We start from the raw sequence: 72,089 nt of genomic DNA, 5'->3' as shown, positions 1-72,089 counted from the left end.
GATAGTGCTTTGGGAATTTGATCTTAGAGCTCAATAAAGAACTTTGAGCAATAGTTATTTATTTAGAAATTATATCATCTTCTGGCTGGGCAAGGTGGCTCAAGCCTGTGATCCCAGCACTTTGGGAGGCCGAGGTGAGTGATCACTTGAGGTCAGGAGTTTGAGATCAGCTTGACCAACACCGTGAAACCCCATCTCTACTAAAAATACAAAAATTAGCTGGGTGCAGTGGTGCGCGCCTGTAATCTCAGCTACTCGGGAGTCTGAGGCAGGAGAATCGCTTGAATCCAGGAGGTAGAAGTTGCAGTGAGCCGAGATTGCACCACTGTACTCCAGCCTGGGTGACTCTGTTTCAAAAGAAAAATAAATTTCACTTTATTTTAATGAAATACATTACTTCTGTAATTTAAACAATGAAATTAATAAATTCATTTATTGAATAGTAATACATGAAACTTCAGCAGTGGGCACAGGAAAGAAATGTTTAAAAGGATCAAGAACCAAATCTGGAAGACCACTCTTAAGGACGAAATTGTGTCTCTCTGGCCAGGCATGGTGGCTCACACCAGTAATCCCAGCATGTTGCGAGGCAGAGGCGGGAAAATCACTTGAAGCCAGGAGGTTGAGACCAGCCTGGGTAACACAGCGAGACCCCACCTTTACAAAAAAGTGAAAATAAATAAACAAACAAATAAATAAATACATTGTGTCCCCCTACCTCTAAAATTCATATGTTCAAGTCCTAACCCCTAGTATCTCAGAATGTGACTATATTTGGAGATAAGGTAGTTAGAGGTAATTAAGTTAAAATGAGGTCAGTAGGGAGGACCCTAATCCAATATGACTGCTGACCTTAGAGGAGGAGATCAGGACACAGACCCACACCAAGGGAGGACCTTGTGGAGACGAAGGGAGAAGCCGACATCTACAAGCTGAGGCCTCAGAAGGAAGGGGCCGGGTGTGGTGGTTCATTCCTATAATCCCAGCACTTTGGGAGGCCGAGGCGGGTGGATCATTTGAGGTCAGGAATTCGAGAGCAGCCTGGCCAACATGGTGAAACCCGTCTCTAGCAAAAATACAAAAATTAGCCGGGCATGGTGGCATACGACTGAAATCCCAGCTACTTGGGAGGCTGAGGCAGGAGAATCACTTGAACCTGGGAGGTGGAGGTTGCAATGAGCCTAGATCACGCCATTGCACTCCAGCCTGAGCGACAGAGCAAGACTCCATCTCGAAAAAAAAAAAGAAGGGACCAGCTCTGGGGGCTCCTTGATCTTAGACTTCCAGTCTCCAGAGCTTCAAGAAAGTGGACTCCTATTGTTTAAACCCTCAGTCATGGTACCTTGTAATAGCAGCCCTGAAAGACTGACACAACCATCTTCCTTAAGAAGAACACGAACGGGTGGAAGAGTCCTCAGAGACAGCACAGAAGTATCAGAGAGGTGGTGGGACAGGCAGGAGGTGGAGTCACAGAAGCAAAGTGCATCTCCTGGATGAGGGATGGCTGCCTGTGTGAATCGCTAGGCGAGAGGTCAGTGAGGACTCCGGGCTGACAGAAAGCTGCTGGGTTTTGAAATCAGGAAGTTGCTGGTGACCTTTGGGAGGATGATGTCATTGGTGCAGTGGGGTGCGGGGAGTCAGGTGTATTAGGTCAGGGAAGAACACACACAATGGTCTGTAGTGGTGGTTCCTTACTTTCAAGAAGTTTCTGAGATGCGATAGATAGTAGCTTGAGGGGAGGGCGGAATCAAGGGAAGGATTTTGTTAGATTAGGGTATCCCTGAGTCAGTCTAGCTAGAGAAACACCCTCAGAAAGGGAGCCCAGCCCTGGCCGGTGCTGACCAATGTACCTTTGTTAGATGACCCAGGAGCACCACACACAGTGTCTCACGCCTGTGATCCCAACTCTTTGGGAAGTCGAGGAGGGAGGATCGTTTGAGTCCAGGAGTTCGAAACCAGCCTGGGCAACGTGACAAAACTCCATCTCTACAAAAAATACAAAAATAATTAGCCAGGTGTTGTGGCACATGCCTGTGGTCCCAGCTACTTGGGAGGCTAAGTTGGGAGGATCAATTGAACCCCAGCAGTTGAGGCTGCAGTGAGCTATGACCATGCCACTTCATTCCAGCTTGGACAACACAGTATGACCCTGTCTCAAGAAAAAAAGAGCAAGAAGGACGCGGGGAAGGGTACAAGGCCCAGGTGGACAGCTAAACCCACAGCACTCGCTCAGTACAACATCTGGGGGAAAAGAAGGGCCCTTAGCGCTGCCTCCAGTTCTGGGGCAAGGGGGCCTAGCACTGGCTCTTTCTCCTTCTTTAGCTCCACAGTTTCCCATAAAGCTCCTGACGCCGCATTTCCTCTGATCTCGACCCCTTTGTAACTCCCCTTGGGGAATTTGGAGGGAGGGGCGGGACCGTCCCCATCCTCTCAGTTCCTAGCACTCGGGCTCCAGCATCTGTTAGGGGATTCACTGCAGCAGAGCAGAGGCAGCCCGTTTTGAAGCCAGAAGTGAGACCCTCCTCCAGACCTGAGACAGGCAGGGCTCCTGTGCTCACAGAGGCTCAGAGATGCCCCCTGTGCTTCCCCTCCTCGGCAGAACACTGAACTCTTTCATTGCACTCCCAGGCCCAGGCTCCAGGCTGCTGCCTTGTTTTCTTGGGAGATGGATGCTGAATCTCCCGACACCCTCAGCCTTAGCACCCTTCTCCTTGGCCAGTAGTTTTCAAACTTAAAGAAATGGCTAGGCCATGCATGGTTGCTCACGCCTGTAATCCCAGCACTTTGGGAGGCTGAGGCTGGAAGATAACTGGAGGTCAGAAGTTCAAGACCAGCCTGGCCAACATGGTGAAACTCTATCTTTACTAAAAATACAAAAATTAGCTGGGTGTGGTGGTGCATGCCTGTAGTCCCAGCTATTTGGAAGGCTGAGGTGGGAGCATTACTTAAAACTGGGAAGTGGTGGAGACTGCAGTGAGCCGAGATTGCGCCACTGCACTTCAGCCTGGGCAACAGAGTCAGACTTTGTCTCAAAATAAAAGGGCCAGGCATGGTGGCAGATGCCTGTAATCTTAGCACTTTGGGAGGCCAAGGCAGGTGATCACCTGAGGTCAGGAGTTCAAGACCAGAGATGGGGTAAAACCCCATCTCTACTAAAAGTACAAAAATTAGCTAGGTGTGGTAGCATGTGCCTCTAGTCTCAGCTACTTAAGAGGCTGAGGCAGGAGAATAGCTTGAACCCGGGAGGCGGAGGTCGCAGTGCGTTGAGATTGTGCTATGGCACTCTAGCCTGGGTGACAAGCGAAAAACTCATCTCATGAAAAAAAAAAAAAAAAGAAAGAAATGGCCAAATCCATCTTTCTTATAAATAATGCATTACAGAAATCCCTAAGATAGCGAATGGCTAAAGGTGCATTTTATTAGTGCACATTCCCATTATAATGTCAAATGTATTCTACTCACACATCATAAAGCCAAGCAAGGTGAATTACAGGTGTTTACAAATGGAAAACATAGAAATTGGTGTTATGGGAAACTATTGTAATACAATGGTCAACTATAGAGCAGAATTTGCACCAGGTCTCTCTGTTTGTACATTATTTTTGGGTATACCAGAGGAAAGCCTATCAAATCAGCTTTGCAAATCACACTTGACAATCACCGTCATGAACACAGATCCAAAGATAGGGCCTAAAGCCTGATGGAGCCTTCAGGGGAGTCAGTTGTCCTTCCGGCCATTTTGTTTATTGTTTGTTGCTGAGAATGAATGGGTAGAATAATCATTGCGGGACTGATTTGTTGATAAGATTAGTCATCGCCACCAAAGTTCAGATTTCTGTGAAGTATGCAGTTGCAAAATGGAGTTGCTTTGTTTTTAAACTACAAAATCCACATCATAATCACATCAATGAAAAGGCAAACAGATCTCCCTCTGTATTCTCGTCATGGGGCAAAGATATATTTTCCAGACTGATCCTGCTTGCAATGAACGCAACTGGGGAAAATAATACTGAAAGTTCATCTGACCTTCAAAGGAAGGAAAAACAGCAAAAGTGCATCTCACTTAGTTTGGCTGCATTCCATAAAGCGTAATCACAGTGGGAAGGTAAGAATACCACGTAATCAGATTGTTAAAGTGTTGTAAGGGGAATGGGTGGGGGAATTTATGCGGTTTTAAAAATAGGAAGTTCTACCCTAGAGTGTATCATTTCTGAAGTGAAGGAAGTTCCAATAGGCTATTAGAAGAGCCTGCACCATAGCAATTGGATAATACGTTTTCAACACATTTCTACTTCATGATAGTAAACACATGGCTTTTCACTAAATCCTACAGTTTGGATGTAAAGTAACTAAAATACACTCCAAGGTTGGCTGCTCTAAGATTTTGTTAAGCCAAAGAGAAACTCCTGTTTAGTTTTTGTGAAAGACAAGATTGTGTTGCATATCAGGATTTTTTTCATTTAAAATGCGGGTTTTCAAATGTTTTAAACTCGGAGGGGTGGAATGGCAACACGGCAATGTTGGTTATTAAACAGGTAAGCCGGCATGGCTAGAATGATGTGGGAAACGGCTTATTATTAGGAAGAGAAACTCTCAAGGTCGTAAAAAGCACCGAGGTGCTCTCTGGCTTCGGGTGTCTTCTCGCCGAGGTCATAGTGAAACAATCAAATTCGTCTGAGTCAAGAAGCTCAGCTGATGTGTGGAGAGACGCCCTGCACAAATGTCTGCTGCACTGCAGGCTGGTCACAGGGCCCATCTCACCCGGGATGGCTCCAGTGTGTTCAGGCTCTAGAATCCTGGCAGGGAGTGGGAGCAGGCCTGAGTAGCCTGGTATCCTTCGTGCAGGGGGAATCCTCACCTCAGAAGCTGTAAAGAAGCCTCTCAGAGCTGGAAAATCCCCTAGACCATGATACAGCGATTCCTTAAGAAGGTAAGTGGGGGCAGGGACGAATAAAGATCGCATCATTATCTCAACCCAATGTTCAAGGAAAAGAGATAGGCTCATACCTTGCTTTTCCATTCAAAGCTAGCATGCTGATGACTCAAGTTTGACCGTTATACCTTGTCTGCTGTCACATCAGTGCTATCCAAAGTGGAGCTTGCCAAAGGGTGGGGGGTGGTGATAAAGACCATGCATGGGCTTTGGATAAAGACCACGGAGCCACACTGCCTGGTTTGAACCCTGATACCTAGCCTCACTGGTTGTTGACTTGGACAAGTCATTTCTCCTGTCTGTGCCTTGGTTTCATCCTCTGGAGAAGAGGGGGAAGTCATGAGAGGGTCCTTGTGAGTTATCACTTGTAAAGACGACAGAAGAGGCCACTTGGAGAGCCTCCTGGGTCTCTGTGTAGTCCAGCCCAACACACATCCACGTATCTGGCACTGGCTGGCAGGGTTGGCAGGACCCTTCCGAAGGGTACAGTTTGGTACCAGGCATGCCCACCCACACCTCTTGACATACTCTTCCATCTTCATTTAAAATACAGATTTTCCAATTTATAAAAACTCCCTTGATATTGAGAGGGGAATGACAACATAGACCCACTGGTCATCAACAGCACAGGAAAGCAGGCAAGGGTGGAATGATGCCGGAAGCCGCTGGGGCCAGTCTCCCGGCTTGCTTTCTCCACCCTGTGATTCCGTTTTGAGCTCCCCATGCCTTCCTCCCTGCCCAGCTCTTCTCTCGGAGAGGTCCTCAAGAGCTGCACTAAGGCCCCCTCCCATCTCTCTTTTCTACCCCCTTTAAGCTACTTCATGCAACCCATAGGGCCCACAGCCAGCCACTCCAGGGCTCACACATTTCCCCTGCAGCTCTGACCTCTGCTGAGCTCCAGGTGCAGAGTCAAGTTCACACTGCAAGGGTCCTTTAGGGTGCCTCAGAAGCACTACAAACCCAGAGAGTGAAAGCCCAGCTTATGCCTTTTGTACCCACGTGTGGCCCTCCCCTGGGTCAGCCATGGTTAAGGATCAACACAATCATTCATGCAGACCTGGTGAGCACCTGCTCTATCCTTCACTTGTTCAGTGCCTCCACAAACCCCATCAGCTCTACCTCCAAAGTACCTTTCAAACAAATCTCTCAACAGGGCGGAGACCAGCCTGGCCAACATGGTGAAACTCCATCTCTACTAAAAATTCAAAAACTAGCCGGGCGTGGAGGCGTGTGCCTGTAATCCCAGCTACTTAGGAGGCTGAGGCAGGAGAATTACTTGAACTCAAGAGGCAGAGGTTGCAGTGAGCAGAGATGGTGCCACTGCACTCCAGCCTGGGTGACGGAGCAAGACTCCGTCTAAAAAAACCAAACAAACCCAAAACCCAAATAAATCTCTCAAATATCTGCGCATTGCTCTCCCTCCTCACCTGGGGTGACCCAGGCCCATTCTCTGGCTCAGCTGTTGCCTCTGACTTTTCTACCTATATGTTCAACATAAAATATAGTTGAGGAAAGGGCTAACAAACACACTAATAAATAATTCAAGTTGTTTCAGATAATCTAAGTACCATGAAGAAAAATACACCTGGGTAATTGATTGGAGAGTGACCGAGAGGGTGGCTGGGGAAGGCTCTGTGTGGAGATCATGCTGAGGATGATGAGGAAGGGGACTCCAGGTCTGCCTCAAATACACAGGTCCTGAGATGGGAGCACCCTTGAAGGTTCAATGGTCAGATGATTATAGGCTGGAGATAAGGGGGTGAGTGGTAGGGGATGTGGAGCTCACAAGGGCTGGCTCCTGTGTGGTTCTGGAGGCCTTGGGGAGGAGTTCAAGTTTTATTCCAAATGCATTGGAAAGCCACTGATGACTTCTACGCAGAGAAGTAATATAGTTTGATTATGTTTATTAAGAAATTATCTCTCTGAGCCGGGCATGGTGGCTCACTCCTGTAATCCCAGCACTTTGAGAGGTCAAGGTGGGTGGATCACGAGGTCAGGAGATCAGGACCATTCTGGCCAACACGGTGAAACCCTATCTCTACTAAAATACAAAAAATTAGCTGGGCATGGTGGCAGGCACCTGTAGTTCCAGCTACTCGGGAGGCTGAGGCAGGGGAATCACTTGAACCCGGGAAGCGGAGGTTGCAGTGAGCTGAGATCACGCCACTGCACTCCAGCCTGGGCGACAGAGCAAAACTCCGTCTCAAAAAAAAAAAAAGAAAAAAGAAATGATCTCTCCGGCGAGGCACAGTGGCTCATACCTGTGATCCCAACACTTTGCAAGGCTGAGGCCAGTGGATCGCTTGAGCTCAGAAGTTCAAGATCAGCATGGACAACTTGGTGAAACCCAGTCTCTACCAAAAATACAAAAAAAATTAGCCAGGTGTGGTAGGATATGCCTGTAGTCCCAGCTACTCAGGATTACATTAGGTAGCTAGTCAGACATGAGCAGGGCAGGAGAAGGCTCTCCCTTGACACCACCAGGAATGTTAGGTGATCATCAGGTGATGTTCAAGATTGTTAACTGTCTCCCTAAAATAATAACTGGTCGTAGCCAGCTCCAGGGAAAGGCAGGCTCGCAGTAGTTAGGAAACATCTGAAACTGGTGATTAGCTGCTTCCTGATAAAATCTCAGGAGTTGATCGAGTGGGCTCAAGCATGTACATTAACTGGCATATGACCATCTAGGGACATTCGACTGGCATGGGAAGTGAGCATTCGTGCAACTCCAGTAAACACACTGTGCGTGTTCCCCTCCAAGTGCTGGCAGGCCACACTATACATCAGACAGCCCATCCAAAGGAAGAATCAGGGGGAAGGAACAACATATAAAACCCCAAGTCAAAGGTCAAATAGCACACTTGATTTCTCAAGTCGCCTGCTTAACCCTCCTCCAAATTTTACTTCCTTTCATTCCTGCTCGAAAGCTTTTTAATAAACTTTCGCTCCTGCTCTAAAACTTGCCTCAGTCTTGCCTTCTGCCTTCTGCCTCCTTGGTTGAATTCTTTCTTCTGAGGAGGCAAGAACCGAGGTCACTGCAGACCTGTATGGATTTGCCGCCAGTAACAGGGATGCTGAGAGGGGAGGACCACTGGAGCTGGGGAAGTCGAGGCTGCAGTGAGCCATTATTGTACCACTGCACTGGAGGCAAGGCCTGGGTGACAGAGGAGACCCTGCCTCAAAAACAAACAACAACAACAACAACAAAAATCTCTTCCTTTCTTTGTTCAGAATGTGTCTACTGAGAACTCACAAAGACGTCAGGTGGTAGGTGAATTGCTGGTGACACGAAGCCATGTCAAACACAGACTAAACCCAGAGGAAGGATGCTTCCACTCCTCATGATTCTGCATTCAGTAGAGTGTTTGGTACATATAGGCACTCAATTAATGTTTGTTCAGAAAATTAATGAATGATGACCCTGAAATCCAGCCTCTACCGAGGCTGATCTACGCGGCCAGCTGGCCAGTGATTGCATGACTGTCCACACAGACCCACAGGCCAGAAACTTAAGGATATCTTGACTTTCCTTTTCTCCGAGCGGCTTGTCACCAAATCCAGTTCACTCTATCACCTAAGCGTCTCTCAAATCTGTTCCCCTGGTATTCTTAGGAGGTACCAAGCTGAGCCTCTCCACGCCATGGCTAAGTGGCCACTCTCCGTGATCCCTAAATCCAGCTCTGTTGGTTTATAACCTGAAGACCATCTACACCTCCCTATGTCAGGGGCTCAGGTCTAGCGAACACATCCAGGTGTCTTGGACCTATGGCTTGTGGCTTTTCATACAGCAGTCAGTTACACAACATCTCTAGGTTTGCTTGAGCTTATTTGTAAAGCGGGTGTGATGGCAACCACCGGATCTCCTTCATGTTGGGATAAAGTGGGTTGCCTCTCTTTGAGGGCCAGAAAACATCACGCACACGGGTAAACGTGAAGTATGATTGTGACTGGGGCTGGGAGTCTAACAGGCAGAAGGAGCCTCAGTCAAGGTGGAGAAACCAGCAGAGCTGGAGTGATTTTTTTCTGCCTGACTGGAGCGCACTCACTCCTCCCCGTTTCCTGCAGCCCTGCTGGTGAGCCTGGTGAGAGTCTCCAGGCCCTGTGGAGACCCCCCAGCACAGCTGGAACTGCAGCAGTGACGCTTCAGGCACCTGAACCTCAAAGGGTCATTGCGTTTCCTGCCTTTCATTCCCAGAGATATGATCTTTTGCCCTCAAATCCAAACTTGTCATCTCTACTCACAGGAGAGGTTAAGGTCTGTCTTGGAGCTGCTGACTCTGGGTTCACACAGAAGAGAAGTTCTGGGAAGAGGCATCCTGAAAGCACCCCAAATCCTGAGACCTCAGGCCCTGCTTTGTTCACCCAACCAAGTGATTGAGCGTCTGGACAGGTGAAAACATTCCAAGACGCAGATTGCGCTAGAGCCTTTCTCTTAGTACCCAGAATCTGATACGTGTAGAGTGAAGCTGCATTTGATAAAAAGGCTGTCAGTTTGGTGTGTGTGGCCGTGCTGCCCTCGATCCTGCCCCTGGCCGGCGTTAGCCCCCTCTGGAGCACGCTGTTCTCCTCCCCACTCACTCTCTGCCCTGCGCTGGCACCCATGCAATTTTTTTCACTTAATTTTCTTCTAGATTTTCAAAGGGCACAAGCTGTGCATCTTCTGACCTTCCTCTGAGTCACACATTCTAGCCCATTTGTGCACTTGAGCTCTTGGCTACACGTACTAGTTCTTGTCTAAACCACAGCACGTGGGGGCTGAGAGGGAATGCACATTTGGTCAGCATCTACTCAGTGTTTTTCAGCACTTGCACCTCCCATGTCTCACTGATCCTCAGGCCCTGAGAACATAGTCCCCCCTTTTACACAGATGAGAAGCAGAACTTTACCACTGAGAGCTTGGGCAACATCCCTAGGGCAGCCCTGGGTTCAAATGCGAACTCACTTTCTCAGGGAAAAGATAGGTGAGTGATTTTGTTCATGAAGAATTTTGGCTTTTTTTAAATATATATATAGAGAGATGGGGTTTCACCAGACCAGGATGGTCTTGATATCTTGACCTCGTGATCCGCCCACTTCGGCCTCCCAAAGTGCTGGGATTACAAGCGTGAGCCACCGCGCCTGACCTTTTTTTTTTTTTTGTAGAGACAAGCTCTCACTATGCTGTCCAGGCTGATCTCCTGGCCTCAAAGCGATCCTTCTACCTCAGCCTCCCAAAGTGCAGGATTACAGGCACGAGGCACCATGCCTGTCTTTTTGCTCTTGTTTAAAACACATAAGCTATTGACATAAGATGGTTCAGTTAAGTTTTTTGGCAACATTTTACCTCTCAGCTTCTACTATTTTCTACTTCCCTTGGCACGCCCTATTCCTTGTTCAAGAATTGTTAGGCTGTATCCTGTTTCAATAAGTTCTCTATTAGCTCTGATCCAGATTCTCTGTGGCCAGCTGCTGCAGTCTCTAAGATAATGCAAACAATACTTACCTCTGTTCTCAGTTGCTGATCTTTTTAAAAACTTTTTTATAGAAACAAGAGTCAGTTTTCATAGGTGGGGAGCTGTGGCCTTTCTCGCCCAAGGCTCACATCTGCCGGCAGAAGGGCAACAGACAATGCCGTGCAGAACTCGAGAGCCGGCGCCGTTCCAAGCAGCTCCGTGAAGCATTCGAGCACATTAGGAGCAGTCCTGGGCACCAGCACACTGTGACCCATGTGACACGCTCTTGCAGCTGGCTCTCTAGCAGCCCCACACTGGAAGCTACTCAAATGTCCATCAGCTGTAGGATGGATAAATGAATGGTGGTGTATTCACACAATGGAATACCAGCCGCCACAGAGAAGGAGCTGCCTGTAGCTACAGGCAGTAATATGGATGAATGGCACAGACATAACATTGTGTGAAAGAAGCCGGATACAAAAGAGAACAGACTGCATGATTCCATTTCTACAAAGTACAAAACCAGGCAAAACTTATCTATGGTGTTAGAATATTGGTTACCTTGGGGGTCGGCAGTGACTGAAAGGGAGAATGAGGGGGCTTCTAGGATGTTGGTTGCGTTCTGGTTAAACAGGGGTATTTGGTTGTGAAAATACATTGAGCTGGACACCTATGATATATGCATTTTTCTGTATGTCTATTATTATTTTAAGATGGAGTTTTGCTCTGTAGCCCAGGCTGGAGTGCAATGGTGAGATCTCAGGTCACTGCAACCATGCCCTCTGTTTGTGTTTTAATGACCCCTTCTGATTTGTTTGTCACTCAAAACTGCTGCCGATAAACTACTCCTAGAGGATACTGAAAGATCCTTTCTTGTTTTTAAAAGAAATAACATGCTTAATCAAAAATTATTACAAATTGTGGAAGGAAATGGTACTGCAGGACCTTCATTTCTTTTTCTCCAGCAAAAATTGCATTTCCATAATTCAAGATCTAGTCACGAGGGCTTAAGCAAGACCTTGCGCCAGCAATCAGGCATGGATCGAATGCACTTTTGCCTTCCTAAGGTAAGTTCGGTTAAGGAATAAAACTGTCATACAACATTCACAGGATAAAGTGTGATTCCTGAGTCTAATATTTCAAAGATTTTTTTTTATGCAAGATAAAATAAGTCATAGATGACCACCTGCTACTTCCCTAGGGATCCCTTCATCTTGGAAGAAATGCTGATGCATTGTCCCAGGTTGGCCATCACTAAGAAATGGAGACTTCAGAATGCTCCTGGACCACGCCACCTCTGTGAGTTTTGTTTCATTTTTAATTTTCACTGAAAATAATAGACATGTAACTGGGCACTATGGCTCATGCCTGTAATCCCAGCACTTTGGGAGGATTGTCAGCATGTCATCATATATTCTGACGTCATAATACATGCTCATGATACTCCAGTAGATATGACACAAATTGGGGTAAGAGAAATTGGTCATAATACCTGCAGATTACGCTCTCATAATTCCTTGTGATGTCATAATGCGGATACATTATGACATCATAATATATTGTGACGTCATAGTGCATACTAATTAGCATGTCATCGTATATTGTGACGTCATAATACATGCTCATGATACTCCAGTAGATATGACACAAATTGGGGTAAGAGAAATTGGGAGGCCGAGGCGGGCGGATCACGAGGTCAGGAGATCGAGACCATCCTGGCCAACATGGTGAAACCCCATCTCTACTAAAAATACAAAATATTAGCTGGGTATGGTGGCACGTGCCTATAATCCCAGCTACTCAGGAGGCCAAGACAGAAGTATCCCTTGAACCTGGGAGGGGAGGTTGCAGTGAGCCGAGATCGCACCACTGCACTCCAGCCTGGTGACAGAGTGAGACTCCATCATCTCAAAAAGCAAAAAACCATACATTCTCCTAACATCAGCTAACCATCTCCTGTCGGGTCTCTGAAATGCAATACTTGAATACTGCTACAGTACTTTTCAGGTGACTGAAGGAAAAATCAAAGCTTCCATTTTGTGGTTTTGAAATATAGCTTTAATTCAAGACCTATAGGATGAATCACTGCTATGGTTGTTTCCAGCAAGTAATTTGAATTTCACCTTAACTCTCATACTGATGTCATATTTAATTGATATATTCTAATAATGTGCCTGCAAAATTTTCCCCAACACAACTCCAAGTCACAGTATCTGCAATTCTTTAAGACGTTTTCTCTTTAGAGTCCACCCTCAAAGGCTACTGGGACACAGCTTACGTTAACAGGAGGCTCTTGCAGGGGCCAGGCTCAGTTTGCCTTTTGCTGCATTCAAGTCTCCAAGCTTGTGGTCCTGAGTTATGACCTGCCTTTAGAATAAACCATCTCTGGCCAGGTGCAGTGGCTTAGGCCTGTAATCCCAGCACTTTGGGAGGCCACCGCAGGCAGATCACCTGAGGTCGGGAGTACAAGAACATCCTGACCAACATGGAGAAACCCTGTTTCTACGAAAAATACAAAATTGGCCGGGCATGGTGGCCCATGCCTGTAATCCCAGCTACTTGGGAGACTGAAAAGCAGGAGAATCACTTGAACCTGGGAGGCGGAGATTGCGGTGAGCCGAGATCACGCCATTGCACTCCAGCTTGGACAACAAGAGCAAAACTTCATCTCAAAATAAAAATAAAAATAAACCATCTTTTTGGTGTTATGATTTTTATTTTTTTATTTTTTCATGGATCATAGGAAACAATGGTGCTATGTTAACCTCTCAAAATGCATTCCTGTCAAAGCCATCATGTTTACTTTAAAAAGCACACGTCCTTGGCCTCTGTCAAACTCTCCTGTCAACTTCAGGCTGGCTTTTGGAAGTATCTGATAAGGTGGCTGTTCCAGTGTTCATCATTAACTGCAGAGCTGAAGAAAGAAAGACTGTGAGCTCAGATCACCACTTGCCTCAGTGAAACTTCTGAAGCCGTGACCAACCTGGAAATCTGATGATTAGCTTCAGGCACAGAGGGGAACAGAAACAAGAAGCTTGGGGAAAACTAATAACCGAAGCAGGTGAGAGGTGGCCCAGCTCTGTGTAATCATTTCTAAGAAACAATACACACATGGGTCCAGAGTCCAGGAGGCTTCCATGTTATCTATTTCTATTTTTCTTTCTTTCTTTCTTTTTCTTTCTTTCTTTCTTTGATTCTTTCTTTATTTCTCTCTTTCTTTCTTTTTTTCTTTCTTTCTTTCTCTTTCTTCCTTTCTTTCCCTTCTTTCTTTCTTTTCTTTCGTGATGGGGTTTCACCATGTTGGTCAGGCTGGTCTTGAACTCCTGACCTTGCGATCCACCCGCCTCAGCCTCCCAAAGTGCTGGGATTACAGGCATGAGCCACCACACCTGGCCTATTTTTTATTTTTTTATTTTTTTATTTTTGAGACAGGGTCTCACTCTGCTGCCCAGGCTGGAGTGCAGTGGCGCCATCTCAGCTCACTGCAACCTCTGCCCTCCCAGGTTCAAGCAGTTCTCTGCCTCAGCCTCCCAAGTAGCTGGGATTACAGGCCTGCCTCCATGCCCAGCTAATTTTTGTATTTTTAGTAGAGATGGGGTTTTACCATATTGGCCAGGCTGGTCTTGAACTCCTGACCTCAGGTGTTCCGTCCACCTTGGCCTTCCAAAGTGCTAGGATTACAGGTGTGAGCCACCACCCCCGGCAAGATTTACTTTCTCTAAAAAAGAGAAATATAAATTCCTAGGTGTGTGTCCCAGTGCCTGAGCAGGTGCTTTCTGCCATTTCGAGAGGAAACAGCAAGTCGGGTCTGTGAAAGATGGACCCGTCGGCAATGCTGTCTGTGTGGATGCTAGGGATGGTGGAGGCGGGGTCTGACTGTGCATGTGGGGGCCTAGGGCAAGTGGTGCCTGTGCCACACCTGGGGGCCTGAGGTCCTTCCAACCTCAGCAGTTGGATGGATGGGAGTTGGAGAGGGCTCAGTGAGAGTGCTGACTTTGTTGTTGTTCTGCTGTTTTTAATGCATGGCTATAGCATTTGCTCGTGACATCTCAAGTCAGGGGATGTGAATCTGGGATTCTCTCCCAGCCACTCTTGGCTCCCCATGGGGAATCCCTTCACATCTCATTAGACTTGCCTACCGCCATCTGGATCAAGTTGACCTTGATCCAATCGGGTGGGAGGGGGTAGGTGAGCAAAGGGAGGTGTGTGATGCTGCTCTTTGCAAAGAAGCCGGCCTGCCTGTGTCCCAAGAGCAAAGAGGTGAAGAGCTGGGACTTAAAGTGCAGCTGGCCTGAATTCCAAGCCCAGCTCTGCTGTTTGCTGCATCATTTTGGGCAAGCTACTCAACCTCTCTGCATCCCAGTTTCCTTGCTCATGAAGTGAAGTTGCCACAAGCGATTCTCCTGCCTCAGCCTGCCAAGTAGCTGGGATTACAGGCATGCGCCACCACACCCAGCTATTTGTTTTCTGTGTTTTTAGTAGAGATGGGGTTTCTCCATGTTGGTCAGGCTGGTCTCGAACTCCCAACCTCAGGTGATCCACCTGCCTTGGCCTCCCAAAGTGCTGAGACTACAGGTGTGAGCCACCGTGCCCGGTCTGCTTCAGTGTTTTCTAATCATCAGATGTTAAGGTTGAAATGGGGTCTCGGCATCAGTAACTCACCTGCTTTTGAACCTCCCTTTCCTGTGTTGCTGGTAGGTGGCCGTTCATCCCTGCTAGGACTCAGCTAGGAAAGGGGGCCACATCAATTCACAAAGCAACCCCTTTTTGTTATCCCTCGGTTCTGGAAGGGTTTTCCTTGCACTAAAGTGAAATCTGCCTCTCTTACAACTTCTTCACATAATTTTGAGTTTCGGCCTCTTTCCTTTCCTCTCTCTCTTCCACACGACAGCCTTTCAAAGTTTTGGAACAGCACTTTTCCCTTTTATGTCTAATTGTCATGTAAGCACTCTTTCCCCCCCCGCCGCCCCCCCCCCCCCGCCCCCCCCCCGCCTTTTGCCTCAGGTTAACTCTCCTAAAACTTAAGCACTGTTTTGTTTTTTTTTTTGAGACAGAATCTCACTCTGTTGCCTAGGCTGGAGTGCAATGGTACAATCTCAGCTCATTGCAAATTCCACCTGCCAGATCTATGAGATTCTCCTGCCTCAACCTCCTGAGTAGCTGGGATTATAGGCATCCACCACCACACCCAGCTAATATTTGTGTTTTCAGTAGAGATGGGGTTTTACCATGTTGGCCAGGCTGGTCTCAAACTCCTGACCTCAGGTGATCCACCTGCCTTGGCCTCCCAAAGTGATGGGATTACAGATGTGGACCACTGCTGTGTCCAGCCTTTTTTTTTTAAGACATAGTCTTGCTCAGTTGCCCAGTCTGGAGTGCGGTGGTGTGATCTCAGCTCACTGCAACCTCTGCCTCCCAGGTTCAAGAGATTCTTCTGCCTCAGCCTCCTGAGTAGCTGGGATTACAGGCTCATGCCACCACGCCCAGCTAATTTTTGTATTTTTAGTAGGGACGGGGTTTCACCATGTTGGCCAGGCTCTCAAACTCCTGACCTCATGATCGTCCCTCCTTGGCCTCCCAAAGTGCTGGGATTACAGGCTTGAGCCACCACTTCTGGCCTGGGAACAATATGTCTATGGAAGACAAATCTCTGGCCATCTTTACCAACATATCAGGGGAGCAGAGTAGACTGATCCCAGGGTCCAGCTATACCTGAAACCTCCAGAACTTCGACACCGCCCGTACACAGGCCTCTCCACACTCTTTGTTGTTGTTGCTGTTTGAAGTTAGTTTGAGTTGGTTTTTTCATCACTTGCAACCAAAGGAATTCTGATTTATCCAGATGGAAAGCTCGCCCAACAGGACTCAAGGGACTTAGTGTGTTCCCTCCTCACTCTGGAGTCTCTCTTATGGATATCCAGTGCTGTGTCATTGTCAGTATAGAGAAGGGCTTTTCATTCTTAGCACCCCTTGAACCTCAGAGATGGGGGAAGAATCTGGATTTTTTTCTTTCCAACTACTGAAGTGGACTAATCTGGGTCAGGGTGTATTTCAACCAAATGTGAAATACGAAACACAAGCAACAACCCACAAATCCTGTTTGTTGACCAGCCAGAGTGAGAAAAACAGAAGTCAAGGGACAGAGCTGTCATTACGGGTATAGTGACACCCACCAAAAGTTGCAGCAGAACACAGGAGTTCAGTCTCCTCTCTCTGGCTCTGACCAATAGGTTTTCTGCAGAATTGAAACTTGCAAGATTTGCTCAGGGGAGAGACCTGGTTTCCTTTTATTTCATAAAAAGAAACTTATTTTAAAAGTATAGAGTGAAATGTATAACCAAACTTCCGTAAGAATCTAAGACACATACACTCACTGTGTCAGTTTGCAAAGGCTGCCATGCAGACTGGGGGTTTAAACAACAGCAGTTTATTTTCTTATGGTTCTGGAGGAGCCGGAAGTTCAAGATCACCCTGTGGGCAGGGCTGGTTTCTTCTCAGGCTTCTCTCCTTGGCTTGTAGTTGGTCTCCTTCTCCTAAGTCTTCACCTCGCCTTCCTCTGTGTGTGTGTGTCTGTGGCCTAATGTCCTCTTCTTGTAAGGATGGCAGTCATTTTGGATTAGGGCCCTCCCTAATGGACTCATTTAACCTTGATTACCTTCTCAAAGACCTACCTCCAAATGCAGTCACATTCTGAGTTACTGTGGGCTAGAGCTTCAATATACAAATTTTGGAGGGACCCAAGTCAGCCCATAAAACTCACCAGTAATAAACTTTTGGATGCTCCAGCCAACCGTCAATTGCACAATGGTTAGGAAATTTAGAATGCTTGGTAGCCTTCATTTCTCTTAGAAATTGGATCAACAGCCTCTGTCAATCTTGGAGAACATGATTGCTTCATCAGAGCAGATAAAAACAGAGGCAGGTAAGGAACACCACGCTGCAGAAGCAGCCCCAGGCAAGTCTGCTGAGAGAGAGAGGAAAGCCAATTCCCCTAACAGACGGGGCTCACCTTGACAAATAACTCAGTGGAATCCTAGACCTCACCCTTTCCCAGACTGATTACTCATGCTTCTTGGGGCCGGGGTTGGATAAGGGGCTCAGAGGTTCACCTGGGCTACTTTTCCTTCTTAAAGGTTCCTCTCCAGGGAGCTCAGTGAGTTCAGTTCTAGGCACATTTACATTTGAAAGGCACTGGGGTGAAAGAATGAGGAAAGAAAAGGCACAGTTCCTGTCTTTGATCTTTTGAAACAACTTGAAGATTGGGCAAATTGCCCAGATAAAAAATAAATCATGGCCGGGCGCGGTGGCTCAAGCCTGTAATCCCAGCACTTTGGGAGGCCGAGGCGGGTGGATCACGAGGTCAAGAGATCGAGACCATCCTGGTCAACATGGTGAAACCCCGTCTCTACTAATACAAAAAAAAAAAAAAAATTAGCTGGGCATGGTGGCGCGTGCCTGTAATCCCAGCTACTCAGGAGGCTGAGGCAGGAGAATTGCCTGAACCCAGGAGGCGGAGATTGCGGTGAGCCGAGATCGCGCCATTGCGCTCCAGCCTGGGTATCAAGAGCGAAACTCCGTCTCAAAAAAAAAAAAAAAAATAAATAAATAAATCATTAAATTACATACAACATCAACATACGTTGCATATAACACAAGAGGTTATTTTTACTTGAAAAACTGCAATTTGAAATTGGAGTGAAGGACAACTAAAATATTTCAAACATGCCAAAGGAGGAACCCATTTAAAGGAATCCTATATTGGATCTTTATTTTTTAAGTCAATCTACTGCCACTATTTTGTTGGTGAAAGACATTCTGATTTTCGTGTTAAACAACACAGCCCAGAGGAGCCATCGGAGAAGAAAGAACCAATCTGGGATGGGGCTAACTGGCTTTTGCCTCCTTCCAACTCCAGGAGCTCCCTTTCCTACCTTGGGAACTTTGCATTTGCCGTATCCTGTGCTTGAAACCTGTTTTCTTCATAATTCCAGTGACTTACTCATTTTCCTCATTCACATCTCAACTCAAATGCCACACATCGGTAGAGAGGCTTCCCCCATTCCCCATTCTAATCCCAACTGTCTCTGTCCCAGGGATTCTCCAGGTGTGGTACCCAGACCACCAGCAGCAGCCTCACTTGGAAACCCATTAGAAATGCAAATTCAGGCCCAGGCAGTGGCTCATGCCTGTAAACCCAGCACTTTGGGAGGCCTGGGTGGAGGGATTGCTGGAGACCAGCCTAGCTAGTATGGTGGAAAAAAAAAAAAATTAGCCAGGCATGGTGGAAGTACCTGTAGTGCCAGACTTGGGAGACTGAGGAGGAAGGATTGTTTGAGCCCAGGAGGTGGAGGTTGCAGTGAGCTGAGATTGTGCCATTGCACTTCAGTCTGTCTCAAGGAAAAAAAAAAAAGAAAGAAATGCAAATTCCCTGGCCCTACTCCAGACCTATTGGACCAGGAGCCCCGAGGGTGGGGCCCAGCTGCCCAAGTTTGAGGACCACTGTTTTGTCCCATTCCTTGAAATTTTTCCTCCATAGCTCCTATCACTCTCGGAAATTACCTGACCCCCGCCCAAAAAAACAAAAAAACTGTTGGCCAAGCGCGGTGGCTCACACCTGTAATTCCAGCACTTTGGGAGGCCAAGGTGGGTTAGGACACCCTAAGGTTAGGAGTTCAAGAACAGCCTGGCCAACATGGTGAAACCATGACTCTACTAAAAATACAAAAATTAGCCAGTAAGCCCGAGGGAGGAGACCCTTAATCACACTTAAGCACTAAGAGCATCCCCCCCACCTCCCCGTCACCCTCCTATAGATTGTAGGCATGGTGTGGAGGAATCTTTCTGGAAGGCATTGTTTTTACTTAAACAAGATCAAACCCCCACCTAAGTTACTATACTCCATGCCTACTCCATGGTCCAAGACTCTTCCACATGTAATGTCTAGAGTTGTAAGCCTTTAAAAGGGCAGCGACTTTCTCTGTGAGCTCAAGCTTCGCTGTTAGGCATATGCCGCCTTGCTCCCAGCTGAATAAATCACCCCTTCCTTCTCAGTTTGGTGTTTGAGAGGTGTGTTTTGCCGCCTTTCCTGCTTCAATTCCAGCACACCTGTAATCCTAGCTACTCGGGAGGCTGACGCAGGAGAATCGCTTGAAGCTGAGAGGCGGAGGTTGCAGCAGAGATAGCGCCACTGCACTCCAGCCTGGGCAACGAGTGAAATTCCATCCCCCCCCCAAAAAAAAAACCAGAAAACTGTCACATTATGTTAGTCAGGCATGGTGGTGGGTGCCTGTAGTCACAGCTACTCGGAAGGCGAAAGCACGAGAATAGCTTGACTGTGAGAGGTGGAGGTTGCAATGAGCCAAGATTGTGGCACTGCATTCCAGCCTGGGTAACACAGCAAGACTCCATCTCAAAAAAACCAAAATGGTCACATTATAACTGTACATGTTTATGGGATACAATTTGATATTTACCTACCCCTATATGTTGTACAATGATCAAGTCAGGGTAGTTAGCATATTCATCACCTCATGCGTTTGTCATTTCTTTGTCAGGAGAACATTCGAAAACCTCTCTTCTAGCTATAGGGTGGTATACAATACCTTACAATTAACCGTAGTCAGTCCCCACAGGTTCATAACCACTGTTCTATACTCTGCTTCTATGAGATCACCTTTATTTTTTAATTCCACATGAGTGAGATCATGTGGTATTTGTCTTTCTGCATCTGGCTTATTTCGTTTAACACAGTGTCCTCCAGGTACAGCCATGTTGTCACAAATGACAGGATTTCATTCTTCTTCATGACAATAGAATTTTGTCATGCTTATATACCACATTTTCTTTACCATTCATCTGTTGATGGACACTTAGGTTGATTTCATATCTAGGCTATTTTAAATGGTACTGCAGTAAAGATGGGAGTGCAGAGATCTCTTCAACATACTGATTTCACTTCCTTTTTTTTTTGTTTTTTTGAGACAGAGTCTGGCACTGTCAGCCATGCTTGAGTACAGTGGTGTGATCTCAGCTTACCGCAACCTCTGCCTTCTGGGTTCAAGTGATTCTCCTGCCTCAGCCTCCTGAGTAGCTGAGATTACAGGTGTGCGCCACCATGCCCGGCTAATTTTTTGTATTTTTAGTAGAGATGGGTTTCACCATGTCAGTCAGGCTGATCTCAAACTCCTGACCTCAAGTGATCCATCTGCTTTGGCTTTCCATTACAGGCCTGAGCTACTGTGCCTGGCTCTTTGGATATATATCCAGCAGTGAGAGTGTTAGATCATACTATAATTCTATTTTTATTTCGGGGGGAACCCCTATGCTGATTTCCATAATAGCTGTACTAATTTACATTCTTATCAACAGTGTGCAGGTGTTCCCTTTTCTTCACATCCTCACCAACACTTATTTTCCCTTGTCTTTTTGATAAGAGCCATTCTGATTGGAACGAGGTGGTATCTCATTCTGGTTTTGATTTGCATTTCTCTGACATTTAGTGATGTTGAGCATTTCTTCTGTTGTCCATCTGTATTTCTTTTAAGAAATGTCTATTAAGGTTTCTTCTGCCCATTTTTAAATCGAGTTATTTGTTTTATTGCTGTTGAGTTGCTTCAATTCCTTATATATTTCTGAATAATAACCCCTTGTCAGATGGTTTACTGACATTTTCTTCCAAACCTATAAGGGAGTGTAGGTTTTCTCTTCACTTTGTTAATTGTTTCCTTTGTTATACAAAAGCTTTTTGATTTCATGTGGTACTATTTGTCTATTTTTGCTTTTATTACCTGTGCTTCTGAGTTCTTATTTAAAAAATCCTTCCTAGCTTAGTGTTGTGAAGTGATTCCCAATGTTTTCTTCTAGTAGTTTTATAGTTTCAGGTTTTACTTTTAAGTCTTCAATACATTTTGAGTTGATTTTTGTATACAGTGAGAGATAGAGGTCTAATTTCATTCTTCCCCATGTAGATATTCAATTTATTTTATTTTATTTTATTTTATTTTATTTATTTTTGAGACAGGGTCTCACTCTATTGCCTAGGCTGGAGTGCAGTGGCACAATCTTGGCTCACTGCAACCTCCACCTCCCGGGTTCAAGTCATTCTCCTGCCTCACCCTCCCTAGAATATTCAATTTATTAAAGGGACAATCTTTTCTCCAATGTGTGCTCTTGGTATCTTTGTCAAAAATCAGTTGGCTGTAGGTCCCTGAATTTACTTCTAGGATCTCTCTTCTGTTCCATTGCTTTATGTGTCTGTTTTTAGGCCAGTACCATGTTGTTCTGGTTACTTCGGCTTTGTAGTATGTTTTAAAATCAGGTAGTGTGATGCCTCCAACTTTGTTCATTTTGCTCAGAATTGCTTTGGCTTTTTGGGGTCTTTTGTGATTCCATATGAATTTTAGGATTTTTTTTTCTATTTCTGTGAAGAATGTCTTTGGTATTTTGATAGGGAGTGCATTAAATCTGTGGCTATCTTTGGGTAGTATGGTCATTTTCACAATATTAATTCTTCTAATCCATGAACACAACATATCTTTTCATTTATTTGTGTCTTCTAAAATTTTTTTCATTAATGCTTTATGGTTTTTAGTGTAGAGATATTTCACCTTCTTGGTTAAGTTTATTCCTAGGTATCCCTTTCTTTTTTTTTGATAGCTGTTGTAAATGGAATTGTTTTCTTCTTTTTTTTTTTTAGATAGTTCACTATTAGTGTATACAAACACTGCCAATTTTTATGTTGATTTTGTATTCTTCAGCTTTACTGAATTCATTTATTAGTTCTAAGAGTTTTTTTGTGTGCGTGGAGTCTTCAGAGTTTTCCACATATAAGATTATGTCATCTGCAAACAGAGGAATTATCTGACTTATTTGTTCGTTCCTTGCCCACCTCCCCTTGCTAGAATTAGTCTCATAATGAGGGAGGAAACCTCTTTTGCCTCAATGCTATAAACCCTGAACAGTGCCTGGCATGTAGTGAGGATTCAATAAATACTGGCTGAATAAATGAATGAATGATCTGATGGAAAGACGAGGGGAACCTCTGGGGTTGGACTGTCTGGGTTGAACTCTGACTCCGGTTCTTGCCAACTGTGTGACAAGGTTATCTGAGCTTCCTAAGACTGTTTCTTCCTTTGTAAAATGGGGTAGAGATATGATCTATCTTAAGGTTGCTGGGAGATAAAATGAAGTAATCCAAACAAGTGCTTCAGAAGTGTTTAATTAATGTCTATTATCATTATTAGCTAGTTTCCTCCTTCCTTAAGGTAAACAGAGCAAAGGGGGCTCCCTGAGGAATGAGGGATGAGAAGGAATTTGAATAGGCAAATGAAGCCATTTGTAGGCAATGGAAAAGGATAATTGGAGGGTGAAACTGTGTTCACAGAAGCTCCGGGACGGATGGGTGCAAAGAAGTAGAATATTTGGTAAAGGAAACCTGATGAACTTGGAGAAAGAACCAACACTCAGAAACCTGGAGTTCTGAGGATCAAAAATGAGATCCTGAAGTGAGGCAGGAGGCTCTGGAGAGTTCTGAAGGGTGCACTACCCCAGAACCGTCAATATCTTCCATGTGAATTTCTCCCCTCCTGAACAGGCATGAGGTCTGTCTTTTCCTCCTTGGATTATTTGCCATTTAGAGCAGTAAAGAGACTGGTCCCCACTTCCTTCTGAGTGTGCTTTCTCACTTAAAAGGAGAGGTGAGATGGAGTTTTGCTTTTGTTGCCCAGGCTGGAGTGCAATGATGTGATGTCTGCTCACTGCAACCTCCACCTCCAGGGTTCAAGTGATTTTCCTGCCTCAGCCTCCTAAGTAGCTGGGATTACAGGCCTGTGCCACCATGCCCGACTAATTTTGTATTTTTAGTAGAGATGGGGTTTTTCCATGTTGGTCAGGCTGGCCTCGAACTCCCAGACCTAAGGTGATCTGCCTGCTTCAACCTCCCAAAGTGCTGGGATTACAGGTGTGAGCCACTGTGCCCAGCCTAAAATGTATTTTATTAAAGCTCAACTTAGGCAGAATTATTAGGGAGATGGTGCATGTATCAAATGTTGCATATAGTGGGAGGTTCAGTAGATACAGCCTTAACCTATTTATGCTGGAGCTTGCAAAACTTTTTGTGTGAAAAGTCAGACCTTGGAGATAACCTTTATCAGTAGGATATAAATAAGTCCCACAAGCTTAGCGTTCCAATCATGGAACGCTAGGCATAAATGGGTTTTAATCAAGGCTTGGTGGGAGGATTCTGAGTGTTTCCATGGCAACAGAAGGAGGGGCTCCCTTCTGCTGCCGGAGTTTCTTGACAATCCCAGCTCTCTCTAGGGTTGGAGTTTTTGGTGATGAAGTCAGTCAGGACTAGCTTGTCTCTGGGTACAAATCCTACCGTCCATTGAATCCAAAATGCCAGCCTGTGAGGTTTGTATATGAGGTCTACTGGGCTGGGCATGGTGGTTAACACTTGTGAGCCAGAATCCCAGAACTTTGGAAAGCTGAGGTGGGTGGATCACCTGAGGTCAGGAGTTCAAGACCAGCCTGGCCAACATGGTGAAACCCTGTCTCTACTAAAAATACAAAAATTAGCCAGGCATGGTGGTGTGTGACTGTATTCCCAGCTACTTGGGAGGCTGAGGCAGAAGAATCACTTGAACCTGGGAGATGGAAGTTGCAATAAGCCAAGATGGCACCATTGCACTCCAGCCTGGTGACAGAGCGAGACTCTGTCTAAAACAAAACAAAACAAAACAAAAAACATATACAGTAAACTCTTCCTCTGGTCATCTGTGACGTTTTCCCGGATGCTGGCTTAACAGTGTGGGTAATATCATGGTTTAGCATAAGGACCCATGCTGTTCAGAATGCAGGTAGCAAGTTGTTCCAGAGAAGATCCATGAAAGTGAACCTTGCTGTCTGAAGGCCAGAGATTGACAGGATCTTGTTCGTTCTGCTCTGGTCATTGGGGTCAGTGACAGCCATCTCTACCTGCCTGCTGTAATTCCAGCCTCTAAGCAACTGCTCACATCACAGCCCTGTGCTGTGGTGGCAGCCCAGCCAGAACAGGGTTGTTTCTGCCACTAGGTATTCTTGGCTCGGTGATCAGGGCCTGTGACCTTTCAAGGACCCAAGACAGTATTTCAGACCTGGAAAAAATGTACTGGCTCCTAAACATGAAAATAAAACATTAAAATGGAAATAAATATTTAATTAAGTGTCTGCAAATTGTGATGTGATATTAATGAGTCAGCTGCCACTCAACTCAAGCCTTATATGGTTACATGAAAATATAACACGGTTTGAATCACGAGGAAAAAATGTATGTTATAACAAAACTCCAAACTGGAATTATAAAAATTATACAGCAAAAATGTATATGTTCTGTGGAATGTAAATATGTTGTAATGCGTTTGCTATGAAGTGGGCTGGGGTCCTGGGCACTGCAGTCCTAGACTTGGGCTTGAATCCACTACCTTGTAACATTGCCATCTTAGGCAAATCAATAAAACTCACAGAACAATGTTTTCTCATTTGCAAAATGAGTTTCAATGAGATCAAGGTCAGCAAGGTAATTTGTAGATGGAAGAGTGCCAGTGAAATGTATTGTCCTTGTTTGTGAAGAATCTAAGGCAAATAGGTAACAGTAGAAGGAAGGATTTTCTCATCTTCTGAAAACCATACTCCCTGTATTGCATTCTCTCTTAGTAATGGGTGCTGAGAGATCAGAAGTGGGCAAGGGGCCTCTTATACACCTTGAAGAAGTTATGACAGGTCTGGGGTCTTCTGATGAAAAGCAGAAAGTTTTTCTCATTTAGACACCAGTTGAAAATAATATATATATATGATATTTAAAACATAAATATATTTTGAGATGGGGTTTCACTCTTGTAGCCCAGGTTGGAGTGCAATGGCATGATCTCGGCTCACTGCAACCTCTACCCCCTGGGTTCAAGAGATTCTCCTCCCTCAGCCTCCTGAGTAGCTGGGATTATAGGCACTTGACACCATGCCCAGCTAATTTTTGTATTTTTAGTAGAGACAGGGTTCCGCCATGTTGATCAGGCTGGTCTTGAATTCCCGACCTCAGGTGATCTGTCTGCCTCACCCTCCCAAAGTGCTGGAATTACAGGCGTGAGCCACCGCACCCGGCTGAAAATATTATTTATGTACAGGCTGAGCATCCTTTATCTAAAATTTGAAATCCCAAATGCTGGTGAACCTTCAAACTGGGGCTCTGGCGGGGAGGGTTCTTGGCTTTGCTCAGGAAAGAATTCAAGAACAAGTCTGAGCTGACAGTGAAAGAAAGCAGGTTTATTAGAGCAACAGTATATAGCAAAATGGCTGGCTGCTCCATAGACAGAGCCGGGTTACCCCACAGGCAGAGTAGCACTTGTGGATTGCTGGCAAGTTATATTTATACCTACTCTTAATTATGTGCTAAATAAGGATTGGATTACTCAGGAACTTTCTGGAAAAGGGGCAGGGAGTGCCCAAAACTATATAGGGTAACTTCCAGGCATTGCCATGGTATTTGCAAATTGTCATGGCACTGGCGAGTGTCTTATAGCATGCAAATGCATTATAATTCCTAGTCCTAACTGGTTTGGACTGGTTTCTTTGCTACATCCTGTTTGATCAGCAAGGTTGTGAAAACAAGTCCTACTGATCTTCTATCTCAAAATGAGCTTTTCCTTTGAGTGGCAAAAAGTTTCAGATTTTGGAGCATTTCAGATTTTCAGATTTGGGATACTCAACTTGTATTCCTTATGTTCCCAAAATTCACCTAGAAGAAAGGTAATAATATAAGCAAAGACTAAACAGGACAAACCTTACAATTTAGATATTGTAGGTTCAACTCCCCTAAGCCCTAATCCATTCAGTCTGTCTTGCCAAGACATCCCATCAGTAAGCCAAAGCCAGTGGCATAATTTTTCAGACCCTCCTCCCTACCAAAATGGACCACATAAGTCCATCCCACGTTCACCTCAAGAAATACCCCATTAGCATGGCCAGTGCCCTCTTTCTTGGCTGGGTCCTAGACTGTCTGTATCACCACCGAGAGAAGCTTGGGAAGGAGCTTGCTCTTGGCTTGGGTAGGCGTCTCACGGGCACCAGCTGAGATCTCCTGCTGGATTCTTCTGTTGGAACCTGATCTATGGCAATGATTCAGATGGCCTAGTTGCAAAGAATATGCAGTAAAATCCCCTCACTCCAATATTGATTTATCTAAAACAGGACCTAATTCAGGGCAGCTCTAACCCTGCAGTTAATTATGTACCATATTATCCAATAAAAATTATTTTTAAAATCTAAATCTGGTTAAATTGGAATTCCCCCCCACCAGGTTTATTATACTTTGTAGTATTCAGATTTTCTGGATTTACTTACATAGCAGAACTTTTTGAGGGTTCTGGGGTGGGTCTGTATTGGGAGTTTGATGTTCTTGCCTCCTGCTCACTGGTTGTTTTCCCTGCAGCTCTGCTTTGATGGGTTTGGTTTAATGACCGACTCCTAGAGATGTCCTGTGCACTGGAGTGTCCAGGCCTGTGCACACCCTCTTGGTCATCTTCAGCTATGCACATTTTGCTCATTCTGTAAAGTCCAGCCAAGAGCTACCCCTTCTGGAAGCCTTCCCTGGGATACCTCAGATAACAGGTGCCTCTTTTCCTTTTACCTTTCATGACCCTTCATGCTGACACCACGCATTTTGGGATTCACATTCTTCTTTGGAATCCAATTCAACATTGTCTGTGATCTCATATGTGACAGATTCTGTGAAACATATAGAAAACTAAGTCCAACTTCCTGCCCTCAAGGACATTCAGCAATGTGTTAGAGGAGGCCCCTGAAAGAGAGGTCAGGGAAGAAGAGAGAGACTAACCTGGAGGAGTTAGCACAGAAAGCTGCACAGAGAAGGCAGCCTTCAAGCTGGTCTTGGGAGAAGCCCACAAACAGGAAATCCCAAGCCACAGAGAGACGAAAGGGGCTTGAGCTTGTCAGGGTTGGAGCACAAATGGCTATAGCCCAATTGGATTGTTAAGAGAACAGGTACTGGAGACAGACTCCCAGGGTTGGAATCTTGGCCCGAGAACTGACAAACAGTGTTTGAACAAGTTATTTAGCCTCTCTGGGCCTCAGTTACCTCACCTGGACATTGTTGATAATAATACCAGTTCCTGAGGTTGCTGTAGGAATGAAGAGATATAAAGTGCATAGGACTGTGCCTCCTATATGGTTATAGGAGCAGTGAAGATGAACAGCTCTGGGGAGGAGCAGAGACCCATGGGGAGATGCCACCAACAAGGGGCCAATATGGAGTGAAGTTTCTATATTAGGGGAGGAGGTGAGTTTGGGCTTTATCCCTTGGCCAATGGGAATTTTGCTTAAATGTTCATGAAGGTATGTTTTATTGTAGTTAAAACTAAAGAGAAGAACTGTGTCTCATACCTTCTTGTCTTCTCGACTGCATCCAGAACAGTTTCTGATGCTCAAGAAGTGTTTGAATAAATAAATACCAGGCTAAAAGATTCTCTCCTCTGTGTACATCGTATCAATACACTACATCTTACTCAAGTGTTCATGGAAGCTTCCCTTACATGTTTCTACTTTTTCCAGACTCACATCTATGAACTCACTCTTCACCCTCACTGTGATCTTTAATCTTTAAAGCTCTCTTCTAATCACCTAGGACATTTGACTCTGAGTGTATGTTTGCCTAAATGTCTGCCTCACAGTCTGCAATGTCAAATATGCGTGCTGTCCCCAAGCCTAGCCTTCCAGTGAGCTCACAGGCCATTCCACTCCTGGGCCAGCGCCATAGCCTCCCTCTGTTCTCACATTCTCAAGCCCTTGCTCGCCGCAAGCGAATTCATTACATTTAGTTGCCAGGATTTACTGAAATTTAATGCTGTCTACCTTCTACTGGGTGCTCAATGCTGCCTGCCAACCGTTTGTCTTTTATGCCTTTAAAAAATAAAATATTACAGACATCTACAAAAGCTATAGAGTTCAAATAACCATTCCAAAGTTATTCTTCATTTGAACATTTCCTGGGCCAAAAACTAGAATGATGTCAAACCCCCGAAGTCCCTCTCACGCCCCTTCCTAATCACCATTACTTTGTCTTTTGGTAAGAATTTCCTTACCTTTCTTCATAATTTTGCCACTTAAACACGCACCATTAGACACTATAATTTAGTTTTTCCCATTCTCTGAAATTCATATAATTGGAATTAAACAGCACATATTGTGTGTTATGTTTATCTGGCTTCTTTCACTTAATATTATGTTTGTGAAACAAAATTGTAGTTCATTTGTTCCCAATGTTGTTTATAAATAGACCATAATTTTTTTTTTTTTTTTTTTGCAAGGTCTCTCTCTGTTGCCCAGGCTGGAGTGTAGTGTGGCAATCAGGGCTCACTGCATCCCTGACTTTCTGGGCTCAAGTGATCCTCCTGCCTCAAGACTGAAACTACAGGCGTGCACCACAATGCCCAGCTAATTTCTTTGAATTTTAGTAGAAATGTGGTCTCCCTATGTTGGCCAGGTCGGTCTTGAACTCCTGAGCTCAAGTGATCCTCCCACCTCAGCCTCCCAAAATCCTGGGATTACAGGTGTGAGCCACTGTGCCTGGCCAATATACCTTACTTATTTATTTATTTTAAGACAGTGTCTCGCTCTGTCACCCAGGCTGGAGTGCAGTGGTGCGTTCTCAGCTCACTGTAACCTCCATCTCCCGGGTTCAAGCGATTCTCCTGACTCAGTGTCCTGAATAGCTGGGACTCCCAGTGCACACCACCATGCCTGGCTAATTTTTGCATTTTTAGTAGAGATGGGGGTTTCACCATGTTGGTCAGGCTGGTCTCAAACTCCTGACCTTGTGATTCACTCGCCTCAGCCTCCCAAAGTGCTGGGATTACAGGCGTGAGCCACTGTGCCCAGCCTGTCTTGACTCTTTATTGACCTTTTCATGTCCATAGTTAGGCACACCTTGTTTCATTGTGCTTTGGTTTATCATGCTTCAAAGAGGTTGCATTTTTTACAAATGGAAGGTGTGTGGCAGTTCTGCATCAATAACATATTTTTCTTTCTTTTTTTTTTTTTTTAGAGATGAGGTTTCACCTTGTTGGTCAGGCTGGTTTTGAACTCCTGACCTCAGGTGATCCACCTGCCTCGGCCTCCCAAAGTGCTGGGATTACAGGCGTGAGCCACCGTGCCCAGTCCAATAAAGTATTTTTCAAACAGCGTGTGCTTACTTCAGATCTGTGGCACATTTTGGTGATTCTTGTAATAGTTTAAACTTTTTGATTATTATTATATCTTTTGTGGTGATCTGTGATCATCGATCTTTGATGTTAATGTCATAATTGGGGATGCTATGAACTGCCCGTATAAGACAGAAAACTGCTTACTCCCCAGCAAAGCGATTCCCTCCCCATTCTCTCTCTCTTTCTCTCTCTCTCTCTCTCTGTCTGTCTGTCTGTCTCTCTCTCTCTCTCTCTCTCTCTCTCTCTCCTAGGGCCTCCTTATTCTCTGAGAAGCAACAATATTGAAATTAGGCCAATCAACAACCTTACTGTGGCCTTTAAATGTTCAAGTGAAAAGAAGAATCACACATCGCTGACTTTATATCAGAAGCTAGATATGATGAAGCTTAGTAAGGAAGGTGTGCTGAAAGCTGAGACAGGCTGAAAGCCAGCCCTCTTGCCCTAAACGATCAAGCTGCGAAGCAACAGAAAAGTTCTTAAAGGAAATTAAAACTGCTACTCCAGTACAGACTTATTGCTGACTTGGAAAGTTTTAGTGGTCTGGTTAGTAGATCAAACCAGCCACAACATTCCCTTAAGCCAAAGCCTAATCCAGAGCAAGACCCTAACTCTCAAATCTATGAAGACTGAGAGAGATGAGGAACCTGCAGAAGGAAAATTAGAAGCTAACAGAGGTTGGATCCCGAAGTTTAAGGAAAGAAGTAATCAACATCACATGAAATTGCGAGGTGAATTTCTTCAACGAAGAAGCTGCAGCAACTTATCCAGAAGATCTAGCTAAGATCATTGATGAAGCTGGCCACACTAAAAGAGGGTTTGTTTGTTGGTTTCTTTGTTTGAGAATGGAGTCTTGCTTTGTCACCCAGGCTGGAGTGCAATGGCACGATCTCGGCTCACTGCAACCTCTGCCTCCCAGGTTCAAGCGATTCTCCTGCCTCAGCTTCCCAAGTAGTTGGGATTACAGGTGTGCACCACCATGCCTGGCTAATTTTTGTATTTTTAGTAGAGGCAGAGTTTCACCATGTTGGCCAGGCTGCTCTCGAACTCCTGACCTGAGGTGATCCGCCCACCTTGGCCTCCCAACGTGCTGGGATTACAGGCGTGAGCCAGCACACCTAGTCAAAACAGAAGTTTTTAACGTAGAATGCAACAGCCTTCTATTGAAAGAAGATGCCATCTCAGCCTCTCATAGCTAGAGAGGGGAAGTCAATGCCTGGCTTCAAAGCTTCAAATGACAGGCTGACTCTCTCATTAGGGGCTAGTGCAGCTGGTGAATTCAAGTTGAAGTCAATGATCATCTATCGTTTTGAAAATCTCAGGGCCCTTAAGAATTAAGCTAAATCGACTCTGCCTGTACTCTATACAGGGAACAACAAATCCTGGATGACAGCACATCTGTATATGGAGTGATTTACGAAAACTTTGTCTACTCTTCATTCCTGAGACCTACTGCTTAGGAAAGAAATTCCTTTCAAAATATTACTGCAGGCCGAGTGCATTGGCTCATGCCTGTAATCTCAGCACTTTGGGGGGCTGAAGTGAGCAGATTGCCTGAGTGCAGGAGTTTGAGACTAGCCTGGGCAACGTGGTGAGACCTCGTGTCTACTAAAAATACCAAAAATTACCCAGGTGTGGTGGCTTGCACCTGTAGTCCCAGCTACGTGGCCCAGTTACCTTACCCCACCAGAAGACAACTGAACAACGCAGACCTCAAATTCTACGTGTGAAGAACAACTTGGTGAAAAAAAAACAATATGTGTAATCCTTTTATTTAAACAATGCTCAGCAGAAGACAGAATTAACTTTGTTGAACCGTAATGCAGAATGTAAGAAGCCTGAGGGAAAATTCCTTGTTCTTCAAATACAGTCTGTTGTTACATAAGACCAAGTGTTCTGGGATGACGAGAGATTCAACACGGCACAGAATCATTCTCTCTTGCTAAAAGAGGGCTTAATATTTAGAGGGAGGAAAAAGAGAAATCATAGTCATTTTCTGTTTGTAAAGACTTATTCTCCAAAAGGCAGACATGGAAAAAAATTATCAAAACAAAGAAGTGAAAATATACAATATAATAATGAACCCTATGTTTTAAGTGAGATTCCGGATCTACTGGGTGATCTTGGCCAAGTCAGCTACATCTGCCTGTGACCCAGTTCTCCTTATCAACACTGAAAATCTCTTTATTGGTGCTAATTTCTTTCAAATGTGTGTGCAGTGGACTAATGGGAGAAAAATGTCTGCAAAATGCCAGAGGGTTTTATTTGCAAATATTCAGGTATTCCTTATGCAGAGGACAGCAGATACCTGCTCACTGCAAGCACAAATTTTTAACAGTTCAACTCCAGGCAGTGAGTGAAAAAAAACCAAGGCTGAATTGTGAAATTGTTATGAAAGGCTGAATGAGTTGTGAAATGTATCGATCTCGATTTCTGGAAACACTGGGCCAGAGAGACACTGTCCATTAATGAGATGTGTGCACAGAGGGAGACAACTTAGTTTTGTTTTCACGTTGCTGTCTCCTAAGAGGAACCAAAGCATGATTGCCCTGAAGAGGTAAAAAGGCTACTTTGCATGACAGCTTTCTGCTAAGGCAAAAATGCAGATAATGCAGTCATCCCTCTTCGGTCTAGGGAATCACTAATACCAGTCAAATATAAAAAGATCGCACACAGCATACAATTCTGGAGAAGCAGTTTACATGGTTATCTTAGTTCCAGTGGCCCCGGGGTGAATTTTCTGTTTTGTGGTCATAAACGCTTTGTAAATACACAAGAATTTTTATAATCAAAAAACAAAAATTAACCAGATGTGGTGGCATGCGCCTGTGATCCCAGCTACTTGGGAGGCTGAGGCAGGATGGTAGAGGCTGCAGTGAGCCGAGATTGTTCCACTGCACTCCAGCCTGGGCTATAGAGTGAGATGTCATCTCAAAAAAGAAAGAAAGAAAGAAAGAAAAACACTTTAGGCCCAGCGTGGTGGCTCACACCTGTAATCCAAGCACTTTGGAGGCCAAGGCGGGCGGATCACCTGAGGTCGGGAGTTCAACACCAGCCTGACCAACATGGTGAAACCCAGTCTTAAAAAAAAAAAAAAAGAAAAGAAAAACACTTTATTGCTTAGCAATGCTAATGGTCATCTGTGCTGTTGGTGAGTTATAATATTTTGGCTTTTGGAGCATCCTGTTTCACGTTGATGACTACTCACTGATCAGAGTGGTGGTTGCTTAAAAATGGGATGCCTTTGGCAATTTCAGAAAATAGGAACAAATTTGCCCCATCAATGACTCTTCCTTTCATGAAGAATTTCTGTGTAGCGTGTGATTTCACCCACAGTGGAACTTGATTCAAAATTGGAGACAATCCTCTCAAACTTTGCCACTACATTGTCAACGAAGTTTATGTAATATTCTAAATTATTTGTTGTCATTTCAACAATATTCACAGTGTCTTCACCAGAAATAGATTCCATCTCAATAAAACACTTTCTTTGCTCATCCATAAGAAGTGCAAGTTCTTGTCTCTTCAAGTTTTCTCATGAGATTGCAGTAATTCAGTCACATCTTCAGCCTCCCCTTCTAATTCTAGTTCTCTATTTCCATCATGTCTGCACTGACTTCCTCCACTGAAGTCCTGAACTCCTTAAAATCATTCATGAGGGTTGGAAACTCCTGCTAATCTTGATATTTTGACCTCCTGCCATGAATCATGAATATGAATATTCTTTTTTTTTTTTTTTTGAGACGGAGTTCCGCTCTTGTTATCCAGGCTGGAGTGCAATGGCTGGGTTCAGGCAATTCTCCTGCCTCAGCCTCCTGAGTAGCTGGGATTACAGGCATGCACCACAGTGCCCAGCTAATTTTTTGTATTTTTAGTAGACGCGGGGTTTCACCATGTTGACCAGGATGGTCTCGATCTCTTGACCTCGTGATCCACCCCCTCAGCCTCCCAAAGTGCTGGGATTACAGGCGTGAGCCACCGCGCCCAGCCTGTTCTTTTTTTTTGAGACGGAATTTAGCTCTTTTTGCCCAGGCTGGAGTCCAATGGTGCGATCTCAGCTCACAGCAACCTCCACCTCCCAGGTTCAAGCGATTCTCCTGCTGAGTAGGTGGGATTACAGGCATGCACCACCATGCTTGGCTAATTTTGTATTTTTAGTAGAGACAGGGTTTCTCCATGTTGGTCAGGCTGGTCTTGAACTCCTGACCTCAGGTGATCCATCCACCTTGGCCTCCCAAAGTGTTGGGATTACAGGCGTGAGCCACTTCATTCGGCCACGAATGTTCTTAATGGCATCTAGAATAGTAAATTATTTTCAGAGGGTTCTCAATTTACTTTGCCCACATACATCAGATGAATCATTCTCTGTGGCAACTATAGCCTTACAAAATGTATTTCTCAAATAATAAAACTCAAAAGTTAAAATTACTTCTTGATTCATGAGCTACAAAATAAATGTTGTGTTAGCAGGTGTGAAAACAACCTTAATCTCCTTGTACATCTCCATCAGAGCTCTTGGGTGACCAGGCACATTGCCAATGAGCAGTAGTATTTATTTTAATTTTTTTGATTGTTTGTTTTTGAGACAGGGTGTCACTCTGCCTCTGAGGCTGGAGTGCAGTGGCACAATCTCAGCTCACTGCAGCCTCACCCTCCCAGGCTCAAGAGATCCTCCTATCTCAGCCTCCTAAGTGACTGGGACTCTAGGCATGTGCCACCACACTTGGCTAATTTTTTTTTTTTTTTGTATGCTTTGTAGAGATGAGGTTTTGCCATGTTTCCCAGGTTGGTCTCAGACCAAGCTTGAGCAATCTGCCTGCCTCAGCCTCTCAAAGTGCTGAGATTACAGGTGTGAGCCACCACACCAGGCTGAGCAATAATCTTTTGGTTGGTTTGCTTGTTTCTTTGTGAGACAAGGTCTTGCTCTGTCGCCCAGGCTGGAGTGCAGGGAGCACGATCCTGGCTCATTGCAACCTCCGCCTCATGGAGTCAAGTGATTCTCGTGCCTCAAGAGTTGATCAGTTTTCTTCTGCTAGGGGTAAGGTCACTGGGCCACTCTCTTAAGAGCGTAAGAATATGAATAAGCAGATCCTCCATCATCCAAGGGCTGTTTTTGTACTCCATATCCATATACTGAGGGGTCCACTAGAGGTGTGGAATTATTCAAGTGAGGAATTGAATCAATTTTAGCAGCAATCTGCTGGACCGGTGCAGGGCATCCATGCAGCCCTCGGCCTTCATCCCCACAGAAGCGCTCCGCCCCTACACCAGCTCCGCTATTACCGCCTCTGCCGCTGACGCCACCACTCAGCTACCCAGTCTGGCCTCCCGCTCCGCTTGGGGACCTGTAACCACAAAAAGCTAATTTTTGTATTGTTAGTAGAGACGGGGTTTCACCATCTTGGTCAGTCTGGTCTTGAACTCCTGACCTCGTGATCCAGCTGCCTCTGCCTCCTAAAGTGCTGGGATTACAGGTGCGAGCCACTGCGCCCCACCAATAAAGTATTTTTCATTAGGGTATATACATTATTTTTTAAACACAGTGCTATTGCACACTCAATAGACTACAGTATAATGTAAACATAACTTTTATACTCACTGGGAAACCAAAAGGTTTGTGTGGCTCACTTTATTGCTATTGTGGTGGTATGGAACCAAACTCATAATATCTCCAAGGTATGCCTATAAATGTTAAAAATAGGCTTGTCAGCTTTTTTACATAAACAAAAAATACCTGTAGAAATTGTAATTGTTTTGACTCTGGACGCCAGTCTTGGGGGAGAATTGACAGCTTCACAATATTGAATCTGCAAATGCATGAACATGAATATCATTTCTTAGGGCTCTTCAATTTTTCACAGTAATGTATTATGATTTTTTGCATCTCTTTTGTTACATTTGTTGCCAAATAATATTTTGGATGTTTTTGTAAGTGGTATTTTTTAAACTTTATTTTTCTAACTGCTCATGCTTGTATAAGGAAATATGATTGACTTTGAATGTTATTTGTGTTCAGGTATCTTGCTAATTGTATTTAATAATTATAATAATTGAATAGATTGCTTTGGATGTTTTAATGTATACTATCACTATAATCTGTGAATAATAAAAATTTCCTTTCTTCTTTTCCAATCCATACATATTTTATTAATTTTTCTTCTTGTCTTACTACAATGGGCAAGACTTTCAGTTAAATGTTGAATAGAAGTGGTAATAGGCATTTTGTTGTTGTTTTTGTTTTTTGAGACAGAGTTTGAGTTTTGCTGTTGCCCAGGCTGGAGTGTAATGGCATGATCTTGGCTCCCTGCAACCTCCACCTCCTAGGTTCAAGCAGTTCTCTGGCCTCAGCCTCCCAAGTAGCTTGGATTACAGGCACCTGCCACCATGCTCAGCTAAATTTTTGTATGTTTTCAGTAGAGACAGGGTTGTACCATGTTGGCCAGGCTGTCTCAACTCCTGACCTCAGGTGATCCACCTGCCTCAGTCTCCCAAATTGCTGGGATTACAGGCATGAGCCACTGCACCCAGTCGGGCATTCTTGTCTTATTATTGATGTCAAAGGGTACACACTCAACATTTAACTGTTGAGTACAACATTTACTACAGATATTTTGTAGATTCTTGTATCAGTCTGGGTCCAATCAGATCCATCAGAAACCACATGATAATTTAAACAGAAAAGTTCAGTATAAAAAATTACTAAGCAAAGATAGGATGGTAACTCTAAAGATGTTTAAAAGGTACCCTAGGGCTCTGGGAGAGTACACAAGGAAGAGTGGCTGTCTTCCAAAGCCTGGGGTTCCACTCTTACTCTAGACCATGTGGTTGCAGCACTCTGGTTGGTGGAGAAATTTGCTGGACTGCACAGGCTAGAACTGGGCCATAGTCAATGGGCAAGCAGAAAACCACTCTTTAGAATCCAAAGCTGGTGGGTTACTGGGTAGATGTATAGAAGATGTTAGGCTGCCACTAAGAATGGCTTGCTGGGAACCTTGTAAGGGTCATGGGAAGTTAGTTACTGGGCCTGGGTTAATGCTGAAAGATGCTGTGGACTACATATTCTGGGCACATTGCTGGAGTAGATAGAGCATTATCAAATGTCCCAGCACATTTACACCTCTGACCATCTATGCAGCAGGAGGAAGTAAAAGCAAAAACACTTAAACAACAAGAGAGAAATTAAGGAGCAAAGGACACTCAGAAAGCAATTAACAAAATGACAGGAATAAGTGCTCACCTATCAATAACAACCTTGAATGTAAATGAATCAAATTCCCTGCTTAAAAGATATATGCTGGCTGAATGGATAAAAATAATATGACCCAACTATATGCTGCTTACAAGAAACTCACTTCATGTGTAAATTCATACATAGACTGGAAGTGGAGGGATGGAAAGAGATATTCCACGCAACTGGAAACCAAAAGCCAGCAGAAGTAGCTATACATATATCAGATAAAACAGACTTTAACTCACAAACTGTAAATAGAGATGATGGTTATTACATAATAATAAGGAGATCAATTCAGCAAGAAGATATAACAATTATAAATGCATATATGCCCAACATTGGAGCACCCAGATACATAAAGCAAATATTAGATCTAAAGGGAAAGATAAACTGTATTCCAATAATATTGGTAAAGTAGGAGGCAAGACTAGACTCTGAAAGCAGGGTTCAGATGCTAGACCAAATTGAGGACTCACTAAAACAGATTGGGGTTGGCCATGTGTGGTGGCTCACGCCTGGAATTCCAGCCCTTTGAGAGGCCAAGGCAGGCAGATCATCTGAGGTAAGGAGTTCAAGACCAGCTTGGCAGACGTAGTAAAACCCTGTCTCTACTAAGAATACGAAAACTAGCCAGGCATGGTAGCAGGTGCCTGTAATCCCAGCTACTCACAAGGCTGAGGCAGGAGAATCACTTGAGCCCAGGAGATGGAGATTGCAGTGAGCCAAGATCATACCACTGCACTCCAGACTGGGCGACAGAGCAAGACTCCATCTCAAAGAGATAAAATAAAATGAAAAATAAAACAGGTTGGGGTGGAAGTATCTTTCTATAAGACATGCCCAGCAGCCAGGCGCGGTGGCTCATGCCTGTAATCCCAGCACTTTGGGAAGCCAAGGAGGGTGGATCACCTGAGGTCAGGAGTTCGAGACCAGATGGGCCAACATGGCAAAACTCCATCTCTACTAAAAATACAAAAATTAGCCAGGCATAGTGGCACACACCTGTAGTCCCAACTACCAGAAGACTGAGTCAGGAGAATTGCTTGAACCCGGGAGGTGGAGGTTGCAGTGAGCTGAGATTGTGCCACTGCACTCCAGCCTGAGAGAGCGAGACTCCATCCCAAAAAAAAAAAAAGGACATGCCCACCAATGTGCCATGTCAATTTACCATTGCCATGGCAACACCTGGAAGTTACTGCCCCTTTCCGTGGCAACAACTTGACAACCCAGAAGTTACTACCCTCATCCTAAAAACTTCTGCATAATCTGTCCCTCAATTTGCATATAATTAAAAGTGTATCTAAATATGAGTGCAGAACTGCCTAGGAGCTGCTGCTCTGGGCACATTCCCTATGGGTACCTCTGTTGCTGCTGTACACTGCCACTGTCTAACACCACCAGCTTGCCCTTGAATTCTTTCATGGGTGAAGCCAAGAACTCTCCAGGACTAAATCACAATTTGAGGGCTTGCCTGTACTGCATTAGTTAGAGACTTCAACACCCCACTCACTAGATTAAACAGATCATTTAGACAGAAAATCAACAAAGAAACACTGGATTTAAACTGCACTTTCGACCAAATGGACCTAACAGACATTTACAGGATATTTTATCCAACAGCTGCAGAATACATATTCTTCTCATCAGCACATGGAACATTCTTCAGGGTAGACCACATGTTGGCCACAAAACAAATCTCAACCAATTTAAAATAATTGAGATCATATTAAATATCTTTTCTGACCACAATGGAAAAAAAAACTAGAAACCAGTAACAAGAGGAACTTTCAAAACTGTACAAATACATGAAAATTAAACAACATGCCCCTGAACAACAACTGAGTCAATAAAGAAATTAAGAAGGAAATTTAAAATGTCTTGAAATAGGCCCAATGAGGTGGTTCACGCCTGCAATCCCGGGGAGGCTGAGGCGGGCAGATCATGAGGTCAAGAGTTTGAGACCAGCCTGACCAACATGGTGAAACCCTATCTCTACTAAAAAATACAAAAATTAGCCGGGCATGGTGGTGTGCACCTGTAATCCCAGCCACTCAGGAGGTGGAGAATCATTTGAACCTGGGAGGCGGAGGTTGCAGGGATCCGAGATCAAACCACTGCACTCTAGCCGGGGTGACAAAGACTCCATCTCAAAAACAAAAAAGTCTTGAAACAAGTGAAAATAGCAACAAAACATACCAAAACCTGCAGGATACAGCAAAAGCAGCATAAAGAGAGAATTTTATAGCAATAAACATCTACACCACGAAAGTAGGAAGATTTCAAATAAACAATGTAATGATTCATCTCAAGGAACCAGGAGAGTAAGAATAAACCACACACAAAATTAGTTGAAGGAAAGAAATTTTTACAAATCAGAGAAGAAATAAACCAAAAGCCACTGCACTCCAATCTGGGCGACAGAGCGAGACTCCATCTCAAAAATATATGTATACGTGCCACCATGCCCGGCCAGAAATAAACAAATTGAGATTAAAAAAATACAAAAGATCGGCCGGGTGCAGTGACTCACACCTGTAATCCCAGCACTTTGGGAGGCTGAGGCAGGTGGACCACGAGACCAGGAGATCGAGATCATCTTGGCCAACACGGTGAAACCCCACCTCAACTAAAAACACAAAAATTAGCTGGGCATGGTGGCACGTGCCTGTAATCCCAGCTACTTGTGAGGCTGAGGCAGGAGAATCGCTTGAACCAATGAGTTGGAGGTTGCAGTGAGCCGAGATTGTGCCACTGCACTCCAGCCTGACAACAGAACGTGCCTCTGTCTCAAAAAAAAAAAACCAAAAAGATCAACAAAATGAAAAGTTATTTTTTGAAAAAATAAACAAAATAGACAAACTATTAGCTAGACTAAGAGAAAATATTCAAATGAATAAAATCAGAAACAAAAAAGGAGACATTACAACTTAGAAATACAAAGGATCACTAGAGACTATTATGAAGAACTATACCTCCTAGATTGGAAAGCCTAACAGAAATAGATAAGTTTTTGCACATATACAACCTACCAAGAAAAAACAGAAAACCATAATGAGCCAGTTATGAGTAACAAGATCAAGTCAGTAATACAGTCTCCCATCAAAGAAAAGTCAAGTACCTGATGGCTTCACTGCTGAATTCTACCAAACATTAATACACAAACAACTAATACCAATTCTTCTCAAACTCTGCCAGAAAATTGAAGAGGAGAAAATTCTTCCAAACTCATTTTACAAAGCCAGCATTACCCTGATAGCAGAACCAGACAAGGGCGTGGCAGAAAAAGAAAACCACAGGCCAGTATCACTGATGAACATAAATCATCAACAAAAATCTAGCAAGCCAAATCCAGTAGTACATTAAAAAGATCATTTACTATGATTAAGTGGGAATAACCCAGGAATGTAAGCATGGTTCAACATAAGCAAATCAATGAACATTTTACATTACATCAATAAAATGAAGGACAAAAACCATATGATCATCTCAAAAAATGCAGAAAAGGCATTTGATAAAATCCTCAACAAACTAAGTCCTCAACATACTAGGTATAGAAGGAGCATACTTCAACCTAATTAAGGCCATGTATAACACACAGCTAACTTAATATTGAATGGAGAAAGCTGAAACTTTCCCTCCAAGAAGTGGAACAACGCAAGGAAGGCCACTGTCATCACTCTTGTTCAACATAGTGCTGGAAGTCCAAGCCAGAGCTATTAGGCAAGAGAAAGAAAGAAATTGAAAAGGATGAAATTGTCCCTGTTTGTGAATGATATGATCTTATATATAGAAAACCCTAAAAGCTCCACCAGAAAAACTTTTAGAGGTGATTTTAAAATTTAGTAAGGTTGCATGATACAAACTCAATATACAAAATTCGTAATGTTTCTGTGTACCAACAACAAACCAGTGGAAAAAGACATCAAGAAAACAATCCCATGTTAAATAACCACTAAAAAAAAAGGAATAAACTTAACCAAAGAGGTAAAAGATTGCTACAAAATAAAAACAAAAAAACCTATGAAATGCTGATAAAAAAGAAACTGAAGATGTTACATCAAAATGGAAAGACATCTCATGTTCACGAATTGGAAGAATTAATATTGTGAAAATGCCATACTACCCAAAGCAATCTATAGATTCAATGCAATTCCTATCAAAATACCAATGATATTCTTCACAGAATTTAAAAACAAATTCCATAATTTGAGTGGAACTACAAATGACTCCAAGTAGCCAAAGCAATCTCAAGCAAAAAGAACAAAGCTGGAGGCACTACATTACCTGACTAGAATATATATTACAAAGCTACAGTAACCACAACAGTATGGTACTGGCATAAACACCAACACATAGACCAATAAAACTGAAAAGAGAGCCCAGAAATAAACTCATATATTTATAGCCAACTGATTTTTTAGCAAGGTGCCAAGAATATTCAATGGGGAAAGCACAGTCTCTTCAATAAATAGTTTGGGAAGATTGTGAATATCTGTATTTAGAAAAATGGAATGAGACTACTATTTCTTATTGTATACAAAAATCAACTCAAAATGGACTAAAGACTTAATTGTAGGACCTGAAACTATAAAACAACTGGAAAAAAACTTTGGGGAGACTGACTTGCACAAAGTTTCTTTTTGGGTAAGACCTTAGAAGCACAGGCAAAAAAAGCAAAAAATGGATGAATGGGATTACCTTAAGTTAAAAAGGATTGTGCTGCAGAGGCAACGATCAACAGAGTAAAGAGGCAACCTACAGTATGGGAAAACAATATTTGCAAACTATTCGTCCAATAAGGGATTAGTAACCAGCATATATAAGGGACACAAACAACTCAATGGCAAAAAAAAAAAAAAAAAAAAGGCAAATCATCTGAATAGACATTTATCAAAAGAAGACATAAAAATGTCCAATAGGCATATGAAAAAAATGCTCAACATCAGTTATCATCAGGGAAATGTAAATGAAACCCACAGTGAAATATCATCTCACTCCATTTAAAATGGATATTATCAAAAAGACAAAACATAAGGGATGCTGATGAGGGTGTGGAGAATGGAGAATTCTTGTTCATTGCTAGTGGAAATGTAAATTAGTATAGCCACTGTAGAAAAGAGTATGGAGTTTCCTCACTGCAATTTCTGCCTCCCAGGTTCAAGTGATTCTCCTGTCTCAGCTTCCTGAGTAGCTGGGATTACAGGTGTCTGCCACTATGCCCAGCTAATATTTTATGTTTTTGGTAGAGACAGGGTTTCACCATATTGGCCAGACTGGTCTCGAAATCCTGACCTAAAGAGATTCCCCCTCTTCAGGATCATTAACTTTCTCCAAAAGTGCTAGGATTACAGGCATAAGCCACTGCACTTGGCCTGTTTTTAGGTTATTAAAATTATTTTTCATAAATGAATTTTAAATTTTATCAAATGACTTTTCTACATCTATTGAGGAGACCATATGGTTTTTCTCTGTAGTTACATGATCAGATATGTTAATCAATTTTTTTATTGTGGTAAAATATATGTAACATAAAACTTATGAGGCTTTCTGTACATTTTGATAATTTTTAAGTGTACAAATTCAATATCATTAATTATGCACATGCCATCATTATTACCTAGCTCCAAAATGTTTTTATTACTCCAAATGAAAACTTTCTAGCCATTAAGCTTTAACCCCCTCCATCTCACCTCCTCCCGGCACCTCATAATCTCTAATCTATTTTCTATCTATGAATTTGCCTATCCTAGATATTTCACTTAAGTAGAATCATACAATATTTGTCCTTTTTTGTCTGGTTTATATCAATTAGCATAATGTTTTCAAGGTTCATCTATGTTGTAGCATGATTCAGAACTTCATTTCTTCTTCTGAACAAAACATATATATGATGTTTCGTTTACTCATTGTAATGGTTAATTTATGCACACACTCAGCATGTACAAAGCTCTGTTTTTCTGGAGAACACTGACTAATATATATCCATTCCTTTGCTAATGACAGTTCGGTTGTTTCCATCTGGGCTAGCTATGTACATTCATGAACGAGTATCTGTTTGAGTCTCTTTTCAATTCTTTGGGGTTTATAACTAGGAGCAGAATTGCTAGGGCATATGGTAATTCTATGTTTAGCTTTTTAGGAACAACCAAATCGTTTTCCAGAGCTGCTGCCGGGTTTACTTCCCCCTAGCGATGTAGGAGCTTCCAACACAAACAGGCTGAAAGTGAAAGGATGGAAATTTCCAAGTCCATGCAAATAGCAAAAGATAGGGGTGGCTCTACTACTATTAGGAAAATTAACTGGACTTTGGAAAAATCAAAACCCCATAAGGCTGTCAGAAGCACTGCCCAGATGCCTCCGCGGGAACCGGCAGACACTCTCGAGGGAAAAGGACTCCGCGCACGCTCACCTCTCTAGGGGATTCTCTTCCCAAGTCCCTGGGGGATCTCTCATGGCCTTTAGCCGTCATCAGGTAGCTGCTGCTTCTCTTTCGTTTGGCTTTTTGAGTGTGCACATTGGGAGGGGTGGTCTAAGTTGTTGGAAAAGGAGGTCTGGTGTTCCCTCCCCCACCTTTCCGTTGCTGCCTCTCGAATTCCACACAGGAGCTGTGGCATCGTTCACTGCGGTGTTCAATCTACCACTCAGTTCTTCAGACTCAACACCTTGCTTAGCTTTCACCCCACTGAGGAAGCCAATCTTCCCCTACAGCCGCCTCTGCCTCAGTATTGTTGCAGGCTCTTGTTTGATTGTTTTTGTATCTCTATATCTATTTGTGTGCTTGCTTTTCTTTCTTTCTTTCTTTTTTTGAGACGGAGTCTCACTGTGTCATCCAGGCTGGAGTACAGTGGTGTGATCTCGGCTCACTGCAGCCTCCGACTCCCGGGTTCAAGCGATTCTCCTGCCTCAGCCTCCTGAGTAGCTGGGATTACAGGAACGTGCGATCATGCCCAGCTAATATTTGTATTTTTAGAAGAGACAATGTTTCACCATGTTGGCCAGGATGGTCTAGATTTCCTGACTTCATGATCTGCCCACCTAAGCCTCCCAAAGTGCTGAGCTTATAGGCGTGAGCCACCGTGCCCAGCCTATTTGTGTACTTCCTTTCTGAAAATGCACTATTTAGGCCAGGGGCGTGGTGGCTCACTCCTGTAATTCCCAGCACTTTGGGAGGCCGACGTGGGCGGATCATCTGAGGTCAGGAGTTCAAGACCAGCCCGGTCAATATAGTGAAACCCCATCTCTAATAAAATTACAAAAAGTAGCTGGGCATGGTGGTGCGCGCCTGAAATCCCAGCTGCTAGGAAGGCTGAGGCAGGAAAGTTACTTGAACCCAGGAGGCGGAGGTTGCAGTGAGTTGAGATCATGCCACTGCAGTCCAGCCTGGGCGACAGAGCGAATCTCCATCTCAAAATAAATAAATAATAAAAATGCACTGTTTACAGGGCCTCAACTTTCTATGTCCCACCTCCCCCAGTTCCCATGTCACACTGCTGTTCATCAACTAGAGACAGGCTTCAATCTCTCCTTATCCCCGGATTTTCCATTGTGTTTACAAATATTCCCAGGTATTTCTCACCTCAGGAAACCTTACCCCACATCTCCTGCCATCTTGGTCTGTCATCTCATCTTTTTTTTTTTTCCTCATTGTTATCTTCTCTTGAAAAGGAAACCTGTGGTTTCTGCTCCACTCCCACCCTCATTCTATTGAATTGCCTTTGTAGATGGTCGCCAATAACATCTAGGTTGGAAATTCAATTTTTAGGGGTCACTCTTCTATGTTGATTTTACTGGAGCACATGAAACTGGCCTACTATTCCCTACATCTCTTCTTTCCCTTGGCCTAAATTGTAGTTCTATTTTCCTCAGCCCTCTACCTTTCATCCATATGTCTCTCCCACTTCAGCAGGCTTCTCTTCTCACATTCCTCATCAAACAAGTATAACTGCAGAATTGCTGCAGGGTCTTTGGGCGGATGGATGGTTCCGTTGTTGCAAAGCCAAGCATCCATCTCACAGCTGGGCCCTAGACATGTCCTAGAGCAGGGAATGGGGAAAAAGAGAAACAGATGGTTCTGCCTCAAAGTATAAAAAGCTCTTTCAGTGATAGGCTGGGAAATATTTTGCAGGTTATAGTGCCTTTAGGAAAATGTTTCTCTTCCTTTACTGTGTATTTAGACTACACTGTTTCTGAGAATGACTGTTTGTCCTTGAAAGGGGTGTGTGAGGTTGTATTTTCATGGTATGTAGGACAATTTAGAAGACTACCCTCACCTCCCACCATGGAGACACCTGGGCAGGGATCGAACCTGCATGGGAGAGGCCTCAGCACTCTGCTCCCGAAGCCACCTGCGTTGGGGCTCTGAGGAGATTAACTCACATGCTGGGAAATGTCCTAGTATTTACTGCATTCCCTGGATTGCATGCCTGTGTGGAGTGAGGATGTGGCTCCATGTGAGAGCACCCACTGGGTCCAGAAGAGGGATGTGGAGATTGACACACCAAAAATAAATAAATAATAATCAGAAGGGATTTTCTTAAGGAGGGGAAGAGAAGATTCATGGACCTCAAGTCATGAATGCAAGGCTGGGAAGTTGAGTCTGCCTTGTGAAAGCACTGGCATTTCTCCTCTTCTTCCGGACTCTGGGATAAAATATTCATATTTAGCATATGGACTTCTATTTCTTCTTTCCTACATTATAATTTCTTCCAGGTATCCCCAAAACTTTGATAAAGATGTTGCCATGCTCTAGAGACTTGTGTATGAGTGGTCGTGTGGATAAATCTGGAGCAGCCCAGAGAGAAGACTGGAGCCATCTCTGCATCGTCCCCACCCACCCAGGTGGATCCTGCTGAGGGAAGGGCAGGAGACCCAGAGGTGTGGATGCTGAGAGGGAGGGTGGAACAGGGTGGGCAACCACACTGCACTGCACCCCAAAGACGTTACAGGAAGGTGCCTTACAAGGGAAGACAGACTTCCCAAATTCTGGCTTGAACTCTGTTTTCTGCTCCCCTTTTGCTCCCCTGATGCACCTCTCCTCTCTACGTGTTACATCCTTCTCATGGGCTTATATGTACCCATGGAATCAACCTCTGCCTTTCCCTTATTACTCCCAGATTCCCATACCTTCTGTCCTGAATTCTCACCCCTATTCCTGCCAGGTGACTGTGAGGACGAATTGTTCACACTGCAAACTCTACATGAGTAATTCCATCTACATGGAATCTTTGCTTTCCCTCTACAGCCTTCCGTCCATGCCAGTGTCTCTCTCTTTCCCATTGTTATTTTCAGTGGTTGCACAGCCACTTCCCATCACCCAGGCTTGGAATGGGGTCATCTCTCTTGTCATCCTCATCATTCGAGGGGTCACATCCCGTCCAGTCTTCATTTTTAGTGGCTCTTCCTTTTGCCCCCACGTTTCCATTCCCACTGCCACAATCCTAACCTGGCCATTCACTTTAGGCTCTGATTCTCGTGAGACCCTCCTGGTTTCTGACCTCTTGTTTTGGCCTCTTCCAGGAATCTGCATGTCACCAACCAGGCTCATATCTTCCAAAAATGTGTTCGTTCCTCCTCAGTTGGAAGCTTTAGTGGTTTCTGTTGCCTACCTAATACAACCAGATGCCCTGCCTGGTACTCGGCCCTCCTTCCTTTTCAGTTTTATATCGCATTGCACCCCTAAATGGGCCTTGTCTTCAACAAAACAGAGCTAGCTTGCTTCTTTCTTTCTTTCTTTCCTTTCCTTCTTTCTTTCTTTTACTTTCCTTTCTTTCTTTCTTTCCTTCTTCCTTTCCTTTCCTTTCTTCCTTCCCTTCCTTCCTTCCCTTCCTTCCTTTTCTCATTCCCTTCCTTTCCTTCCCTTCCCCTCCCTCCCTCTCTCCCTCCCTCCTTCTTTCCTTCCTTCCTTCTTTCCTTCTCTCTCTTTCTTTCTCTCTTTCTCTATTGAGACAGAGTCTCACTCTGTCACCTAGGCTGGAGTGAGTGCAGTGGCATGATCACAGCTCACTGCAGCCTTGACCTCCTGGACTCAGGTGATCCTCCCACCTTAGCCTCCTCAGTAGCTGGGACCACAGGTGCGCACCACCACACCTGCCTAGTATTTGTATTTTTGGTAGAGATAGGGTTTCGCCATTTTGCCCAGTCTGGTCTTGAACTCCTGCCCAAAAGTGATCTGCCCACCTTGGCCTCCCAAAGTGCTGAGATTACAGGCTTGAGACAGGGCGCCCAGTCAAGAGCATGCTTGCTATTTTCCTTCCTCCTTGTCTCTGCTCACAGTTTTCTCATTTTCTGGTATATTCTTTGCTTTTTTTCAGCTGACACATCTTTCACAATCTCTACTTCAAACGCCACCCCACAATCAAGGCCAACATTCCTATCTCACCACCTTAAACTTATCTTTTACTGATTGTGTATGGTTATGTGTTATAGGTATATACGCAGATGTCTTATTTCTCCAACTGAAATAAAAGGCTTGTGAGAATAAAGATACATTTTCTGTTTTGTATATCCTCCACAGACCCTAACAGAATGATAGGCACATATTAGTCAGTGGATGTTAGAAGAACCAGAATAAAGAAAAGTTCAAGAAAAAAGTGCCAATAGGAATCATAGAAATTGGGAAGAGGTTTTCTTTTATCTTTAGGAGGACTTCTGAAGAAAAGAACATTTTAAAAGCCAATCTAAACAACACATCTAAATAATGCTTGGCTTCTTGTGTCCTTTGTGTTTGACCAAATTTGATTAGAACATGCAGATTCAAGGAAATTAGCCAAATGGCTTTTCCCTGAACAAAATCTACTTTTCTTGCGATGGCTGTGTAGGAAGTTCAGGTGTGAACACAGACTGAGTCTAGTTATTTCCAATCAAACATAGGTCGTTCACAGATAATATTGAATTTCTTATTGCTCAAGCCATTTGCAAGTCTGGTTTAATTGTCTACGTACTACTAGAAAACTCTATGTTAATATGATTAGATTTCCTCTTCCAGAATAATGTAAATAAGGTTTCCTAAAAATGAAAGTAGAAGAAAATGACATTATCCAAAGCCAGGGCAAGTTCTTAGCCTTTAATTCTACAGAATTGATGTTACCATTCTGGTCTGCTCAAATATTGCTGCTGTGTATACCCAGAGAGGAGGCATGAAATGGCATGTTTTATCTATTAAAATGATTAATTTTTGTTTGCTTGGGTTGATAGTTTTTTTTTTTCTTTTGAATTTCATAAAGCAGTGGTTTTTACTCAGTCCTAACCTTGAGGATGTTTTGATGTCAGTGAGTGTTTGGCTAGTTGTACTGCAATTTTGCCAAATTGCTTGAAGTCAGGAGAAAAAAATCATAAAACAGATTTTTTTATTGATGACTTGATATTGAGTGGATTTGGCTGCATTATCTCTGCTTTTCCATTTTAATCAAAGGAGGGTAAGTACTGAAATGTTCAGAATCAAAGCTCAGCTGGAGCAAATTCTGAATCAGTCAGATGTCTTTCTTTCTGACACACACACACACACACACACACACACACACTCCCCTTCTATTTTATCCCATATTTTTTAGAGAACAAATCTTGGACTATATTTTTTAAATGAGGTGTTTGTCAAGTAATCTGAACTGTCTGAACCTGAAAAAATCGTGGATCCTAGAAACCTCCTAATGGGCTGAAATTATGGAAATTTGCCAGACTATAAAACCGAATGACTGGAGTCACTTAACCTCTTGGGATCTGTAACCTATCTGTCATGGTGAGAATGGATATGGTAAGAAAAGAGGAGGAGTGTGGGTTCTTTCAGGTAGGACTGCCAATTTAATGAAGCAAATATTTGAACATCTGTGGTGGTCATGCCTTGCAGATAACCAGCTACAGGAAGTGTAACCAGTCAAGGACCTCATCTGCTCCACTCTGAAATCCATCATTAGCTTGTACCGAGGCCATGCCTCCCATGGGCTGCTCAGTCAGTGCCTGAGCAAGGCAGGAGCATTAAGGCAGGTCTATTGTTGGAGCCCCAGGACTCCTCAGGCTCTGCTGAACCTTCCTTTTACTGAGTGGCAGCCCAGGAGAATTTCACCCAACCTTCCCTCCCTCTCCTTCACTCAGAGTCAGACTTGTATCATGATCTGATAACTGTCTCAGCCTTTTCCAGCTTCTCTCCTATTTTCTCTCACACAAGCATTTCCCCTAATAAAATGCTTCCACATTTAATCCCATATACTTCTCCAATGACCTGGATTAGCATAGTATCTAGTGTGTGCAAAGTGACATTCAATAAGCAAACCTGGCTGGGCGCGGTGGCTCACGCCTGTAATCTCAGCACTTTGGGAGGCCGAGGTGGGCAGATCACGAGGTCAAGAGATAGAGACCATCCTGGTCAACATGGTGAAACCCCGTCTCTACTAAAAATACAAAAATTAGCTGGGCGTGGTGGCACGCGCCTGTAGTCCCAGCTACTCAGGAGGCTGAGGCAGGAGAATTGCTTGAACCCAGGAGGTGGAGGTTGCAGTGAGCCGAGATCATGCCACTGCACTCCAGCCTGGAGCCTGGCGATGGAGCAAGACTCTATCTTAAAAAAAAAAAAAAAAAAAGCAAACCTTTGTCAGTAGGAATGGGAGAACAGCTGACCTCTATTTCCTCCTTCCTTGCTTTTGGAGAGCTGAGCTTGTGTGCATGAGAGGGGTGGGTGCACTTTGATGCTTAGCATGAACTCAATGAATATGTTTGGCATCATTCATTTCTTCCATTTAATTAATTATTCAATCAATTGTTCCTCTTTTTTTTTTTGAGACGGAGTCTCACTTTATTGCCCAGGCTGGAGTGCAGCTCACTGCAACCTCTGCCTCCCAGGTTAAAGCAATTTTCTGCCTCAGCCTTCTGATTAGCTGGGATTATAAGCAACTGCCACCATGCCCAGCTAATTTTTTTTCTATTTTTAGTAGAGATGAGGTTTCATCATCTTGTCCAGGCTGGTCTTGAACTCCTGACCTTGTGATCCACCCGCCTTGGCCTTCCAAAGTGCTGGGATTACAGGCATGAGCCACTGGGCTCGGCCTTTTTTTTTTTGAGATGGAGTCTCACTCTTGTTGCACAGGCTGGAGTGCGGTGGTGCGATCTCAGCTCACTGCAACCTCCGTCTCCTGAGTTCAAGTGATTCTCCCACCTCAGCCTCCCAAGTAGCTGAGATTACAGGTGACTGCCACTATACCTGGCTAATTTGTGTATTTTAGTAGAGATGGGGTTTCACCATGTTGGTCAGGCTGGTTTGGAAGTCCTGACCTCAGGTGATCTGCCCGCCTTGGCCTCCCAAGGTGGTGGGATTATAGGTGTAAGCCACTGTGCCCCGAAATTGTTCCTCTTAAGAGTCTTTTTCCTGTTTTTTTTTTTTTTTTTTGCTTGTTTGTTTTTGAGACAGTGTCTGACTGAGTCACCCAGGCTAGAATGCGGTGTCGTGATCATGGCTCACTGCAACCTCTAACTCCTGGGCTCAAGCCACCCTCTCACCTCTCAGCCTCCTAAGTACCTGGGTCTACAGATGTGTGGCACCATGCCCAGCTAATTTTTGATTTTTGTTTTTTTGGTTTTTTTTTTTGGTAGAGACGAGGTTTGCCATGTTGCCTAGGCTGGTCTTGAACTCCTGGGCTCAAGTGATCCTCCCTCCTTGGTCTCCCAAACTGCTGGATTCAGTGGTATGAGCCACTGAATCTGTCCCCTCTTAAGAATCTTGACATCAGTAAGAGCATCTTTAAGCAATTATTTATTTAAGTGGTGAATGAAACTTACTTTTCAAAAGCAACTACCAAATACCAAAAATAGGGTTGGATAAGATGGGGATTGCAGAACAGCATGTACATATTTTCACCCTTAATCTTGAAAAACATTTAATCTAAGGCCAGGCCCGGTGGCTCATGCCTGTAATCCCAGCACTTTGGGAGGCCAAGGAGGGTGAATCATGAGGTCAAAAGATCGAGACCACCCTTGCCAACATGGTGAAACCCCATCTCTGCTAAAAATGAAAAAATTAGCTGGGCATGGTGGCATGTGCCTGTAGTCCCAGCTACTCAGGAGGTTGAGGTAGGAAAATCACTTGAACTCAGGAGGCGGAGGCTGCAGTAAGCTGAGATCACACCACTGCACTGCAGCCTGGACAGAGTGAGACTCTCTCTCTCTCTAAATAAACAAATAAATTTTTAAGAAAGAAATACATTTAATCTAGGAAGACAAGATTTATGATCATAAAACCATACTTAATAATATTAAAAAGTCTATAATTCAGTATATAATATATACTTGTACGGGACTGACTGAAAGTATAGAGAGGAGATAGAGACCAGAATGTTTGTATGTTTATAGGGTCATGATCCAAATTCTCATCTAGAAAAATGTTCTATCCAGATTCTGTTTGCAAAGATTCCTCCTGACCAGAGACTTTCATTTCTTTTGGTGAGTGCAGCCCTTATTTGGTGTATCTAAAGATGAGGTCTTTCTAGCCGGCATGCTCTGGAGGAAGTGAGATTCTACCTCAGTGTCAACTCCCAGAGAGCTGACTCACACAGTAAAAGATTCCAGTAGTCTTTCCCGTCTCTCTGCTGCAGGTAAGCAAAACCCTAGCTTCACGTGGGAGGCGGGCTCCAGGAAGGTGCTGTTTAATATAATTTAGAGGTAGGAAGCTATCTGGCCAAAGTTCCTTATTTCAGAGGCGAAGAAATGGAAAGAAAATGAAGGTAAGTGACTTGTCCAAGGTGGCACAGTAAGGAATATTTTGTTAGAAGCAGCAGCCGATCCCACTTATTTCAAGCAAAAATATAGAATTTGTTATAAAGATTCAGAGGTATTCCATGAAGTCCAAAGGGAAAGATAGAGTTGGGCTGGAAATAATGCTATAGAAAGCCATGGAGAATTCAGGGAATTCTCTCTTTACATTTTCACCTGACGTTTCTCGGTGTCTGCTTGGTGTTTTTGGCCCTGGCTCTCTGCTGCTTAGAGAGCACCCAGAGGCACATTCCAATTCCAGTCACACAAAGAAACTGGTTGGGTCTTTTTAGTCCCTAGTCAAAGTTTTGGGAGGAAGGAATCTGATTGATACAGTTTGGGACAACTGTCCAACCCAGTTGAATTAGTCATTGCTGGGGGCAGGGGACTCATATAATATAAACTTGGTGGTATGTGAGGATAGGGGATGAGAATAGTACATAGCAAAGGGCAGAATGGTCGGGAGCTGCGCTGGCACCCCAGAGACATCTGCTGTAACTACCTTACACAGTGACCGTGGCAGAGACAGGACGGGACTGTTTTCTCACTCCCGGTCTTTGATGACTTCACCAGAACCATGGGTCTAGGGCAGTGCAAAATCATGCATACATACATACACTACAAACACATACATGTGCACACATATATACACATATCATGCATACATATACTACCTACATACATACACATGTGCATACATGCATACAAACACACATATATATGAACCCTCATATATAAGGGAACTTCAAAAAGTCTGTAGGAAAATGGAATTACAAGAAAAAGTAAAATTATAAACTTTTTTAAAATTAATTAATTAATTTATTGAGAAAGCATCTCAATATGTTGCCAGGCTTTTCTTGAACTCCTGGGCTCAAGTGATCCTCCTGCGTCAGCCTCCTGAGTAGCTGGGATTATAGGCCCATGCTGGGCTTATTTTACAACGTAGGTTCCATCAAGTCTAAGACACTTTTGTAAGTGATGATACCAGCCATGTAGCCCATCCCTAAAGAACTGAAGATCCTGGGAATCGAAGCATGTCAATGCAATCTTTTTTACATTATTAACTGGAGAAAAATGAGTGCCCCGATAGATTTTTTAAGATTAGGAAATAAATAGAAGTCAGAAGGGTCCAAATTAGAACGACAGTGTGGATGCCTACTGATTTCCCATCAAAACCCTCGAAAGATTATCCCCATTTGATGAGAAGAATGAGGAGCATTGTCAGGATGGAGATGGGCTCTCAAGTGAAGCTTTCTCCAGTGTTTTTCCACCAAGGCTCCAGCTAACTTTCTCAAAGTACTCTTATAATAAGCAGATGTTATTGTCCTTTGGCCTCAAGAAAGCCACAGGCAAAATACCTTGAGCATCCTCCGAACTGTTGCCATGACCTTTGCTCCTGACCGGTCCACTGTTGCTTTGGCTGGGCCAGTTCCACCTCTTGGTACCCAGTGCTTTGATTGTACTTTGGCTTCGGGATTGTGCTGGTAAAGCCACGTTCCATCTCCTGTTATAGTTTTTCAAAGAAATGCTTCAGGATCTTGATCCCTTTTGTTTAAAATTTCCACTGAAAGCTCTGCTCTTGTCCGCAGCTGATTTGGGCACAACAGTTTTGGCCCCCATCAAGTGGAAAGTTTGCTCAAGTTTAATTTTCAGTTCGAATTGTGTGAGCTGAACCAATTGAGGTGTTTATGGTGTTGGCTGTTGTTTTCTCACTCTTGCTCTTCAATGATGTTAATCATTGGTCCTCTTCAATTAAGGCACAAACAAGATGAATTTTCCCCTCATAAACTGATGTGGATCATCTGCTGCGGTGGGCTTCATCCTCAATATCATCTTCCTTCTTTAAATCAGTTATTCAGAAATTGCTGATTTCTTCAGGGCATTATCACCGTAAGCTTTTCATAAAGCATTAGTGGTTCTACCATTCTTCCACCCAAGTGTTGCCGTAAATTTGATGTTTGTTCTTGCTTCGATATTGGCAGAAATCATATCGCTCTGATAGGAGATCTTTTCTTTATTATTATTATTATGTTTTATTATACTTTAAATTCTGGGGTACATGTGCAGGTCGTGCAGGATTGTTACATAAGTATACATATGCCACGCATCCATCCCCTGTCACCTATATTAGATATTTCTCCTGTTATTCCTCCCCAATCCCCCCACCCCCTGCTACCCCTCCCCTAGCTCCCCTGACCCTCCAACAGGTCCCTGTGTGATGTTTCCCTCCCTGTGTCCATGTGTTCTCATTGTTCAACACCCACTTATGAATGAGAACATGAGGTGTTTGATTTTCTGTTCTTGTGTCAGTGTGCTGAGAATGATGGTTTCCAGCTTCATCCATGTCCCTGCAAAGGACATGAACTCATCCTTTTTTATGGCTGCATAGTATTCTATGGTGTATATGTGCCACATTTTCTTTATCCAGTCTATCATTGATGGGCATTTGGGTTGGTTCCAAATTGATGTCTTATCCTTCTTAGGGCCACAAATTAGATCCGGTTCAGACATGTTATTACAAGCTGGTAAATAAGCATGAGCTTATTTTGGTGCAAAAAAATTTTTGAAATTCATGAATAGTTCTTTCATAATATGCATTTTCTATGAAAAAAATTTTTTTTCACACAGTGTTTCACTTTGCCACCAAGGCTAGAGTGTAGTGGTGTGATCTTGGCTCATTACAGCCTCTACCTCATGGGTTTAAGCGATCCTCCTGCCACTACAGGCATGCGCCAATACACCCAGCTAATTTTTTGTACTTTTTTGTAGAGACAGGGTTTCGCCATATTGCCCAGGCTGGTCTGAAACTCCTGAGCTGAAGCAATGCACCCGCCTCAGCCTCCCAAATTGCTGGGATTACAGGCATAAGCCACCATGCCTGGCCTTCTGTGAACTTTTTGAAGACCCTCTTACATACATATATACATGCATAGGGGCTGTTTGACAGGTGCTTGTGAGGGCAGAAGGACAAGGAAACTCCCTGCATGTCATAGTTTGCAGACATTTTTCTTTGATTTTTTTTTATATTGCAAAATAATTTCTAATTCTATCACTTTCAAGAAGAAACTAAAATAATTTATATTGCATGATTAGTTTAGCTGATTATGTGCCATATATTTCTAAAAGTCTCAGGGAAGTTTTCTTTAGGGTATTGGAGCTCTTTGTACCTCCTTAAGTTTCATAGCTTTAGGACTAGTAAATAAGACAAAATGATCTGAAGATTTAACAAACACATCTTCACCTTTTCTATGGCAATTCTTTTATGTGGTAGGTGAGGTAAAGAAGTAGAGAAGCAGCAGCAGAGATTAGAACAGGGATAAATGAAATAGACAGTGGAAAAACAATAGAATCAATGAAACCGAAAGCAGCTTCTTTGAAAAGATCAACACAATTGACAAGCCTATAGCTAGACAAAGAAAAGAAGAGAAGATACAAATAACTAAAATCAGAAATGAAAGCGAGGACGTTACAACTGACCTTATAGAAATCAGAAGAATTAAAAGCAAGTACTATGAACAGTGGTACGACAACAAATTAGATAATCTAGATGGAATGAATGAATAACTGGGAACACACAAATTAGTGAAACTGACTCAAAAAGACATAGAAAAATCAACACACCTGTTACAAGTAGGAAGATTGAATCAGTAATCGGAAACCTCCCAGCAAACAAAAGCCTAGGACCAGATGGCTTCACTGGTAAATTCTACCAAACGTTTAAAAAAGAATTAATGCTAATCCTTCTCAAACTCTTCCAAACAAATAGAAGTGGGAACAGTTTCTAACACATTTTATGTGGTGAAAATTACCCTGATGTCAAAGCCAGGCAAAGATACAGACCAGTATTTCTTATGAATATAGATACAAAAATCCTCAAAAAGAGCTAGAACAGGCAAATCCATAGGGACAGAAAGCAGATTAGAAATTACCAGGCAATTGGGGATAAGGGAAAGAGGAGAATGATTGATTAACGAGTATGGGATGCTTATATGGGGTGATAAAAACATTTTGAAACTAGCTAGAGCTGGCGGTTGTATAACATGGTGAGTATACTAAATACCACTGAATTGTATACTTTAAAACAGTTAATTATATGTTATATGAATTTTGCCTCAATAGTAATAAAAAGAACATGTAGAATAGGAGATAATTGCTGTGGCCACGTATATATGTGGATAATATAGATAATCTGCAATTAGATAAGTAAACTCAGATAATCAAGCATAGACTACTTCGGACTTTGTTATTTAAGGAGCGACATCCTTATTTAGGAAGCTAGTCTGACAATGCATTTTCTTTTCTTTTCTTTTCTTTTTTTTTTTTTTAAGATGGAGTTTCACTCTTGTCCCTCAGGTTGGAGTGCAATGGCATGATCTCAGCTCACTGCAACCTCCACCTCCTGGGTTCAAGTGATTCTCCTGTCTCAGCCTCCTGAGTAGCTAGGATTACAGGCATGCACCACCACACCTGGATAATTTTTCTATTTTTAGTAGAGACGAGTTTTCACCATATTGGCCAGGCTGGTCTTTAACTACTGAACTCAGGTGATCCATCTGCCTCGGCCTCCCAAAGTGCTAGGATTATAGGCGTGAGCCACTGCGCCCGGCCTGACAATGCATTTTCTTAGAGTGAAGGTGATATTCTGAGCCTGTTCTCTTCCTTCCTGTCATGATGTAGTGGCTCACACTTGTAATCTCAACACTTTGGTAGACTGAGTTGGGCAGATCACTTGAGGCCAGGAGTTTGAGACCAACCTGGAAAAAATGGCAAAACCCTGTTTCTACTAAAAATACAAAAATAAGTTGGCATGATGGCGGGCACCTGTAATCCCAGCCAGTTAGGAGACTGAGGCATGAGAATCTCTTGAACCTGGGAGGTGGAGGTTGCAGTGAGCCAATATCGTGCCCCAGGCACTCCAGCCTGGGTGAGAGTCTCAAAAAGAAAGAGAATTCTTTTTGTGAGACATTTTTAACAGGACAAGCTTTGAAGACTAATAGTTTACAAAGATTATTTTCACATACTTCCTAAAAGGATTTTGAAATTATTCACTTTGTTGCATATTTTAAGTGATATTTATAATTTTTACATAAGTTTAGATAGATGCAAAAAAGCATTAAACATCGTTCTAATTTGATGTTTAATGCTTTTTTGCATCTATCTCTTTAAAAAGTTTCCAATAGAATTTCAAAACTATAATAATTTGAAATTCACCAACATTCATTTAAAGAATGAACTAAGGTAGTTTTTTCCTCTTGAACCAGTATTTCCAACTCACTTTTTCCATAGCCTTTGTCCTCATACTATATTTATGCATAGAAGTGTTTTATTGGTTATCCTACCACATAAAATCAATGCATGGAAACTGGAATTGTACCATTTCAGTACAGGCATCCTCTCTCTCTCTCTCTCTCTCTTCTTTCCTTCCAACTTGCTGTCTTTGTCTTAAGCAACTTTTCAAAAGAAAAGAACAGGAAATGCTAGGCTATTTACATTGATCCAGAAATTGTTTAACCAGTAAACAGTTTTGCATAGCTGTAATGTATGTCAATGTTATTTTGTTCGTCTTTTCTCACTTAATATTTCATTCACAATTTTTTGTCTAAGTATTCAGTTTTCTTCCAAATTTTTTTATTATAATTATAATTTTAGAACATGATTGATTACAACAACAGAAATATGTTATCAATATTAATAGCTAATGAAACATAAAAGGCAGAATTTGGGAGGAATGAATCTCTAAATCAGAAACAGCATAACCAGTTATTTAATATTCATGTAATGAAAGGTAGATAACGCCAAAAGCTTAATGATTGCTAGTATATTATTTATTTCTTGCTTTTATGAGGTAAAAAAGGTTATCATCTTATAAAATAAAACAAAGTTGAATATCTACCTAGTTAATATCTCATAATACTTGTAAAAATAGTTTTTAACCACTACTTTGAAAAATATACACCAAATCTGAAAAAAGTTATGTAACAATTTTGTCAGTGGGTTTTAGTCAATGAATCACGAAAACTGGCAGAAATCATTATGCTACATTGAAAACAGTGACGTTGACCACTATTTCTTTGGCTATTTGAAGCTATATTTCTTTCCAGATAATGTCACATCCTAGGGATGAGAATCATTCTTTAGCAGTAGTAAGTGGGGTGGACTCTTTTCAATTCAGGACTCAGACACACTTTCCAACTGAGGGAATTAGTAAGGTGAAAACCATTTGCGATCATAGATTTAAAGTCTCCTGAGTGTCCTCATGTATAAAATAATGGTATAGGTCTCCATGCTTTTAGGTTACGGTGTCATAGAGGAGTTGTTACAGTAAATAGCTAGTCAGACATGAGCAGGGCAGGAGAGAGTCTCCCAACCCCCACCAGGAATGTCAGGAGACCATCAGGGGATGGTCAGGCGGTTGTTAACTGTCTCTCTAAAACAATAATTGGTTGCAGCCACCACCAGGGAAAGGCAGTCTCCCAATAAACAGAAACACCTGAAGCTGGTGATCAGCAGCTTCCCAATAAGATCTCAGGAGCTGGGCAAGTGGGCTCAAGCATGTGCATTAAGAGGCAAAATGGCAGAGCTTAACTGGCATATGACCTCCTAGGGACATTCAACTGGGAAGGGAAGAATGCCTCAAGTGAGCATGCATCCAACTCCAGCAAATGCACCGCGCATGCTCCCCTCCCAAGTGCTGCAGGCCACTGGGCAAGCAGACAGCCCACCCCAAGGAAGAATCGGGGAGAAAGGACGCAAGATGATGGAAGCATGCCAAGGTATAAAACCGCAAGTCAAAGATCAAACAGTGTATCTGAATCTCTCAAGTTGCCGGCTTAGCCTTCTTCCAAGTGCAATTTACCTCCTTTCATTCCAGTTCTAAAGCTTTTTAATAAATTATCACTCCTGCTCTAAAACCTGCCTCAGTCTCTAACTCTGCCTTATGCCCCTCAGTTTAATTATTTGTTCTGAGGAGGCAAAAATTGAAGTTGCTGCAGACCCATATGGAATCCTTGCCGGTAACAGTTTACAGGGGGTCTGTATTTATATAACCAATTCCCCATTCTTGAGCGTCTGCAAGAATCCCTATCTTTTACAATTGTAAATAATAAATTTTTTCTGCAGTGTAAACAGGAGAAAATACCTACCCAAAGTAGGGTATTGGGCTAGAGGGCACGAAACACATTGACGGTTCTTTATTATACATATTGCCACACTGTTGTCCTGAATGATCAAACTGACTTAGAATTTGACCAAGCTGGATATTTACATTCTTATTTGCTAGCTTTATAGGTCCTTCAGAGTATCATAAAAATGTATATTTACATTTCTAAAATTGCGGCTATGCATTGATTCATTGTATTTGCTCGTGTGTAAACTGTCTGGCTGCTTTGATCCCGTATCAGATAGAACCTAGGTATTGATCTTTCATATTTGTCCTCAGTCTCTGTCGTCCGGGAGGCATTTTATCAGCAATGTTTTCCCTTCTCTCTGCACACAGGTTGTTGGCTTGCCCTTGGCGCACTGGGGCGAGAGGTCTGGTTATCAAAGGAGATGCTGCCAGGGCACAGCTGCTCCGTCCTTGAGCCCCTTTGAAGTCTAAACAGGAAGCGTTTCAGCATGAATTAGCACTAGATTAGTGCTTTCAGTGCTATCTCTAAGCAGAGTTAACTTCTGTCCTTTGGGTTTTATCACACCTCCTTCCTGGGACCTACTAATGCAATGTTCCAAGATTGAGAGCTTCCTTTTTAAAAAAAGAAGAGGAGTCATATACATTCTCAATGCCTGTGAATTCTAAACACTACTCATCTCTAAAATATTTTGGTTTTGTGATGTCTTTCTGTTCGTCAAGTGCAGCACTGTTTGCTCACATTCAAAAGTGAGAATATGCACCTTCCATAACTCCTCTAGGCCAGACCCTGCCATCATCCCATCAAGACTGGTACCCAAGCTTTGAGCTCAAACCTGGACCATTCTAACCATTTCCTCTTAAACTTCATCCTGGGTAATAGCAACTGAAAAATTTGGAAAAGGAAGTTGCTTTTCAGTGCTTGGAAGTGGAGTTACCACTTGTTTATGATCAACTGATAAAACTACGCAGAGGCAACCCTCCAGGACAGGGCCTCACCAAAGCGGGGAGTGATGTCAAGAACCATGGCAGGGGCACGTGTAATTCTGGGAGGAGATTGGTAGAGGTCAATCTATTCTGCCTTTTGGGCAGCTGCTGGGATAGCTGGAGGTAGGAGAACTTCTCCTTTATCTCTGCTAATGACTAATCATCTGCTTTCCCCAGGACAAGCTCCCAACTCTAGGTTATTCAGGAGTTGTTCAAAGGGGGAAAAAGTCCATTCCCATGAAGCAGGTGTGTCAGACAGTATTGGCGCTCAGTCTCCCTGCAGAGCATTTCCAAGTTGATCTCAGAATAATGCAGCCCATGAAGAATGCTAAATGCTCGTGATTAGTTAAAACTCGAAGAAATAAAAAGTTGAAGTGGAGACAATATATATCTGTTTCAAAATAGAGGTATTATGGGGCTGGAGGGGAATGAAATTGCTTAAAAGTTTTCTTTTTCTTTTGCGACAGCGTCTCGCTCTGTAGCTGGAGTGGAGTGGCATGGTCTCCGCTCACTGCAGCCTCTGCCTCTGGGCTCAGATGATTCTCCTACCTCAGCTTCCTGAGTAGCTGAGATTACAGGCATATGCCACCACACCCAGCTATTTTTTGTAATTTTAGTAGCGATGGGGTTTCACCATGTTGGCCAGGCTGCTCTTAAACTCCTGACCTCAGGTGATCTGCCCACCCTGGTCCTCCAAAGTGCTGGGATTAAAGGCATGAGCCACTGCACCAAAAGTTTTCTTAATTAGTCAAAATCAAAATGTTATAGATACGTGAGTGTGATTACAGAGATGTTTGATTTTAGCTTGGTCTCTGATAAATACGTTGCTATAATTCTTTGCTTTAGGTTTAGGGGAATTTTTACTTTTCCTTTTTTCTTTACAGATCCTCATTTGAAAATGGAAAAAGAAAAGAAATGGAGGCATTGTGTAATATTTGCCTAAATATCACTGAAGAGATCCATTTATTGTTAGTGCCTAATTAAAAACCCTCAAATGAAAAGAGAAATTTTGGTCTTTAAGAAGAGCTGTTTCCCATAGGGAGAGCTTTCTTTATTCTTCCTTGCCATTTAAGAGTTTAAAAGGTTGAGAAGGAGAGCTCTCCTTTTTCTGTTCCCACTTGCTCGAGTTCTTATGGATTAACTCCTCCTCCTCCTCCTCCAGATGCCACCAGGACCCATCTCCTAGTGATATGGCAACAGGGAGCGTGAAATGATGCCTCCAAGTGTAAGATACAGGTTTCTAGGCAGGAAGCGATGGATGAGGGCTCTCTTATGAGAGAGGGTGCCATGGGGTGAGGGGACATTCATAGCATTGCAAAGAAAGTATCACATGGAGGAATTGTCTCCCCTTCCAAACAGGAAATAACCATCCTTCCCCAGAGGAGTTTCCACACCCTCCTCCCGGAATAGCATTTTGGGTAAGAATGTGGACACTGAATACTCAGTGCCAGAACTCCAGCTACCCATGCTGGAGCCAGGAGCTGACAGAGGTCTTTGGAGGGCAGCAACATTTTATAGAAATAAAGCAATAGGGATTTGCTCCTTGTGGACAGTACTGGTTGTGTGTAAGCCAGAGTCAAGGGTAAGGAAGGCTTGAAGCTAGGAGTGAATAGCCCAGGACCTCCAGACAGCAGGAGACAAGGGTGAGAGACAAGGTCAAGGGCACAGGAGAAGAGGACTGGGGCTGGACCAGAGGTAGCCCAAGGTCACTGGAGGAACTCAAGCATGACAGGCACCTGAGGAGACTGACAGTCTGTTTTAGGAACTTAAGATTTATGTAAAAAAGCAGGTCACCAAGGGAGCAGCGGCTCATGCCTGTAATCCCAGCCCTTTGGGAGGCTGAAGAGGGAGGATCAAAGGATTGCTTGAGGCCAGGTGTTCAAGACCAGCCTGGGGGAACATAGTGAGACCCCCATCTCTACAAAAATAAAACAAAAAATTAGCCAGGTGTGGTGGTGTGCACCTGTAGTCCTAGATATTCAGGAGGTTAAGGCAGGAGGATCACTTAAGCCCAGAAGTTCAATGCTGCAGTGAGCTATTATCACACCACTGCATTCCAGCCTGGGCAACAGAGCAAGACCCTGTCTCAAAGAAGAAAAAGAAAAAAGCAGGTCTACATAGTAAAAGTCAGTCTTAACTTCTTTAAGGTCTCACTTTCAAGAACCCCTTGCTGCTGCTGCTTCTCCTTCTTCTCCTTCTTCTTTTTCTTCTTCTTCTTCTTCCATCTGGGCTGAGTAGGCAGTTCAGATTGCTGTCTAGAGACAACTTCTATTTAAAGAATCTGACTTGTTGGCTGGGTGTGGTGGCTCATGCCTTAATCCCAGCACTTTGATCAGGCCAAAGCAAGTGGATCACCTGAGGTCAGGAATTCGAGACCAGTCTGGCTAACATGATGAAACGACGTTTCTACTAAAAACATAAAAATTAGCTGGGCAAGGTGGCAGGCGCCTGTAATCCCAGCTACCCAGGAGGCTAAAGTGGGAGAATCACTTGAACCTAGGAGGCAGAGGTTGCAGTGAGCTGAGATCATGCCATTGCACTTCAGCCCAGGCAACAAGAGTGAAACTACATCTCAAAAAAAAAAAAAAAAAAAAAAATCTGACTTGTCAAGGCTCATTTCTGCTAGAATCCTAATGTGTTCAAAGCTCCTGAGTGAATGATGGCTCTTGCAGGGGTCATGGGCTGTCATTTTACCCCCTGCTTCACTCATTTTTCTAGCCAACCCTGGATCTCAGATGAGAGGACGTTCAATATTAGAGACAAAGATCATTTTCAGCTAAGCAACTCTTGTGTTTCCCTGGCAACCCCAGAAACTTCCAACCTGTAAGAGCCACAAAATCCCCCTTTCCTAAAGTGAGTTCAGAAAGGAAGACAGAGTTAGTGGACAGGGGCTGGCAAACATGTGACCTGGGGTCAGCTCCCTTCCCCTGTGGCCTGAGGGGCATCACCCAGGGGTCACAGTCTTTCCAAGCCTTGATGTGAACCTAGACTCTTCTAATCTCCAACACTCAGCACTCCAGCAGCTTTGTTAACCACTGGGGTTGGCATGCAAGTGGAAATTTATTTGCCATCCCAGTGACAGAATAACTGGTCCTGGCTGTACTTTGAGTACATTGATCAATTAGATTCTTTTCTACTAAGCACAAAGGACATGAAATAATTGAAAACAGTAAAAATGTATCTTCTTCTGAAGATGCAGATAATCCTAATAGGAAAATAGGGGCTGGCCCTCTGGGTTCTGTGTAAATAAAGGCTTCTTAGTCTATTGCAAGCGGAGTCCAGGCCGGGATGGAATGGAGGTGTGAATCGAAGTGGGAAGTGGAGAGGGTATGTTTTTCAGGTGTTTGAAATGAGTCAAGAGCAAGCCTGGGGGAGAAGAGGGATCATGCCAAGAAGACAGAACAGCCTGAGCATCCCAGGGGCAATGAGGGCCCCAGGAATCGTAAGCAGCTGGGTTGGGAGAGTCCGATTGTAGGAGAACAGAGCAGGGCTCTGGAACTCCAGGGCAGGGACACAGGCAGGAAATCTGCAGGTGCCATTGATGTGCATGGGCTACAGCTGAGCCAGGGTGGAGCAAACAGGCCTGGAAGTCCGAGCATGCAGGGATATGGAATTAGGAAGTTTAACTTAAGACACAATGGAGAAGAAAAGCCACCGAAGTGAATCTGATCTGAAGGGAGGGAGGGATTCTCCTGTTATTTTTATGCCCCTTCCTGGTGTGGCAAACACAGGGGATGTCAAGGGGGACTGACGCCCAGGATTTACATTGAGAGAGTGAAAGTGTGGATAGGCAGCTTGGTGAATCCCTAGGTGGGCTGGTGTGAGGCCGACGAGGGCATGAGGGAGAGAGGGGAAAGCCAGCCAGCGTTTGAGGGCCTACGAGTCAGCCCAGAAAGTTATGCTGAGCTATTGAAATCATCCAGGTGGCAAGAGGATTCGATTCGGTGGCATTCTTCCCATGTGACATGTTTTCTTCTCATGTCACTGCTAAAACCTCTCAAATCTGAGTTGGAAGGTAGAGCAGCTACCATTTGAATGAGGGTAGTGGGGGCCAAGACAATCCTACTTTTAATCAGGTTGCTGGGATCAGATGTCTGAGTCCATGGAGTCAAGAGATAGATTTATTCATTCATTTGCTCATTCACTCATCTGCTTGTTCAACAAATATTATTATAAGCTGGGTCCTACCGTTTGGGTGACTTGATACAACTCATTTTGCCCATCAATAGGATGGCCATGAACTACAATGCACATACATTCCTGTCCTCTTCAGCACAACAGCCAGCAGGAGAGGGGGATGAAGACAAGGCAGAGGCAGGCGAGGAAGCAGACGAGCCAGGGACCCCTGAAGGGGCCGGACTAGGAGACTCCAGCAGTGCCTCAGCTTCATCATCTGGCTTCTCCCAGTCCCTTCCCCTGGTGCCTGGTGCTCCACCCAGCCCTGACCACTAACTGAGCATGCCCACACCCACACGTGAACTGAGACTAAAAAAACCACCAACATTTACTGAGAACTTCCAATGTGCCCGGGGCTAGGCTAGATGCTTTATGGTCAAGGTCACATTTATCCTCGCATCCACTCTATCGAGTAGGCGCTGTCTTCACTTTTGTGCAGATGAGGAAATTGGGGTTTAGAGTGGTTAAACAGTCAGTGGTGGTGTTTCCTGCACTATTGGAAGTTTCTTCTGTCTACAGAAAAATGTTGGCTTTCACAGGAAGTCAAGCCAAATGGGTTGGAGTTGGTATTAGTTCCCCAGGGCTGCTGCAGCAAAGCACCACAAACTGGGTGGCTTAGAACCATGGGAATGAACAATGGGACTCATGGTTCTGGAGCCCAGAAGTTAAAGACCACAGTGTCAGCAAAGCCAGGCTCCCTCTGAAGGCATTAGGGAAGGATGTGTTCCCTCATTTCTGGTGGTTCCTTGGCTTGTGGCAGCAGAAGTGTAATCTTTACATGATGTCCTCCCTGTGTGTGTGTGTGTGTGTGTGTGTGTGTGTGTGTGTGTGTGTCTACACTTCCCCTTCCTATAAGGGCTCCAGTCATATTGGAGTAGGGACTGACTAGAGGCTGTACCAGCATGATCTCGCCTTAACTGATTGCATCTACAATAACCCTATTTCCAAGTAAGGCCACATTCTGAGATCCTGGGGTTAGGACTTCAGCACAGCAATTTGGAGGGAGACAATTCAACTCAACTCGTGCCAGAGCTGTTGGGGCAGATGGAGGAATCCTAGTTGTTTTGTGACCTATTTTTATACGGTCCCAGAAGGACCACACAGTTTACTGCTACCTGTGTGAGTGCAGTGGGGGAAGTCTGGGAATTGAGGGGGAAGGGAGGCTCTACCAACTCTTCTCTTCTACTTGTGAGCCTCACCCAGGGTCAAGCGGTGTCTGCTTCTCCTGAAGGGGATACAGAGGCCCCACCCGCCCCCCATCTTGTGAGGACTCATATGTTCTCTGTGCATATAAGTTTTTTTTTTTTTCCTTTTTTGAGATAGAGTCTTGCTTTGTCACCCAGGCCAGAGTGCAGTGGTGCAATCTTGGCTCACTGCAACCTCCACCTCCCGGGTTTAAACGATTCTCCTGCCTCAGCTTCCCAAGTAGCTGGGATCACAGGCTCAGAGGCATGTGCCATCATGCCAGCTAATTTTTTGTGTGTGTTTTTAGTAGAGACAGGGTTTCACCATGTTGGCCAGGCTGGTCTCGAACTCCAGACTTCAATCCACCTGCCTCGACTTCCCAAAGTGCTGGGATTACATGTGTGAGCCACCATGCCCAACCTCTCTGAGTATTTTCAATATGCAGTGAGTGGAATCTGGATTCGGAAACTGTGGATACAGATGGCCAACTATACCTGGTTCAACCCACTATTTTATGACAGAGGAAACCCAAGTCCAGCTCACACATCCAGTTCGTGGTCAAGGAATGTAGGCTCCCAGCCCAGAGTTCCGCTGCCCTGCAGTTCTTCTGTATATTCCACCCTCCAACTGTGACTGGTTGGAGTAGTGGTGGCTGGAGAGCATTTCCATTTGTGTCACACCTAATCTGGGGCCAAGCAGGAATCAGCAATCAAACAACAGTGTCATTAGTTTCCAGACTTTCATGGTCTCAAGTTAAAATGGAGCCTTTTATTGCTTCTCCATGGAAGCCACCTCTGTCTATTGCTTCCTATATCCTAAAAATAAGACAATTCCATAGTTTATTTTTAAAGAAAAATGAAAAAAGAGAATGAGATAGAGCCCTCATATGGATTCTCATAAAAATCAAAGAGACCAGGAGGGTGAGGCTGAGGGCATATTAAATTTCAGGCCTGCTTGCTGATATCCTTTGGATCAAGGCCCACGGGTCACATTCTCTTCCTGGCTTCTATATATAGTCCCGACAGTTAGACTGGCCTTTCCTCCAGAGGACAGCTCCACGCTGCTAGATGTGCACCCGTGGGAATTTTGATAAAAGGCTGCTCTAGTTTGCATTTTCTCTCTTCATAGTTGGTGCTAGAACCAGTTCTAAAATCATGGATTTTTTTTTCTTCAGATTGTTACTTGAAGTGTATAATAAAAAAAGGATTGCTTTCCCAGCCTTCATGGCTGCATACTTCAGAAAGGGAACGTGATTCTATTTAAAGAGATGATGTAAACTATGACCGCATATGTGTTTACAAACACGTGTCATGTCTAAGTTTCCAACTCTTAACTAACAATAAGCTCATGAAGAGCTGCTAGCTAACTCGAATATTTACGCGTGGCCAACAGAGACAGAAATATCTTGTTTAGATGGCTGACACTGACACTGGATGCCGGAAGTTTCTCTCACTCTCCCCTTAGCCAGTCTCTGCACCTCCCTGTGGCTGCAGTTTTCTTTTCCTTTAACCAGTGGCTTCCTGTTTACTGCTCACATCAGTGTGTTGGACCTTTCCCTGGGCCTTCCCATAAAGCCTTAGTGGTGAGTGCTGGAAGCTAGATCACATGCACACAGATGGCTCTTCCAAATGAAACTGATTTGGAAATTTATTGCTGTGGCATTTCAAAAATTATGTGTATTCTTCACTCCCTATTTTAACATGGAAAAGCTAAAAATTGTTCATTAATTGGGAGGAAAAGATTGTGAACATTTTATTTATTCAAGAAACCAGGCCAGGCATAGTGGCTCACACCTATCATTCTAGTGCTTTGGGAGGCCGAGGTGGACGGATCACCTGAGCTCAGGAGTTTGAGACCTGCCTGGCCAACATGGTGAAACCCCGTCTATACCAAAAACGTAAAATATCAGTTGGGTGTGGTGGTGTGCACCTGTAATCCCAGCTACTCAGGAAGCTGAAGCAAGAGAATTGCTTGAACCTGGGAGGCAGAGGTTGCAGTGAGCTGAGATGGCACCGCTGCACTCCAGCCTGAGAGACAGAGCAAGGCTCTGTCAGAAAGAAAGAAAGAAAGAAAAAAAAAAGGGAGGGAGGGAAGGAAGGAAGAAAGAAAGAAAGAAGAAAGAAAGAAAAAAGAAAGAAAGAAAGAAAGAAACCAATTAACAAATTAGAGGCACAGAAATCTAAAGCCAAGAATCTGGGGGGAAAATCTTTCAAAATAAAAGGGGTAGTATTTATCAGCACCATAAAATAGGGTAAGAATTTAGAAAATAAAAATTTAAGAAAAACAAGGTAGCCCTTAACATCACCTATGAAATTGTCCTCTCAAAACAAATGAATCGGCCATGCGCGGTGACTCAAACCTGTAATCCCAGCACTTTGGGAGGCCCAGGTGGGTGGATCACCTGAGGTCGGGAGTTTGAAACCAGCCTGGCCAATATGGCAAAACCTCGTCTCTACTACAAATACAAAAATCAGCCTGGCGCAGCGGTGGGTTCCTGTAATCCCAGCGACTTGGGAGGCTGAGGCAGGAGAATCTCTTAAACCTGGGAGGCGGAGGTTGCGGTGAGCCGAGATCACACCATTGCACTCCAGCCTGGGTGACAGAGCCAGACTTCATCTCAAAAAAACAAAAAAACAAATGAATCAAACCTCTGGATCTAATCACCCATTGACAAGAAATCCGGGAGACAGATGAACATGTTAAATGGCTGCAAAGCATTGCCATTCACAATATCTAGAGCACGGGATCTAGACCAGTAGGACAAAATCTAGTTTCTTCAGCAAGTATATGAGAAAGTACAGAAGTGGGGGCGGGAATATAAGAGGGTCGGTCATTCTATGAATGACATCAAATATCAATCACTTGCGATGTTCAGACCTTATTATGGAGACAATGGGAGGTTTGAACATTAACTGGATATTTGATTATGTTAAGGAACCATTGTCAAAATTTAACACCATGATAACAATATTGTGTTTACATATTTTAAAAGTAATTCCTTTCTTTTCGAAGGATATATTGAAATGGTTACAGAGGAGAGATCCTGGATTTGCCTCAAACAATGTACTGGGCAGGAGATAGGCGGGAGGACAGATGAAGCAAGAGATCCTTGACTTGTTCATAGCGGGAGCGGGGATTTGAGTGCATGAGGAATTATGAGGTTGCTCTACCTACTTATTTATATGTTTGAGATTTTGCATGATAAGACAAAAATGATAGCATTGCTTAAAGCAAAAATATGGAATCCAGCAATATCCCCCAAAACTGGCTGTATTAAAGGAACAAATCAGAGGTGGCACAGGTGTAGGTTGCTGGACGTCCTCAGGTCCCCTCTGCTACCTCCTGTCACCTTGCCTGATGCCTCCCATTTCACTTTTTCCTCCCAAGTGTCCCAGGCCTGGATGTTCAGGGAGACTCGTCAAGATCCGCTGGAAGGTATGTGAGTGCGTGAGGCATGCACCAGCCCTCATGGAGGACGCGCTGGAGTTCTCAGCCCCCTTCTTGCTCCTTGGGGCCCTCCCGCTTCCTGGCCGTGGATGGAGATTTTTTTTAGAGACAGAGTCTCACTGTCACCTAGGCTGGAGTGCAGTAGCATGATCTTGGTTCACTGCAACCTCCACCTCCTGGGTTCAAGTGATTCTCCTGCCTCAGCCTCCTGAGTAGCTGGGATTACAGGCACGCGCCACGATGACTGGATAATGTTTTGTATTTTTAGTAGAGATGGGGTTTCACCATGTTGTCCAGGTTGGTTTCAAACTCCTGGCCTCAGGTGATCCACCCTCCTTGGCCTCCCAAAATGCTGGGATTACAGGCGTGAGCCACCGTGCTCAGCCATCAATGGAAATTTAAAACAAATTTTTAAAAAGATTTTTATTCTAAGCAACTTACTTCTCTTTGCTCATCCTCAGCCTATTGTGGCAGTTCCCTGAGGATTCCTTCCTTTCTTTCTTTCATGAAGCACAGCTCTTTCCCTGAGGAATATAGTCTCAGTTTTAAAATCAGGGCTGTAGATTGCAGAAGTGGCCAGCTTCTCCCCTCAACAGGTGAAGTCCATTTCCTGAGCCCTTTGATCTGGAATGACCTTGCGACCTGGAACCAGCAGACAGCCTGAGGGAGGCATACACATTCTGAGCCAGGGCCTCAGGAGGCCTGGAGGTGCCACTTTGCTTTTCTTGGAACATGACCTCCTTGAGAACGCTCCCAGGCCTGACTCTGGGGTGAGAAGACCACACAAAGCAGAGCTGAGCCACCAGGATGAGGCCCCTAGATCACCCAGTTCCCAGCTGACCACAGATCATGAGTGATCCCAGCAAGACCAGTCAGGCCAGCGCACAGCAGAAGCAGCCGGCGAGCCTAGAGTTCTGAGCTTGGTAGACAGTTGTGGTTCTAAGGTATTCACTTGGGGAATTTTTTAAATGCAGAAACAGCTAAGAGATATTACCTGCAATTATTAATACTTTCCTACCGCATGGTCCAGTTGGGTGGTTACTAAGGAGTAATAGGTACTTGACCAGAGTGGTCATCAAGAAGATGTATTAATTAATATGTATTAATACTCTTCGTCAAGAAGAGTATTAATAAAGACTTAGAGGTCAGAGAGGTCTTCCCAGAGCAAGAGATGCCTAAATTGAGACCTGAACATGAGTAGAAATTAGCCAGGGAAAGGATGAAAAAAGATTTCCAGGGAAATGGAACTGTGCCCAGAAGACTGAAGGCACTAGAATAAATGAATGAATGAACAGATGAATGACTGAATGAATGGATGAATGATAATTATTAATGTAACACCTTTGAATCAAAGACCCTTACAGTAAAGGACAGATATGCTCCAGGTTGCAATAAAATGAAGCTTTTAGCTTCCATCTGAATTGTCTGGGTATTTTGTCTTTGAGATCTTTAAGTCTAACCCTCTCAGGAAGGTAAGCTGAGCCCAAAGTACAGGCTGCTTAGTTTCGTAGAGATTCAAGTACACATTTATCCACCATGAGAAAATGAGTTCCTTAGGGGCCATGGATTGTGTATTTTAGTATTCCTAGACCTACCAGTTACCTGGCACCAAGTGTGAGAGTAAATAAACAAGCCACTGTGTTACTGACAAGGCTTTAGAGTTCGAGAAAAATTTAAATCCCCAGGGACATTTTCAGCATACTTTTTTTTTTTTGAGACAAGAGTCTCACTCTGTCACCCAGGCTGAAGTGCAATGGTGTGATCTCGGCTCACTGCAACCTCCGCCTCCTGAGTTCAAGCAATTCTCTTGCCTCAGACTCCTGAGTAGCTGGAACTACAGGCATGCACCACCATGCCCAGCTGACTTTCGTATTTTAATAAAGACAGGGTTTCACCATGTTGGCCAGGCTTGTCTTGAACTCCTAACCTCAGGTGATCCACCTACCTTAGGGTCCCAAAGTTCTGGGATTACAGGTATGAGCCACCACACCTGGCCTTCATCGTACTTTTTATTAATACTGTAGGCCCAAATTTGCTCATGCCCTGTCACCAGTCTCTGCCTAGACCTTAGTATATATAAATATCACTTTATTCAAACAGCCTTTGCTTTAGTTTCGTCGGTCTTACATGCTATCCTGCTGTGTTCATTTTGATCATCCCTCGAACGTTTTAAAAATCAGCACCTCCTGAACTTCTCACTAGGAGGAGTTTGATCCTTCATCTCTGTGCTTTCCTGTGTTAGAGAATGATTAGAGCTTCCGGGGCCATGAACCCACGTTACATTCAGTCTAGTTTCAAGAAGGACAATGCTTCGAAAAGGCTCAGAGTGGGAACCATGCAATGCTAGAACTGAAATAGAAATACGCCAGTTTTCAGCAATGAGTAACCAACTTATACATCTTTCTGACATACTGGAGAGAAAGCAGCTAGATAGCCTCTGATTTTCTTTTAATTAAAGAAAAGACCTACGAGATACAAAAAACTAAATTAACCTACATGTTTCAGCTGTGGATTTTATTTACAGAGATAAAACTCGGGGCTCACATGTATCCATTCCTAATGTCTGACAGAGTGGTGAGCAAAGGAGGAAAGATTAATAGATATTTAGACAGGCAAGGGGCATTAAAGATCACCTAGTTACATATACCTGTCCTTTACATGCACTCATTTTACAGAAAAGAAACTGAGTCAGGGAGAAGCTAAGCATGTGCCCAAACTCAGAGAGCTACATGTATATGTACAGTTTCATTATCTTGACTGTTGGTGATGGTTTCTCAGTGGATATATAAGTCAACACTTATCAAATGATATACTTCAAATACGTGCAGTTATTTTATGTCAAGTATGCCTCAATAAAGTTTTCTTTATGAAAAGAATAAAGGTAAGATAAAGGGGGAAAATCCCAAATCACTATTGAACTGTAATCTTTAAAAATCCAGCTATTGACATGTTTTCCAACAAATTAATTATTTGACGGAATAAGAGGGAAGAAGAACTCATAAATCAAAAGCAATGTAAGGGACCTATCTATCAAATGCAACGCATAGATTTATTTGAATCCAGATTCAAGCCAGGAGCGGTGACTGACATCTGTAATCCCAGCACCTTGAGAGGCCAAGGCAGGTGGATCACTTGAGGTCAGGAGTTTGAGACCAGACTGACCAACATGGTGAAACCCCATCTAGTAGAGAAATTACAAAAATTCACCAGGTGTGGTGGTGGGCACTTACAATCACAGCTATTCAGGAGGCTGAGGCGGGAGAATCGCTTCAACCCGGGAGGCAGAGGTCATGGTGAGCCAAGATCGCACCACTGCACTCTAGCTTGGGTGACAGAGTGAGACTACATCTCAAAAATAAATAAATAAATAAATAAATAATTGAATCCAGATTCAAACAACTCAACTTTAATATAAAATATTTATGAGAACATCAGGAAAATGTATACACTGACTGAATATTTGATGATTTTAAGGAATTAATGGCTTTTTTAAACCATGATGATGATATTGTGATTTTGCTTGAAAAAATTGAAAAGGAGGCTTTTTAGAGAGATACAGACTGAGTTATTTATTGATGAAACATTAGGATGC

At 43.6% G+C, this 72,089-nt stretch overlaps 2 long non-coding RNA genes across 2 annotated transcripts; both read left to right on the top strand.

Moving 5' to 3' along the window:
• The first annotated feature begins 4,897 nt into the window (after positions 1 to 4,897).
• On the top strand, positions 4,898 to 11,608 carry LOC135272722 (uncharacterized). Its single transcript, XR_010340716.1, has 3 exons — positions 4,898 to 4,930; positions 11,331 to 11,432; positions 11,567 to 11,608. It is a non-coding gene; the product is annotated as an uncharacterized LOC135272722 (long non-coding RNA).
• Positions 11,609 to 43,297: 31,689 nt separating this feature from the next.
• On the top strand, positions 43,298 to 60,673 carry LOC135272737 (uncharacterized). The gene is made up of 3 exons (XR_010340727.1): positions 43,298 to 43,318; positions 58,184 to 58,352; positions 60,574 to 60,673. It is a non-coding gene; the product is annotated as an uncharacterized LOC135272737 (long non-coding RNA).
• Positions 60,674 to 72,089: the final 11,416 nt, after the last annotated feature.

This window comes from Aotus nancymaae, unplaced genomic scaffold (genome assembly GCF_030222135.1).
Source record: "Aotus nancymaae isolate 86718 unplaced genomic scaffold, 86718_ANA_hifiasm-v0.15.2.pri h1tg000131l, whole genome shotgun sequence".
NCBI classification, from domain to species: Eukaryota; Metazoa; Chordata; class Mammalia; order Primates; family Aotidae; genus Aotus; species Aotus nancymaae.
This window is presented reverse-complemented; position numbering and strand designations above follow the sequence as displayed.